Raw genomic sequence first — 72089 nt, 5'->3', positions numbered from 1 at the left:
AATTGGGCCCTCAGGATTCTTCACTGGCTGTTGCATAGGCCTAATTCAACAAAAGGTAACCAAAACTTAAAAATTATATATTATACTGCATTCATTATACTCTATCTGCCTCCTTCTTGCCCACTCACTTAACCTGTCCATATCCCTTTGCAGCTCTTTGGGCTTGATTTTAAAAGTAAAAAACGGGTGGGTTGGGGTGGGGGAGCATTGAAAATTGCCGTCATTTCAGACCTGACCCCAACATGCCTCCAACCCGCCCATTTTCGGTTTTCACCGGGTGGGACGAGGGACAGGCAGCCAACCCGCTCCCAGGAGGCGGGTCGGGCCTTAAAACCTTTCAAGGAGGCTTCAGGCCTCCATTTTTAACTAATTCCCCAATTCAACCCCGGGGGGCCGGGATTCCCAGGCCTTCTGTTTTTTGCCTCGTGAAAGGAGGCGAGATGGCCTGAGACTGCAGGTAAATGTCTAGAAAGGCACAGCTTGTGGGCCCAGAGGAGCAGGAGTGCTGCCCCCAGGCCCAACAAGCCTACCTACACTGACCGCACCCCCCCCCCAATCATGGACCCCCTCCCCCATTGCAGACCTCCGACCCGACCCCCTGACCCAGATACTCCCCCTCCAACCTCGAACCTCCCCCTCCGACCCCGATCCTCCCCCTCCGCCCCATCCCAGATCCTCCGACCAAGACCCCGACTCTCCGACCTCGATCATCAGACTTACCTGCAGACATCCTCTCCCTGGCTGGTAACTGTCCAACTAAGACCAGCCTGTCAATTAGTCGATCAGTTGGATGGGAAACCGACAAAAAAAAATAAAACATATCCTTACGTCAAAATCATAACAACAGCCGGGAAACCCTTACTAATGGGTTTCCCTATTTCAATTTGACCCCTTCCCGGCTCCGTTTGAAAATAGAGCCCTTTGTATCCTCCTCACAGCTTACTTTCCCACCTAGCTTTGTATCATCAGCAAACTTGGATACATTGCACTCAGTCCTTTCATCTAAGTCATCAATATAGATTGTAAATAGCTGAGGCCCAAGCATCGATCCTTGTGGCACCCCACTAGTTACAGCCTGCCAACCCGAAAATGACCCTTTTATCCCTGCTCTCTGATTTCTGTCCATTAACCAATCCTCTATCCATATTACCCTCAACCCCATGAGCCCTTATCTTGTGTAACCACCTTTTATGTGGCACCTTATCAAATGCCTTTTGAAAATCCAAATAGGCTACATCCACTGATTGCCCTTTATTATCGTGCTAGTTACATCCTCAAAAAACTCTAATAAATTTGTCAAACACGATTTCCCTTTCATATAACCATTAGACTCTGCCTAATAGTGCCCTGTTATCACTTCCTTAATAGATTCCAGCATTTTTCCGACGACTGATGTCAGACTAACTGGTCTGTAGTTCCCTGTTTTTTCTCTTCCTCCTTTCTTGAATAGTGGGGGTACATTTGCTACCTTCCAATCCGTTGGGACTGTTGTAGAATCGAGGGAATTTTGGAAGATCACAACCAATGCATCCACTATCTCTGCAGCCATCTCTTTTAGAACCCTAGGATGAAGGCCATCAGGTCCAAGGGATTCATTGGTTTTAGTCCCATTAGTTCCTCCAGTACTTTTTCTCTGCTGATATTAATTACTTTAAGTTCCTCACTCTCATTAGCCCCTCGGTTCCCCAATATTTCTGGTATGCTTTTTGTGTCTTCTACTGTGAAGACAGATACAAAATATTTGTTTAACCTCTCTGCCGTTTCCTTATTCCCCATTATAATTTTTCCTGTCTCAGCCTCTAAATGACCAACGTTTACTTTTTGCTACTCTCTTCCTTTTTACATACTTGTAGAAGCTCTTACAATCCGTTTTCATATTTTTTGCTAGTTTACTTTCATATTCTATTTTCTCCCCTTTTATCAATTTTTTGGTCATCCTTTGCTGGTTTCTAAAACTCTCCAAATCCTTAGGCTTACTACTCTTCTTGGCAAAATTATAGGTCTCTTCTGTTAATCTTCTTTGGTTAGCCATGGGTGGATCACTTTTCCCATGGAGTTTTTATTTCTCAATGGAATGTATATTCGTTAAAATATTTCTTTAAATGTTTGCCATTGCTTATCTATCATCCCTTTATCTATCATCCCTATCTATCTACCCTTTAATCTAATTTCCCAGCCTATCTTTGCCAACTCACGCCTCATACCTATGTAATTGGCTTTATTTAAGTTTAAGACTCTAGTTTCTGACTTAAGTACATCACTCTCAAACTCAATGTGATATTCTATCATATTATGATCACTCTTCCCCAGGGGGCCCTTTTCTGTGAGATTACTAATTAACCCTGTCTCATTACAGAGTACAAGATCGAACATAGCCTGTTGCCTGGTTGGTTCCATGATGTATTGTTCTAGGAAACTGTCTTGAATGCATTCCATGAACGCTTCCTCCGGACTACTTTGCCAATGTGATTTGTTCCATCTATATGTAGGTTAAAGTCCCCCACAATTATTGTATTACCTTTGTTACCAGCTCCTATTATTTCTTGCTTAATACATGGTCCAACGGTATAGCTACTATTAGGGGGCCTATAAACTACTCCCACAAGTGTTTTCTGCCCATTGTTATTTTTTATTTCCACCCATATTGATTCTACTTCCTGATCTTCTAAGCCAAGATCCTTTCTCACCACTGTCCTTTTTTATTATCCTTTATTATCAGGGCTATACTCCTCCTTTTCCACTTTGCCTGTCTTTTTGGAACATCAAGTACCCTGGAATATTTAGTTCCCTACCTTGGTCACTTTGCAACCATGTCTCTGTAATGGCTATTAGATCAAACCCATTTATCTCTATTAGCACAACTAATTCATCCACCTTATTACAAATGCTCCACGCATTCAGATAAAGAGCCTTTAATTTTAATTTTTTACCATTTTTCCCTGCTTTGACCTTATTTGCTGAGGCACTATTACAGTTAAACTCTTTGTCCCTTCCTGCCATACTCTGCATATCTTCACTTGAATAACTACACTGCCCTGTTGCCTTAACTTTTCTCATTAGATTTCTAAATTCCGCCTAACCTGACCCCTCTTCCCTCCTTTTTAGTTTAAAGCCCTATCTACCACCCTAGTTATTTGATTCACCAGGACGCTGGTCCCAGCCCGGTTTAAGTGGAGTCCGTCCGAACAGAACAGCTCCTTCTTCCCCCAGTACTGGTGCCAGTACCCCATGAAACAAAACCCCTTTCTCTCACACTGCTCTTTGAGCCATGCATTTAACTCTCTGATCTGTTTGTCCCTATGCCAATTTGCGCATGGCTCAGGTACTAATCCAGAGATTATTACCTTTGAGGTTCTGCGTATTAATTTGGACCCTAGCTCCTCAAACTCCCTCAGCAGAACCCTATTCCTAGTTCTACCTATGTCGTTGGCTCCTACGTGGAACACGACAACTGGATCCTTCCCCTCACGCTCCAAGTTCTTCTCCAGCCGTGAGGAGAAGTCCTTAACCCTGTCACCAGGCAGGCAACACAGCCTTCGGGATTCTCGTTTGCGGCAGCAGAGAACAGTATCTATCCCCCTGACTATACTATCCCCTACCACTACCACATTCCTTTTTACTCCCCCCACTTAAATGGCCTCCTGTACCATAGTGCTGTGGTCAGTTTGCCCATCCTTCCTGCAGTCGTTGCTCTCATCCATACAGGTAGCAAGTACCTTGTACCTGTTGGACAAGGCCAAGGGCTGAGTCTCCTCCATGACTACTTCCTGGGTCCCCATACCTACTTGACTCGCAGTCACATCCTCCTCCCCCTGACCACTGAATGAATTAAAACTACTACCTAATCTAAGGGGTGTGTCTGCCTCCTGGATCAAAGTGTCCAGATAACTTTTCCCCTCCCGGATGTATTGCAGTGTTTGCAGCTCGGACTCCAGCTCAACAACTCTGAACCGAAGTTCCTCGAGCTGCAGACACTTACCCCAGATGTGGATGCTTGGAATCTCGCTGGTCTCCACAAACTCCCACATGTTGCAGTTACGGCACTTCACCTCCCCTGCCATCTCGAACTAACTTTGTTTTATTTAATTCATTTTCTAAAAAGTTTTTATTCAATCGGTTATTTATAGTTTTATTAATCTAGTCAATAATCTAGTCATAGAGTCATAGAGTTATACAGCACGGATAGAGGCCCTTCGGCCCATCGTGTCCACGCCGGCCATCAAGCCCTGTCTACTCTAATCCCATATTCCAGCATTTGGTCCGTAGCCTTGTATGCTATGGCATTTCAAGTGCTCATCCAAATGCTTCTTGAATGTTGTGAGGGTTCCTGCCTCCACAACCCTTTCAGGCAGTGAGTTCCAGACTCCAACCACCCTCTGGGTGAAAAAGTTCTTTCTCAAATCCCCTCTAAACCTCCCGCCTTTCACCTTGAATCTATGTCCCCTTGTTATAGAACCCTCAACGAAGGGAAAAAGCTCCTTAGTATCCATCCTATCTGTGCCCCTCATAATTTTGTACACCTCAATCATGTCCCCCCTCAGCCTCCTCTGCTTCAAGGAAAACAAACCCAATCTTCCCAGTCTCTCTTCATAGCTGAAGCGCTCCAGCCCTGGTAACATCCTGGTGAATCTCCTCTGCACCCTCTCCAAAGCGATCACATCCTTCCTGTAGTGTGGCGACCAGAACTGCACACAGTACTCCAGCTGTGGCCTAACCAGTGTTTTATACAGCTCCATCATAACCTCCTTGCTCTTATATTCTATGCCTCGGCTAATAAAGGCAAGTATCCCATATGCCTTCTTTACCACCTTATCTACCTGTTCCGCCGCCTTCAGGGATCTGTGAACTTGCACACCAAGATCCCTCTGACCCTCTGTCTTGCCTAGGGTCCTCCCATTCATTGTGTATTCCCTTGCCTTGTTAGTCCCTCCAAAGTGCATCACCTCGCACTTTTCCGGGTTAAATTCCATTTGCCACTGTTCTGCCCATCTGACCAACCCATCTATATCGTCCTGCAGACTGAGGCTATCCTCCTCGCTATTTACCACCCTACCAATTTTTGTATCATCAGCGAACTTACTGATCATACCTTTTACATTCATATCCAAGTCATTAATGTAGACCACAAACAGCAAGGGACCCAGCACCGATCCCTGTGGTACCCCACTGGCCACAGGCTTCCAGTCACAAAAACAACCTTCGACCATCACCCTCTGCCTTCTGCCACTAAGCCAGTTTTGTATCCAAAGTGCCAAGGCACCCTGGATTCCATGGGCTCGTACCTTCTTGACCAGTCTCCTGTGGGGGACTTTATCGAAGGCCTTACTGAAATCCATGTATACCACATCCACTGCGTTACCTTCATCCACACGCCTAGTCACCCCCTCAAAAAATTCAATCAAATTAGTCAGACATGATCTTCCCTTGACAAAGCCATGTTGACTATCCCTGATTAATCCTTGCTTCTCCAAGTGGAGACTAATTTTGTCCTTCAGAATTTTTTCCAATAATTTTCCTACCACTGATGTTAGGCTCACTGGCCTGTAGTTCCCCGGTTTTTCCCTACTCCCCTTCTTGAATAATGGTACTACATTAGCGGTTCTCCAGTCCTCTGGCACATCCCCTGTGGCCAGAGAGGTTCTGAATATATGTGTTAGAGCCCCCACAATCTCCTCCTTTGCCTCACACAGTAGCCTGGGATACATTTCGTCCGGGCCTGGGGATTTATCCATTTTTAGGCCTGCTAAAACCGCCAATACCTCCTCCTGCTCAATGTTAATATGTTCGAGTATATCACAGTCCCCCTGCCGTATTTCTATGTCTACATCGTCCTTCTCCATAGTGAAAACAGATGCAAAAAATTCATTTAGAACCCCTCCTACATCTGCCGGCTCCACACACAGATTGCCATTTTTGTCCCTAATGGGCCCTATTTTTTCCCTAGTCATCCTCTTACCCTTAATATACTTATAAAACATCTTAGGATTTTCCTTTATTTTGCTCGCCAGTGTTATTTCATGGCCCCTCCTTGATCTCCTAATTTCTTTTTTAAGTATCCCCCTGCACTTTTTGTACTCCTCTAGGGCTTCCTCCGTCTTTAGCCTTTTGTATCTGCCAAAAGCCCTCCTTTTTTTCCTAATCCATTCTCGTATATCCCCTGACATCCAAGGTTCCCTGGAGTTCTTGGAACCACCCTTGACCTTTACGGGAACATGTTGCCATTGTATGGTCTCAATCTCCCTTCTGAAAGACTCCCATTGCTCCGATGCGGATTTTCCTACAAGCAGCTGATCCCAGTCCATTTTGGCCAGATCCTGCCTTATCCTATTAAAATCGGCCTTCCCCCAATTTAGAACCTCTATTTCTGGCCCCTCCCTGTCCTTTTCCATGACCACCTTAAATCTCACCGAATTATGGTCACTGTCACCAAAGTGCTCACCTACTAGCACTTCTTCCACTTGGCCGGCCACATTCCCTAGAATTAGGTCCAGTACCGCCCCCTCTCTTGTAGGACTTTCTACATGCTGGCTCAAAAAGCTCTCCTGGATGCACGTTAAGAATTTTGTACCCTCTAAGCCTTTTACACTCTGAGTATCCCAGTTAATATTGGGGAAGTTGAAATCCCCCACTATTATTACCCTATTATTTGCACAATTTTCTGAGATTTGCCTACATATCTGTTCCTCTATCTCCCCCTGACTGTTTGGGGGCCTATAGTACACTCCCATCAAAGTGCTTGCCCCCTTTTTGTTTTTAAGCTCCACCCATATGGCCTCATTAGAGGAACCTGCTAATATATCATCCCTCCTTATGGCAGTAATTGATTCTTTAATTAATATTGCGACCCCCCCTCCTCTTATACCTCCCCCTCTGTCTCGCCTGAAGATTCTGTACCCCGGAATATTGAGCTGCCAGTCTTGCCCCTCCCTCAACCATGTCTCTGTGACAGCAACAATATCATACTCCCATGTGTTTATCTAGTTTAAGTAATTAATTTAATAAAGTGAAGCAGTTTTATTCTCAGAGGATACTTCTGGAGCGTGAACAAATGCACCAGTCACCTGCCATTTTGCAACATACAATGTAAACAGTTGATACACAGTTTGAAGCAAGGGCTCTCTGTTCTGTAGACTTCCATTAAGCAGCATGCTGTATCATTGTAATCTACAGGGGAGACATCATCACAGTTGGAACGCCTCTCGTGAAAGAGCTGTTGAACTGTTGATGTCCAATTATCCAAAATATATTAAAGGCCAGTTTCAATATACATGTTAACACATGTAGGACAACCTTCAGAGATTCAGAGATCTGACAAGTGTCTCTGCTCGTGAAGGTTAATGACCAACATAAAATCTTGGTACATGGAGGCAAAGGTATGGGAATGGGAAGGCAGCTCTCAAATAGCCCTCTGTCCTTTGCCTGCATTTGCCCCTGAAAAATGACAGGAGAAGCCCACAAAAGTAAGCCAGCCCTCACTGCAAGAATAAGTCGTGCAATTTCTGAAATATAGCATATGAACATACAAATTAAGAGCAGGAGTAGGCCATTCGGCCACTCAAGCCTGCTCTGCCATTTGATAAGATCATGGCTGATCTGATTGTGACTTCAACCATACTTCCCCGTCCACCTACCTTTGACTCTCTTGTCAATCAGGAATCTATCTAACTCAGCCTTAAAAAGATTCAATGACCCTGCCTCCACCGTTCTCTGGGGAAGGGAGTTCCACAGACTCACAACCCTCTGAGAGAAAAAAATTCTCCTCATCACCGTCTTAAATGGGAGACCCCTTATTTTTAAACTGTGGCCCCTAGTTCTAGTCTCTCCCACAAAGGGAAACATCCTCTCAGCATCTACCCCTTCAAGTCCCCTCAGGATCTTATATGTTTCAATAAGATGACCTCTCATTCTTCTAAACTCCAATGTATACAGGCCCAACTTGTCCGACCTTTCCTCATAAGATAATCCCCTCATCCCAGGAATCAGTCGAGTGAACCTTCTCTGAACCGCCTCTAAAGCAATTATGTCCTTTCTTAAATAAGGAGACCAAAACTGCACACATTATTCTAGATGTGGTCTCACCAATGCCCTGTACAATTGTAGCAAAACATCTCTACTTTTATATTCCATTCCCCTTGCAATAAACAACAACATTCCATTTGCCTTCCTAATCACTTGCTCTACCTTCATACTAACTTTTTGTGTTTCATGTACTCGGACACCCAGATCCCTCTTTACCTCAGAGTTCTGCAATTTCTCACCACTTAAATAACATACTGCTTTTCTATTCCTCCTGCCAAAGTGGACAAGTTCACATTTTCCCACATTATACTCCATCTGCCAAATTTTTGCCCACTCACTTAACCTATCTATATCCCTATGCAGAATCGTTATGTCCTCTTCACAACTTACTTTCCTACCTACCTTTGTGTCATCAGCAAATTTAGCAGGCATTCATTCGGTCCCTTCATCCAAGTTATTGATATAAATTGTAAATAGTTGAGGCCCAAGCACTGATCCCTGTGGCACTCTATGCATTACATCTTGACAACCTGAAAATGACCCATTTATGCCTACTCTCTGTTTCCTGTTAGCTAACCAATCCTTCATCCATGATAATACGTTACCCCGGGCACCAAGCGCTCTTATTTTGTGTAGTAGCCTTTGATGTGGCACCTTGTCAAATGCTTTCTGGAAATCCAAGTACACCACATCCACTGGATCTCCTTTATCCATGTTGCTTGTTACTTCCTCAAATAACTCTAATAAATTAATCAAACACGATTTTCCTTTCACAAAGCCGTGTTGACTCTGCCTGATTGCATTGAGATTTTCTAAGTGCCCTGCTATAACCTCCTTAATAATAGATTCTAGAATTTTCCCTATGACAAATGTTAAGCTAACTGGCCTGTAGTTTCCTGCTTTCTGCCTCCCATCTTTCTTGAATAGAGGAGTTGCATTTGCTATTTTGCAATCTGATGGGACCCTTCCAGAATCTAGGGAATTTTGGAAAATTAATATCAATGCATCTAATATTTCTGCAGCCACTTCTTTTAAGACCCTAGGATGATGTCTGTCAAGGCCTGGGGACTTGTCAGCTTTTAGTTCTAATAATTTTTTCAGAACCCTTTCCCTGGTGATTGTAAATGTTTTAAGTTCCTCCCTTCCTTTCACATCTTGATTCACAATTATTTCTGGCATGTTATTTGTATCCTCTGCAGTGAAGACGGATGCAAAATACCTGTTCAATTCATCTGCCATTTCCTTATTCTCCATTATTAATTCCCCAGACTCACTCTCTAAAGGACCAATGCTCACTTTACTTACTCTTTTCCTTTTAAGTACCTGTAGAAACTCTTACTGTCTGTTTTTATATTTCTAGCTAGCTTTCTCTCATACTCTAATTTCTCTCTCCTTATTATTCTTTTAGTCAGTCTTTGCTGTTTTTTATATTCTGTCCAATCTTCTGACCTGCCACTAATCTTCACGGAATTGTATGTTTTTTTTTCAATTTGACACTATCTTTAACTTCCTTAGTTAGCCTCGGATAGTACGTCCTTCCCCTAGAATCTTTCTTTCTCACTGGAATGTATCTTTGCTGAGTGTTATGAAATATCTCATTAAATATCTGCCACTGCATCACTACTGACCTATCCCTTAACCTAATTTCCCAGTTCACTTTAGCCAGCTCTGTCTTCATGCCCTCATAATTGCCCTTATTTAAGTTTAAATCTCTAGTCTTAGACTTACTCTTCTCTCCCTCAAACTGAATGCGAAATTCAATCATATTGTGATCACTGCTACCTAGAGGCTCCTTTATAATGAGGTCATTAATTAATCCTGTCTCATTACACATAACCAGATCTAGAATAGCCTGCTCTCTGGTTGGCTCTAGAACATGCTGCTCTAAGAAAATATCCCGAAAGCACTTTATGAGCTCATCTTCCAGGCTACCTTTGCCAATCAGATTCTTCCAATCTATATGTAGATTAAAATCACCCATGATTATCACTGTTCCTTTCTCACAAGCCCCCATTATTTATTCCTGTATACCCTGTCCTACAGTGTGGTTACTGTGAGGGGGCCTATAAACTACTCTCACAAGTGACTTCTTGCATTTACTATTTCTTATCTCTACCCAAACTGATTCTACATCTTGGTCTTTAGAACTAAGGATATTTCTCTCTATTATACTTATGTCATCCTTAATTAACAGAGCTACCCCTCCACCTTTTCCTATCTTCCTGTCCTTCTGAAATGTCAAGTACCCTTGAATATTCAGGTTCCAGCCTTTGTCATTTTGCAGCCATGTCTCTGTAATGGCTATCAGATCGTACATATTTATTTCTATTTGAGCTGTTAATTCATTTTGTTACGAATGCTACGTGCATTCAGATACAAAGCCTTTAGTGCTGTCTTTTTACTATTTTTGCAATCTCTAGCTTTATCTGCTTGCGCACTCTTAAGTTTGCATGACCTGTCCCTTCCTGCCACTCTCTGATTATCATTTCCCTTATTGCTATCTTGATCTCTTGCCTTCTTTCTTTAATTTATCACATCTTCCCTTACTTGATCCCACGCCCCCACTATTTAGTTTAAAGCCCTCTCTACCGCCCTGGTTATACAATTTGCCAGAACACTGGCCCCAGCACGTTTCAGATGAAGACCGTCCCAATGGTACAGCTCCCGCTTTCCCCAGTACTGGTGCCAGTGCCCTATAAATCGAAACCCACAATTTCTCCCACACCAATCTTTGAGCCACAAATTTAACACTCTAATCTTATTTACCCTATGCCAATTTGCTCATGGCTCAGGTAATAATCCAAAGATTATTACCTTTGAGTTTCTGCTTTTTGATTTAGCCCCTTTTGCTCATACTCCCCAAGCAGAACCTCTTCCCTCGTCCTACCTATGTCGTTGGTACCTACGTGGACCACAACAACTGAATCCTCCCCCTCCCACTGCAAGTTCCTCTCCAGCCCAGAGCAGATGTCCCTGACTCTGGCACCCGGCAGGCAACAAAGCCTTCTGTACCCTCGTTCTCGGCTGCAAAGAACTGTGTCTATCCCCCTGACTATACTGTCCCCTACTACCATTACATTCCTACTAATTCCCCGTCAGGATCTTCTATGTGTTAAAGTAGGTGACTCAGTGAATCAGAAGCAGATCCTAAGCAGACTTGTCAAGATGTCTCCACACCTGCTCCTTCCAGTAATATATCACATAAAAGTATTATAGCGGAAAGATCATAGATTACCAAAGGGGAATCACAGTGACACATTGCACGCTGCACCTTAACACATAGCAATACAGACTTCTTCCTGGAGAAATTTTAGGAATAGGAGCAAAAATTAGCAAAGGCTTTATTAATGGTCATTTGCCAAATTGCTACACAGTAACTCTTGCATAAGCTCTATCATACAGAGGAATTTTTGTATCCGTTAATATCAACCACACGTATCTGTGGTATTTGGAATTTACTTTTCCCATCTTTAAGTTAAATGTAGGATAAAATCCATTCTGATACCCAGAATTGGCCCTCTCATTTTGCTAATGTGCTGTGCAGAAATGGAGGCAGCTATGCTCTGTCTTATACAGAAACAGATGTGACAAGAAACCCTTAGCAAACCATTGATTTTTATACTGAATGCTACTCAATGCAGATTCTGATGGTAGCTTTCTCAGCACTTCAGATGGTCGGTAATCTGTATATGTGGGCTCTTATAGAATCACTGGTACCAAATGTTCCATTCAGCTAGGATTCTCTCTCCTGATCATTGTCCAGCAACTCCTCCTGGCAATATACAGGTGTGGAAGTCGGGTGAGGACAGTATTTTAGGGTTTTAATGTGCTGTCCCTGTAGTTGAATAGTATGCCAATATTGACTGTCAGGTCTCACCCATAACTAATCACCTGAATTACTGGAGTGCAACCAGCAACCGTGGAACTTTACCCCACCAAGGAAAGGACGGGAGATGAAAAAAATCTGCCAAAAAAAATGAAGACCGAGTGCACTATCTCCTACTCCAACTCTTTCTTTCCTCGAGACATTAAAATCACAAAGCTCCTTACCTGCCTCTGTCATCCTTTCTTCCTATAGCCTTCAGACTTTTAAAATCCAAGTTTGATGGCAATTATTCACTACGATCTGTTTTATTCCATCTCTTTTCCACCTGGGTGGTGCTTTCCACTACTGACTTTGGCTCTTCACCTTGGTCTCTCAATTTAAAAATACTTACCACTGACAGTCATTTCCTACTTTTGGCAGTAATAGTTTCAATTAACTTGTCACCAGGGCAAGATTCCCACATTGAATAAAACACTGCGATGATAGACTACCATATACTTTGACAAAATGAATCACATTAATTGTGCCAAATATCGGGATACACATTACTTGTAAAACTGACAGTGTTTCTCTGTCCACATTTTGAAGCCTTGCGTGGGTGAATATTTTCTCTGTGTGCTATGTATAACAAAATCATAAACCTGTTCATAAAGGATGGGTCACACACAGCATACAGATGGAATCCTACCCCATGTGTGCTAGAAGTGCAGCTTATCGTATCTTTAAGTGAAGCTGTGAGACCATTAATGCAGTTACCATTTGGAACTTCAAACTATTACATATTAGTGAACTACTGGGAATTATTCAGTAAAATCTGAACAATTGTGCAAAGACAAGGAGCATTATTCAAAAGAGACCATATGGATGGAAAATCATGAGCTGCATGCAGACAGTTTTCTGACATGTCCTTCAGTGGGTGAGGTTCCATCTCGGCTGCATGCAATCAAAAATTTACCTTCATATTCTAGCTAAGGAAATATTAACTGAAAACAGTGTTTAAAAACAGAAATAATTAGGGCTTTGAAGTGACACTGTAGGATATGCTTAATCTGTTTACGTGAAATTCCTCTCCACTAGTTGGAGTCTTTTTTGACTTCTGGGTGACCAACCGGTAGAGTGCATTGGTTGGCGGTCCAATCTGGTGCCAAGAGGCCCTTGCAATTCTGAAGCTCCGGCCTCATTTAAATCTGGCAGGCGAACTGCAGGGCGCCAAACAGGAGTCCTGGTGCAGCTTGTCGGATTGATTGTGGAGGATGGTGGCCCAGATTATTTTTGTGAGCCCTGGAGGAACATGTCTGCTCCTCCCAGGTCCATAAAAATAATTCAGTTCTTACCGTTAGCAGGCCTCTTTGGTTCTAATGTGCAGGCTCCGACCAGTTCTGACCTCGGAGTCCTATTTACGTCATAGGACCGTGATTTCCATATTAAAATGGGCCTATTGTCTGAAACAAATGGGCGCTTTGGACAACCGGCGGTAGGCCCCTTTCAAAACAGAGCCAGCTGCATCACCGATGTTAATGGGGCAGTCAGGCTACTGATCCCATTTTGAGGCCCATTGGCTGTCCACTATATAAACTGTCAGTGCAAGTTGCTTCGTGGAATGATCAACATTTAGCAGACCATGCAAAATCTTTCATGGAAACTAATCCATTTGTAACAGGCACTGGGATCTCACTTTGAGAATACCTGAGAAGTATTGAACTTAAACCAAAGGTAGATCTGTTTACCATGTGTGTGTCTATCATAATAGTAGGTGAAAAACATGGAGTTTGTTATTTAATGGATTAATAAATAATGTTATACTAGCATTAAGTAGGGATGAGCATTCAGAATAATTCAGACTCCAGAGCTGTGAATTCCGATTCAGATTGACAACTCTTCCCCCTTCACCTCCTCTCATTGCCCCAAGCGACCAAAGAATCGGTACAATTTCAAATCTGTAGGAAATGTACCAGTACATCTATTCCATTGAAAATTAGTAAGAGTGACGGCTCAATAAAATATTATTATATGTTTCATCTTAAAGAAGGAATAGATTTAGGAATCTTTGCATTGATATTCAAAACATCATGGCCTAGAAATCTGATCGTACTCGAGACCCCGCAGGGGGCAGAATTCATAGGCCCCTGTATGCAGAGCAAACATGGTCTATGTGGCAATTAGCAATAGTCCACGATTTTCCAAAAATTAAGTTACTGTGAAAAATTAGGTGAAATTGGCTAGAAACCACAATTTTTGACATCTGACAGAACTCGTCTCATATATATTCTTTATTTATATTACCAAAAACTATGATTTCAACTTGCGGTCACAATAAGAAGGCAGTTTCGATAAACATATCAAATCATCTATGAAACCAAACTGCACTTTCCTGTCTACTCAAGAAAAGTAGTAAATACCATATTGCCACACTGGTAAGTTCAGGCTAAAACTATATTATTTACAAATAATATAATTACACAGAAGTATAAAGATTTAACAACAATTGATTGTACATATATATAGAAAATGATAAAACTTGAATCAGTCTAGAAGAGGTTATAGAATATTAGAATCATAGAAACGTTACAGCACGGAAGGAGGCCAATCTGCCCATCGAATCAATGCCAGATCTATTCAAGAGCAATGCAACTAGTCCCACTCCCCTGCCCTATCTCCGTAGATCTGCAAATTTACTCCTTTCAAATACTTATCCAGTTCCACTTTGAAAGCCACGATTGAATCTGCCTCCACCACCCCTTCTGGCAGTGCATTCCAGATCCGAACCACTCGTTGCACAAAAAAGATTTTCCTCATGTCACCTTTGGTTCTTTTGCCAATCACCTTAAATCTATTTCCTCTGGTTCTTGACCCTTCCGCCAATGGGAACAGTTTCTCTCTATTCTGTCTCGACTATTCATGATTTTAAATACTTCTATCAAATCTCCTCTCAACCTCCTCTGTTCCAAAGAGAACAACCCTAACTTTTCCAGTCTATTCACATAACTAAAGTCCCTCATCCCTGGAATCATTCTAGCAAATCTTTTCTACTTCCTCTCTAAGGCCTTCACATCTTTCCTGAAGTGTGGTGCCCAGAACTGGACACAATACTCCAGTTGTGGTCGAACCAGTGTTTTATAAAAGTTCATTGTGACTTCCTTGCTTTTGTACTCTATAGCCCCTATATTAGAATGGAGATGGGATGGCAGCGGCGGGATGAATGGTCGCGTGGGTAACCCGAACAATCAAACATGTCCATTTCCCATGCGTTTGCAATTGAATTGGTGCTACCTAACGTGGCTTCCGGGTTTGCCATCGGAAAGCTGCGCAGCGGGCGGACCGTGCACTTGCATCAAAGCCTGTCAGCTGGAGGAGCTCGATTGAAAGGGCCATTGTTCCAAAGGCTTTTGCTGGAGCAAAGACCCAGAAACCACAATTGAGCAGCACAGGGGCAAGGCTGCTCCAAGGTTCAGTGACACCTCACTGCAGAAGCTACTGGTGAGGAGGAGGAGGGAAGTGCCTTACGACGGGAGTAAGTGTCCAGCCTCTGCCACCAAGAAGGCCTGACTCGAGGTGGCAGAGGAGGTAACCAGAAGCAGTAACATCTTCCGCTCCTGGATCCAGTGCAGGAAGCGGTTCAATGACCTAGCTAGGTCAGCAAAAGTGAGTACACTTACAGATTCTTCTACATTCCATGTTCCACTTCACCTACTACAACTCATTCTGCCAATTCTACTCCATCACATCACTCCTCACACCCACTTAAGGCTCATCCTCAACTTACCTGCACTTCCTCACCCCCCCAATTTGTGACCCCACCACTACCACTCATCCAAATCCTCATCCAATGTGATATCTCTGTCTCCTACTCACCCTCTGATGTACCTCTTTCACAGTCAGCCTCACCCTAAGCAATGCATTCATCGGTTGGCCGCTTCACCATCACTCACTCATGTCTGTTCTTTCTACCCTTGTAGGAGAAGAGAGCGCAAAATGCATGCGAGAGGGCGAGGACTGGACGGGGGCCACAACAAGTAGTGGTCCTCACAGACATGGAGCAGGAGGCACTCGAAGTCAGCCACACCCTCGAGTGCCTGTCCATCAGGGACAGCGAGACTGGCACCCCACAAACGTCTGGTGGCACAACTATAACATTCATCACATACAACATGAATTGATGTTAACAATGCTTGGCATGTTGAACACCTCAGTATACTCATCACAACATGACACATCTGTGATGATGCTTAATATTGCCTTCTGTTCTCTTACAGGCCCTTCAGCGACCACAGTGACAGCAGAGGGTGATTCCTCAGAGGGCCTGCTGGCCTCTGAGGGCCCACCTTCACATCATAGTGAGCCATCCACTCACAGTGCAGATACTCACACCTTGGTGGGTCCTATTAGTCAGTTAGTTGGGTTGGCACATGGTGAGTCACCACACACAAGTGAGCACTGCTGACACTGGTGGCAGGGGCAGCTGTGGAGAGTCCGAGTCAGTGGGAGCACTCTTGTTCAGGGTCTGCTTAGGTGGACGTAAATGCTGAAACCCAGGGGCCATCCTTTAAAAGGAGAATGATCGAGGGTCAGCAGCATATTTGCGAGGTACTGGAACAGATGCCACACGCACTCTCCACAATAACGCAGTGGATGGAGGAGGCCAACTCCTGCATGAGTGGCCTAGATACTGGAGGGAATATCTGAGATAGTGTCGCAGGGATGTGAGCAACTGTCTGAGATAGTGCCGCAGGTAAGTGCGGGAATGTCTCCGATGGAAAGACATCCAGCCTCTGTTGAGCTTCAAGCACGGCCCACAAATGAGTACATTCAGGCCCTGACAACAGCCGTTCAGACTCAGGGTGAACAACATTTTGCCGCCTTAAACCGTTGACAGATACTTTAGAAGTGGCCTTCCAACGCATCACACATGACCATCACACTGTTGTCCAGCAGGGTGGTAGGAGTGATGTGGGCCTGGCCCAGGGGAGGGATCATGGCGAAAGGGGACATGGAAGTGGGGACGCCACTCAAAGCGCTCCCATGTCTCACCCGTTGCCTCCCTCTCAACCAATACCCGCAATGCTACCTATCTGGCGCATATATGAAGGAATCTTTTGCAGTGGTCACAAATGAGCTGAGCATTGATGGAGTGATAGCCCTTCCTGTTGATGAACAGTCCTGGCTCATGTAGAGGTGCTCGTATTGCTAAATGGTTGCATTCGATTGCACCCTGCACCCGTGGGAAGCCAGCCACAGAGTAGAATCCCACTGCCCTCTCCGTCTGGCTGAGGTCGTCCATGGGGAAGTTGACGTAGTGCGAGGCTCTGCGAAACAAGCCGTCGGTGACCTGCCTTATGCACTTGTCTGCAGACAACTGAGAAACCCCGGCACCCTGGAATGATCCGGAAGCGAAGAAGTTGAGAGCAGTGGTGACTTTAACTGCGACAGGTAATGAGATGCCACTCGGCCCAGCTGGTAGTAGCTCGGCATGAAGGAGATGTCTGAGACCACCCGGCGACTGACTCTGAGCCTCCGTATGCACTGCTCCTCTGAGAGGTCCTGGGAGTTGAGCCTTGGTCTGTAGACCCTGTGGTGAGGGTAGTGCCTCCTGCGACGTTGCTCCCTCTGTTGTACCCCTCTGTGCTCTTGTGCAGGTGCTTGTGAGGCAGCACTGTGTTGTGGAGCTGCAAGTGGTGGAAAGTGCACGCCATGCCTGGCGAGGCTGGTGATGTTGCTCGTCCTCGGATGTAGTGGTGAATGCAGCCATCGCCCTCCCCACCGCCCCCCCCCCCCCACCCATCCTGATGGTGTCAGTGTGAGGGGGTCTGAAAAGTTGGTAAATATGTGTCAACAGAAGAATTGTAAGTGGAAAGTAAGAATTTTCAGTGAAAACACAAAGATCTCTCAGCCAAAAGTTTGTTTGAAAGAACTGAATGCCCTACTCCAATAACTCAATTTTTCTCCACATCTGTCAAACAAGCATTTGAATTGTCCAACTGGCTGCTGGCTGAAACACATCTGGTAGAACATGGAGTGATTCCCACAGCACGGAAAACATGATGAGGATGTTTAAAAATCGGAACCCTGCCTTAATGTGGACAAAATGAAGTACTTAAGAAGAAGAAACAGAACAAATAGGGGCAGGAGTAGGCCAATCGTCCCCTCGAGCCTGCTCCGCCATTCAATAATATCATGGCTGATCTGATCCTAACCTCAAATCTAAATTCATGTCCAATTTCCTGCCCGCTCCCCGTAACCCCTAATTCCCTTTACTTCTAGGAAACTGTCTCTTTCTGCTTTAAATTTATTTAATGATGTAGCTTCCACAGCTTCCTGGGGCAGCAAATTCCACAGACCTACTACCCTCTGAGTGAAGAAGTTTCTCCTCATCTCAGTTTTGAAAGAGCAGCCCCTTATTCTAAGATTATGCCCCCTAGTTCTAGTTTCACCCATCCTTGGGAACATCCTTACCGCATCCACCCGATCAAGCCCCTTCACAATCTTATATGTTTCAATAAGATCGCCTCTCATTCTTCTGAACTCCAATGAGTAGAGTCCCAATCTACTCAACCTCTCCTCATATGTCCACCCCCTCATCCCCGGGATTAACCGAGTGAACCTTCTTTGTACTGCCTCGAGAGCAAGTATGTCTTTTCTTAAGTATGAACACCAAAACTGTATGCAGTATTCCAGGTGCGGTCTCACCAATACCTTATATAACTGCAGCAATACCTCCCTGTTTTTATATTCTATCCCCCTGGCAATAAACGCCAACATTCCGTTGGCCTTCTTGATCACCTGCTGCACCTGCATACTAACTTTTTGATTTTCTTGCACTAGGACCCCCAGATCCCTTTGTACGACAGTACTTTCCAGTTTCTCGCCATTAAGATAATAACTTGCTCTCTGATTTTTCCTGCCAAAGTGCATAACCTCACATTTTCCAATATTGTATTGCATCTGCCAAATCTCCGCCCACTCACCCAGCCTGTCTCTATCCCCCTGTAGGTTTTTTATGTCCTCCTCACTCTCTACTTTCCCTCCCATCTTTGTATCATCTGCAAACTTTGATATGTTACACTCGGTCCCCTCCTCCAAATCGTTAATATAGATTGTAAAGAGTTGGGGACCCAGCACCGACCCCTGCGGAACACCACTGGCTACTGGTTGCCAGTCCGAGAATGAACCATTTATCCCAACTCTCTGCTTCCTGTTAGATAACCAATCCTCCACCCATGCCAGAATATTACCCCCAATCCAGTGATTCTTTATCTTGAGCAATAATCTTTTATGTGGCACCTTGTCGAATGCCTTCTGGAAGTCTAAATACACTACGTCCACTGGTTCCCCTTTATCCACCCTGTATGTTATGTCCTCAAAGAACTCAAGCAAATTTGTCAGACATGTCTTCCCCTTCATAAAGCCATGCTGACTTTGTCCTATTAAATTATGTTTATCCAAATATTCTGCTACTGTCTCCTTAATAATAAACTCCAAAATTTTACCCACCACAGATGTTAGGCTGACTGGTCTATAATTTCCAGCCTTCTGCCTACTACCCTTTTTAAATAAGAGTGTTACATTTGCAGTTTTCCAATCTGCCGGGACCTTTGCCGAGTCCAGAGAATTTTGGAAAATTATTACCAAAGCATCCACAATCCCTACTGCTACTTCCCTCAAGACCCTAGGATGTAAGCCATCAGGTCCAGGGGATTTATCTGCCTTGAGTCCCATTAATTTACTGAGTACCAATTCCTTAGTGATTTTAATCGTATTAAGCTCCTCCCCCCCAGAGCCCCCTGTTTGTCCAGTGTTGGGATATTCTTAGTGTCCTCTACCGTAAAGACTGAAACAAAATATTTGTTCAGCATTTTTGTCATCTCCATGTTTCCCACCATTAATTTCCCGGTCTCATCCTCTAAGGGACCTACGTTTGCCTTAGCCACCCTTTTTCTTTTTATATAACTATAGAAACTCTTGCTATCTGTTTTTATATTTTTTGCTAATTTATTTTCATAATCTAACTTCCCTTTCTTAATCAATCCTTTAGTTACTTTTTGCTGTCTTTTGAAGTACTTCAAGTATCTAAACAACTCTCTTAACTGTCATCCCGCCGGCTTTAATTGCCGGTGGGACTCACACTTTCGGGAGGCGCGTGCATATCCAGACGCATCAGTGGGGAACCCGGAAGTCTGCGGGTTGGAGCCGGATTCCGAACCCGTTCGGGATTTCCCCGATTTTCGGAGCACTGCTGCCCCTAATGCACCCGCACTTGTATTCTAAAATCGAGCCCTATGCCTCTGTTTATAAAGCCCAGGATCCCGTATGTTTTTTTAACCGCTTTCTCAAACTGCCCTATCACCTTCAATGATTTGTGCACATATACCCCCAGATCTCTCTGTTCCTGTACCCCTTTTAGAATTATGCCCTCTAGTTTACAGTACCTCTCCTCGTTCTACCTACCAAAGTGTATCACTTCGTGTTTTTCTGCGTTAAATATGATCTATAGTATCTTCTTTAGAACATATTTTTTACACAGTCCAGTAATTAGTAAAACTTTTGGAAGAAACAGTCTTACATAGACTTCCCAATGTAATGTTTGTATATGGGTGAGGTGATATTCTTGCCCACTACACAGGGTTCATGTCCCCGATTTTAACGCAATAGGTGAGCATCTAAAATGATGAAAATTGACTTACCGCCTGTTCTGGCTGAAAATCCGCTGACTGCTATTTGGACTGCAATTTGGACTCAAATGCAATTTTAACTGGAAGGGTCAGAAGTCCTGACCAGTGGCAAACCAGCTGAATAAAATTTAGCACTGGCTTCACAAACCGACTGACGTAACTAGAAGCTGAATTTAAAGGGGCACTAACCTGCAGGCACTCAGGTCATTAGGATCTGTACAGCATTATGAGTAGTGCATTTCCAAGGTAGTTCTGTGTTTTCAGCTGGCTTCTTTCTTTTTCCATTATCTACTCTCATTAAGCACTCACTGCTTATCATGGGTGCTGTTTTTGCTTTACTCCTTTAGATGGATGAACAGTTGGAGGAAGAGAACCAGCAATAGCAGCAGCAGCAGCCTAAACAACCAGGACAAGCAGCAGCAGAGCCTATTAAAAGACAGCAGGTGAGGGGGCTGCTCAGAGAAGGCCTTACCTAGACCACAGGGACTATAGACCCAGAGTTACTTTCTTGGATATTTCTGAACAGCAGTGCAGGATGAGGCTGTGCTTCACCAGGCAGGCTGTTTGACCAGGGCGCCATGCTTTGCCAGTGCCTGTCAAAGTCACCACCACCCTTATCTTTTTCACCGCAGGCTCCTTCTAGGCAGCTACAGGAAACACTACCCACTTTTCTCAGTCTGCAGTGCACAACTGCATCAAACAGGTTACCAATGCCCTCCTTAGCAGAGCAAACGAGCACGTTACCAACCAGAATGAGAGAGCTCTGGGATTTGCAACATTGGCTGGCCTCCCTCATGTCCACAGCACAATAGACTGTAGCTATCAAGGCACCAGAAGACAAGCCAGCAGCTTATCTTAACAGAAAGGGCTTCAATGATATTCAATTAGTGCCTAATCACCACTGATGGAAAATGCAAGTCTGCACTAATTTTGTTGGCAACTGCCATGACACTTTCATCCCCCCACTTTTCTACCGATTCAGAAGCCTAAGAGGATAGCTGCAAGAGACAAGGGATACCCCCTCCTCACCTGGCTGATGACACTCCTCTGCAACACCACCATGACTGAACAACATAGGTACAATGAGAGCCATGGGACCACTGGGAACATCATAGAGAACACCATTGTCATTTTGAGGCAAAATTTCAAGTGCCCTGATTGTTCTGGGGGCTCCCTACAATATGGCCCAGACAAATTGAGCCACATTATTGTAGTTTGCTGCATTCTGCACAAGCTGTTAAAAGGTATTGGAGTTGGAGGACATACATCAACAAGAAGAAGCATCATCAGATAAGGAAGAATTGGATAAACGTGAGGGAGAACCACAATAAGGAGGGGCAGGTCAACACATTGCAGCTAGAGAGACTCACAAGTATATCCACTTATGGTTCAGTTCCATAAAAAATATGTTTGGCTATTCCTCTAGTTTGCAAACTCACATAGAATCAAAAATACCAAGACAAAAATTGACATTCATTTGTCCGTGGATAATTAATACAGATCAGAAGACTATTAATATCCTTTCACTCAGCCTAACATGTTTAGAAAACCTGTGTAGAATAGATATTGCTTCCACAATGACATTATTCAGCACAATATCCTCCACTCCCACTGTCCCCCACGAAAAAAGCCAAAAGCTGTTCTCCACATGGTTGTTTCATAATCTCAGATCACCTTCTTATATGAGTTTATTAACTAAAAGTACATGGTCATAAAATGAAATTTTAAGCAAAAAGAAAAACTATATGAAAAATGGTTTCGAATATTTTTGTGGAAATAACAAAATCGGAAACTTAGTGAAATGTTTATGCAAATACATTTTTTAATTATTTGAAATCCAGTCTTTGTAGACCAAGAAAAGTGACTATTTCTTTTCAAACTGAGTACTTTATTCAACTGAAACATATCAGTTTTGCAATCTACAATGTAGACACAATGGGTGTGCCAATCACAAATATAATATTGCAAAAATGGTAATGTTAAAAACTAATGAGATTTCTCCAGCCTAATTCTAGATTTCTAGATTCTAATCTAATTCCTGACAATCCAAATTATTTTGATAAATAATAAAACATTACAGTACAATTACCAAACATGTCCTTTTTCGAAAATAATGTAAAAAAACTATCGATATTGACATTTCAGGTAAATTCATGAAGTGTGACTTATCTAATTATCTTATTGTTGGCCAGAGTGCTGAGCTGTAATTAAAAATGTCTCTTGCGGTTTTTCACAGATTGGAGTGTGGCCTTTCATTCTATTGCTCATTGTGCACAAACTGATTATGCATGCTTAGATCATTCGCTAGTTTGTGACAGACGTATAGAGCAGCTGCAGTGGGTTTTTATTTAGACCCATGTTAATTGGTAATCTTCCAATTGATCAAAAAAAATGTTAAAATGTTTACTTATAGAAGAAGGTGTTAGTTTCCCAGCAGGTACATGAAAAGGGTGCATTACTTTGACTGTTTGGAAGAGATAGATACAGATAAAAATGCAGATAAAGTTTTCCAGTTTTGTCGTTTGGAATATTAACAATGTAAGGTGTTGTGTTCTCTGACAAAATTCCAGGAATCCATTCAACTGGTGCAGGAGAGTTTACATCTGTAATTCTCCTCGTTCTCTCCAAGAGAATGACACATTGGGACTCTCTTGTGGATGTATTGGCTAATGTTCCTGAGCAGTTATTTATTTTAATGCCTAAATAGTCACTAAAAGTCGACTGACATTGTTCTTCGCCATTACAAGCCATTTCAAATGTTGATGGACACTTTGACCTATATATCACTAATCTGCATTGCTAGAACATTCTGAAAGTCAACCACTTTTTGGGTTGGCATTTACGCTTGAAGAACAGTCTAATGAACCAACATTCCTCTAGGTATTCAGTGTACTTTCAGTAGACAATGCTCTGGAGTTCACATTTATTTATTGATAAATGGGCTCTCAGGATTTTATTTTCAACTGTCATTTTGCCACTTTCTGTTAAAATCGAAACATGGCCAAATCTACTCAGTCGAGAAATGTCCTCACATTGTGTGTGGAAAGTTTTTTGTACTCTATTTATAGATAAGGGGAACCATTGGTTTATTACATTTTAGGACACTTTCCAATGCTCCATACAGAAAATCTGTACTCTTCATTACATTCTTACAATGGCTTGAAGAGCCTCAGCTGAGAATGTTAATATGGCTTCCTTCCAGGTTTTAGAATATTCTTCATGTTTTCTTTACATTGTTTCATTGAGCCACTATCCCCTCGACGGGTAAATAGTCATGTGGGAAACCCGGAAATAATTTTAGCGCGTCAATTGAAGGCACTTAATTTTATTTCCAGGTTTCGCATCTCCAAGCTGCGCAGTGGACGTACTACGCACCCACATGATGTGATATGAACTTCACTATTTAAAGGGCCAATGCAAAAGTGGATGTCGAAGGAGAAAGGAGGAAACATTGAGTTGGAAGGGCATAGAGCAAAGGCAGCACTCAGGTTCACTGACAGATCCCTTGAAGTTCGACTGGCTGGTGTGCAAAGCAGGTGGGAGGTGCTGTACCCAGCTGATAGGAGGAAGAAACCTGCTTCTGCCACCAAGAAAGTGTGGTTGAAGGTGGCTGAGGAAGTAAGCAGCAGGATCAGGGTGCCAGGTCTTGGCTGCAGTACTGGAAGCATTTTAATGACCTAACCAGGTTAGGAAAAGTAAGCTCATTTTCTGATTTACCCACACCCTGTGTTGTTCAACAATCCCCCCCCCCCACCCACCACCAACGCCTTACGCTGTGCTGGCATGCCTATTCCATCACATAACTCCTCACACCCTCTTAAGTTTCAGCATCAACCATCCTTCGCTTTCTATGCACTTCCTCACCTTCCTATTTATGCATCAACCACTGCCACTCACGCCAATCCTGATGCAGTGTGATGCATCTGTCTGATAGTCACTCTCTGATGCATCTCTTTCATGGTCAGCCTCACCATAAGCAATTCATTTCTAGAGTGAATACGTCACCTTCAGTCACTCACAGGTCTGTTGTTTGTCCCCTTGTAGGAGAAGAGAGCACAAAATGCATGGGACAGGACAAGAACTAGAGATGGTCCACCACATATAGTGGAGGTGACAGATGTGGAAGAGGAGGCCATGGAGCTAAGTCAGACTGCTGCATGCCTATACATCGGAGATGGAGAGACTGGCAACCTGCAGATAGCTGGTGACAGAAATTTAACATCTTTCACACACATGACAAATTGATTTTATCAATCATTGAACTGTTCCAGACCTCGGTATGGTCATTGGAAAGATTGTCACTTTTCCAATGAAAAATTAATATTTGTTTCTGTTGTCTCCCAGGGCCTTCATGCCTTCAAGAAGAATGTGCTGAAATGGAAGAAAGCGATTCCTCAGAGGATCTCATTCCTTCTGAGATGACATACACCCATGCACCAGCGCCGATACTGGCACTTTGGTGGGCCATGTTAGACAATTATTTGGGTTGTCACCTGGTGATTCACCCCTCACATGTGTGCACGGGCAGGGGCAACTGTGGAGAGACTGTGTTGGGGGTGCACTCCTCTCCAAGCTCTGCTCAGTTGGACAGAGATGCTAAACCCTGGGGGCCACCTTTGAGAATGAGGATGATGGAGGTACAGCTGCACCTTTGCGAGGTACTGAAAAATGTGCCACACACACTCTCCACAATAGCGGAGAGTATGGAGGAGTCCAACTCCATCACCAATGGATTGTTGGTGCAGGTAAGTGCAAGAATGTCTGCGATGGAGCTTCAAGCACAGATCTCAAATGAGTCTATGCGGGCCATGGCAATGGCCGTGCAGACTTTGGATACCAACATGTCTTCCACTTTACACAGGCTGACAGATAACTTATCCATGGCCTTACAACATGGCACATCTGCTCACCAAGTTGCTGTGCAGCAGAGTGGTGGGAGTGATGTTGTGCTGGCCCGGGAGAGGGATGATGGTGACAGGGGACATGGAAGTGAGGAATCCGCTCAAAGCATTCCCACATCTCACCTGTGGCACCCCCCCCCTCAACCAGTATCCAACATGCTACCTCCTGTCCCGATGGCCGAGTCTGCCCTTGCACAGGTGCAGGTGGAACAGTCTTTGGCAGGGCCTTCACAGGTTCCAAAACCATCATAGGCCAAAAGTATCTCAGCAATCAGTGCAGGGACCTGAGCAACCTTCCACTACCTCTGCTGAAGCCACAAGGGATACACCATGTAGAAGCACTAGAAAGAGAAAGGCTACGCAATTGTAGTTCACCAAGGGTATGCACAGGGGATGTCATGTTAATTTATATATTTTGTTTGTTATGGTACATTAAATTTAATCATTATCATCACTGCCACGTCTTGGCTATTATTGCATCACGTGCGTGAAATTGGCATTTCATTTGCTTAATCGTGAATGCCAAGACATGATGACGTCCATTGGGCTTGTGTGTAATGGGTGTATACGTGGTTGAAGGACTGTTTTGTGCCAGGGGTGTGGGGGTGGGGGTTGACGTTGATGGTGGTGGCTGTTCCAGGTGGCCTGAGTAGCTTAAAGTTTTCAGTTTACACATCTCATTATGAGAACCTATTAGAGATGAAGGAATCACGGGCATCACAGGCAGCAATGTGCACCGCTGCTCTAGCGATGGATTCCCCATCTTCATTTCCTTCCTCCTCCTCCTCCTCCTCATCCTCTTCCTCTTCGTCAATGTTGCCGCCAGATGAGGATGCTTGATGAGTGCATTTGACCTCCTTCATTTGTAACCCTCTCTGTTGAACTATGTTGTGCAGGATGCAGCCCACAATGACCATTCTGAACACCCTCGCTGGTGAGTACTGAAAGGCTCCCCCAGATCGATCCAGGCAACTGAAGCGCATCTTCAACATTTCTATGACTTGTTCAGTGACACATCTGATGGTGATGTGGCTCTGGTTGTACAGCTGCTATGCCTCACTGGTGGAGTTTCTCACAGGTGTCATGAGCCACATCTGCAGGTGGTATCCCTTGTCTCCAAGGAGCCAGCCCTTGAGTCTGTCTTGTGTGTGAAAGAGGTCCAGAATGTTGGACTGGTGCAAAATGAATGAATCATGACAGCTGCCAAGCCACACACCTGCAGAAATCTCTTCCAGTCGTCGCACACCAGCTGCACATTGATGGAGTGATAGCCTTTTCGGTTGATGAACAGTCCTGGCTCATGTGCAGGTCCTTGGATTGCCGCGTGTGTGCAATCAATTGAGCCCTGTATCTGTGGAAAGCCAGCCAGAGTTGAAATCCACTGCCCTCTCAGTCTGGCTAATGTAATCCCGGAGGAAGTTGACGTAGTGGGATGCCCAGGCAAACAAGCTATCGGTAACCTGTCATATACGCTTATGTGCAGACATCTGAGACATCCTGGAGATTTCACTAGGGGTGCCCTGGAAGTATGTGGAGGTGAAGAAATTGAGGGCAGTGATGACTTTAACTGCATCGGGCAATGCATGGCCACCAGGTCCGGCCAGGAGCAGCACTTCCTGAGAAAGGCTGCAGATGTCTGCGACCACCTGCTGACTCAATCTCAGCCTACCTAGGCACTGCTCCTCAGAGATGTCCAGGAAGCTCAGCCTCTGCCTGTATATCCTATCATGTGGGTGGTGCCTCCTGCAACCTCAGTCCCGATGTTGGTCCCCGCTCTGCTCTTCTCCGGATCCTTGTTGCTCACCTCTGTCTTGTGCAATTGCAGATTCCAAAACTGCACAACATGCCTGCCGCGGGTGGTGATGTGCCTCCTCCTCAGATGTTCTGTGGAATACATACGTTGAGCCCCCTATCCTGATCTTGTCAATTTGAGGGGCTCCAAAATGTTCGTAAATTTATCTGAACACAGAATTCTCAGTCTCAAAATAGAAATCTCAATCTAAACACAAAGAACTCCCAACCAAAAGTCTGTCTGAGAGAACTGAGTGCCCAGCTGCAATACCTCACCTTTTATTGAGATGTGTCAATCACTGGTTTAACGGGCCAAATGAGCTTCAGCTGCAACTTGCCTCCGTTTCAATATAACCCCACTATTCAAAAGAAAGGAGGGAGAGAGAAAACAGGGAACTACTGACCAGTTAGCCTAACATCAGTGATGTGGAGATGCCGGTGATGGACTGGGGTTGACAATTGTAAACAATTTTACAACACCAAGTTATAGTTCAACAATTTTATTTGAAATTCACAAGCTTTCGGAGGCTTCCTCCTTCCTCAGGTGAATGTTGTGGAAATGAAATCCTCGAACCCTTCGCATTTATAAATCACAGAACAATACCTGGTGATTACAGATAGTCTTTCCAACTGCCCGTTGCCAAGGCAATCACAGTGTGCTGACAGAGAGGTGTTACCTACAAGGCCACCGAATATACAAACAACCAAAAAAAAACAGAGAGAGAGAGGCAGAAACATAGAAACATCCGGAAGGAAGAGAAAGACAGCAAATGACCCGTTATATTAAAAACAGATAACATTTGTTCGCTGGTGGGGTTACGTGTAGCGTGACATGAACCCAAGATCCCGGTTGAGGCGAAACTTGGAACTTGGCTATCAATTTCTGCTCGACGATTTTGCATTGTCATGTGTCTCAAAGGCCGCTTTGGAGTATGCTTACCCAAAGGTCGGTGGCTGAATGTCCTTGACTGCTGAAGTGTTCCCCGACAGGAAGGGAACCCTCCTGTCTGGCGATTGTTGCGCGGTGTCCGTTCATCCGTTGTCGCAGCGTCTGCATGGTCTCGCCAATGTACCATGCTCTGGGGCATCCTTTCCTGCAACGTATGAGGTAGACAACATTGGCCGAGTCACAGGAGTATGAACCATGCACCTGGTGGGTGGTGTCTTCTTGTGTGATGGTGGTATCTGTGTCGATGATCTGGCATATCTTGCAGAGGTTACCGTGGCAGGGTTGTGTGGTGTCGTGGACGCTGTTCTCTTGAAAGCTAGGTAATTTGCTGCGAACGATGGTCTGTTTGAGGTTGGGTGGCTGTTTAAAGGCGAGTAGTGGAGGTGTGGGGATGGCCATAGCGAGGTGTTCGTCGTCATTGATGACATGTTGAAAGCTGCGGAGAACATGACGTAGTTTCTCCGCTCCGGGGAAGTACTGGACGAACATCAGTAGTAGGGAAAATGCTAGAGTCTATTATAAAGGATGTGATAACAGGACATTTAGAAAATGTCAACAGGATTAGACAAAGTCAACATGGATTTATGAAAGGGAACTCATGTTTGACAAACCTATTGGAGTTTTTTGAGGATGTAACTGGTAGAATAGATAAGGGGAAACCAGTAGATGTGGTTTATTTGGATTTTCAGAAGGCCTTTGATAAAGTCCGACAAAAGAGGTTAGAGTGCAAAATTAAAGCACATGGGATTGGGGGTAATATACTGGCATGGATTGAAAATTGGTTAACAGACAGGAAATAGAGAGTAGGAATAAATGGGTCTTTTTCGGGGTGGCAGGCAGTGACTAGTGGGGTACCACAGGGATCAGTGCTTGGGCCCCAGCTATTCACAATATATATCAATGATTTGGATGAAGGAACCAAATGTAATATTTCCAAGTTTGCTGACGACACAAAACTAGGTGAGATCGTGAGTTGTGAGGAGGATGCAAAGAGGCTTCAGGGCAATTTAAACAAGTTGAGTGAGTGGGCAAATACATGGCCGATGCAGTATAATGTGGATAAATGTGAAGTTATCCACTTCGGAAGGAAAAACAGAAAGGCAGAGTATTATTTAAATGGTGATAGATTGGGGAATGTTGATGTACAAAGGGACCTGGGTGTCCTTGTACACCAGTCACTGAAAGCAAATATGCAGGTGCAACAAGCAGTTAGGAAGGCAAATGGTATGTTGGCCTTCATTGCCAGAGCATTTGAGTATAGGAGCAGGGATGTCTTACTGCAGTTGTACAGGGCCTTGGTGAGTCCACACCTGGAGTTTTGTGTGCAGTTTTGATCTCCTTACTAAGAAAGGATTTACTTGCCATAGAGAGAGTGCAGCGAAGATTCACCAGACTGATTCCTGGGATGGCAGGACTGTCATATGAGGAGAGATTGGGTCGACTCGGCCTGTATTCACTCGAGTTTAGAAAAATGAGAGGGGAACTCATTGAAACATATAAAATTCTGACAGGGCTAGACCAACTGGATGAAGGGGGGATGTTTCCCCTGTCTGTGGGGTCCAGAACGAGGGGTCACAGTCTCAGGATACGGGGTAGGACATTTCGGACTGAGATGAGGAGAAATTTCTTCACTCGGAGGGTGGTGAACCTGTGGAATTCTCTACCATAGAAGGCTGTGGAGGCCAAGTCACTGAATATATTTAAGAAGGAGCTAGATAGATTTCTAGACACAAAAGGCATCAAGGGGTATGGGGAGAGAGCGGGAATTTGGTATTGAGGATCAGCCATGATCATATTGAATGGTGGAGCAGGCTCGAAGGGCCGAATGGCCTACTCCTGCTCCTATTTTCTATGTTTCTATATTTCTAAGCCATTGGGGACATGTTCAGGAGAAGTTAAATCCATTTCTGTTTCAGAATACACAAAATGTTAAGTACCTCAAATCTTTAAAGTACCTAAATTGCTGCTTTAACTATTGGCCCGCCTGCTTTAAATGGGAACGGGACTTCCGTGTTCCTCTTGTGTGCGCACATCCTAACGCGCCTCAGTTAATCCCAGAAGTGGACACATTGGAGCCAGGATGTGGTCCAACTCCAAAAAGCAACTGTTCTTACTGCCCACCCACCCCCAACCCACCCGTTCTTGGGGGTTAAAATTACCCCCCAGTATTTCTATAACATAAACTACAAACACTGCAGATTTTACCCGTTTGAATTATTTAATATAATAAATCAATTTATATCTCTGTATATATTAAAAGTCTTGCACATGGCACCACACACATCCTGTCCATGAGCCTTACTTCTTGTATTTTTATATTTTTCCTGGAACTGTGGATGACACTGCCAAGGCCGTATTTATTGCCAATCCCTAGTTGCACTGATAAGATGGTGTTGGGCTTAGTCCTTGAACTGCTGCATTCCTGGTGGTGATAGTAATCCTACAATGTTGTTAGGTAGGAATTTCCAGAATTTTGACACATGATGATGAAAGAACAGCAATATAAGTCCAAGTCAGAACAGTGACTTGGAGGGGAGCCTTGGGGTGATGGTGTTCCCATATTGCTGCTGTTGTCTTTCTCGACGGTAGAGATTGTGAGGCTGGGAGGTTATGCCGAAGTAAGCTTAGTTAGTTACTGCAGTGTATCCTGTAGATAGTATATACTGCAGCAGTGTGCTGTTGATGGAAGGGGATGGATATTCAATTCAATGGCAGAGGCGCCAATCAAGCAGACCGCTTTATCTTTGATGATGTCAAACTTCTTGAGAGTTGTTGGGGTTTCACCCATTCAGGCAAATGTGATTATCCCATCACACTCTGACTTGGGTTTATTAGATGGTGCAGAATCATTGAGTGAACAGGAAGTGAGCCACATTGCAAAGTACCCAGCCTCTGCCCTGCTCTTGTAGTGAAGTCTCAGCAATGGTCGTGCCATTGGGAGTAGGAGGAGGTGGATGGGCCTCTTCTTGTTGGAGATAGTCATTACCTCATACTTAAAATATGACATGAATGTTACCTGCCACTTATTAGCCCCAGCTGCCATATTGTCCAGATCCTACTGTAGGCTGGTATCAGCACTTAATCATTGGAGGAATTGTGAATGGAGCTGGACACTGTATAATCATCAGTGAACAGTCCTACTCCTGACCTCATGACAAAGGGAGGGCACTGATGAAACAGGTGAAAATGTTTGGAACAAGCACACTGCCACTGCTTAGGGGCTGTGATGATTGGCTATTGACAAACACAACGATCTTCCTGTGTGTCAGGTATGACTCCAGCCACTGTCGAATTTTCAAATTGACCCCCATTGATCTCAGTTTTGCTGGGGTTCCTTCATCCTCATGACTACTACCTTGATGTCAAGCACAGGCATGCTCACCTTTCCTTTTGCATTCCATTCTTGTGTCATTGTCTGCATCAAGGCTGTGACAATGTCTGAAGTCGAGTGATTCTGTCAGAATCCAAACTTAGTGTTGACAAGTGGGTGAGTGGGTGTCACTTGATGGCACTGTTGCTAACTTCTTCCGTCACTTTGCTGATAATTGGGAGGAGACTGGTAGGATGGCAATTGACCGGGTTAAAATTGTATTCTTTCTGTTGTTAGGGCATACCTGGACAGGTTTCACGTTGGGAATAAACCAGTGTCATGACTACACTGGAATAATTGGCTTGGGGGCCAGCTGGTTACTGTATGCAGGTCTTTAGCACTACAGCCCAGATGTTGTCAAGGCTCATAGATTTTGCTATGTCCAGTGTACTCAGGCACTTCTTAATGTCACGTGGATTGAACTGAATTAGCCAGATATTAGCATCTATGATGATAGGGACCTTGGAGGGAGGCAATGCGAGATCATTAATTCACTTGGGCTTACTGCTCCATTCATTTATTAATTTGTTTGTGTGCTCACTGCTCCATTAATTCATGAATTCACTGATGCCTGCTACTCCATTAATTTATTGATTTCTTGATTTACCTGCTGCATTATTAATTTATTAATTCAGTATTGCTCAGTTCTTCATTAATTTGTAGATTTATCGCTGTGCCCACAGCTCCATTTTTTCTATTTGGTGTAGATTTTTCTCTATGAATTCATTAATACACAGGTGCCTGCTACACAATTAACTTATTGATTTTTTTAGCATGCCTGCTACTCTATGAATTTATTAAATCAGGTTCTCATTTCTCCATTAATTTGTTAGTGTCTGCTGTTGTATTAATTTATTAATTCGCTGATGTCAGTCACGCTATTCAGTTTTTAAATTCACTGCTCTACCTGCTGCTGTGTTAACTTCATAATTTGCTGATGCTCATTGATTTATGAATTTATTGATCCAGCGGTGGCTGTTAATTTAATGATCAATGTAATTTGCTTTGTTGTGTTCTAATGTTCATCAATAACCGCTTTTTGTTATCAGTGATTGTTACACATGTGATTTCTATTGGGTTCTATGGTTTCCTATTGTCGTTGTATAGTGCCATAAAATACAATAACACTTTTTGTTGTAATTTAAGTTTTCCAGTGTGATTCATTAATTTTTAATTTCCATTTTATTGTAGTCATGGTTTCTGTTATCCACTGTTTTAGCGAATACTGTCATTTCATTCTTTGGTAGTAATGAAATATAACGTTTCAATACAGTGCAGAATCAAAAGCAAAATACCGAGGATGCTGGAAATCTGAAGTAAAAACAGAAAATGCTGGAAATAGTCAGCAAGTGAGGCAGCATCTGTGCAGAAAGGAACAGAGTTAACAGGGGTGATTTTAGGAGGCAATTGCGGGTGCGTTGGGGGCAGGAGGACTCCGAAAATCACGGAAATCCCGTTTGGGTTCGGAAGCCGGCTCCAACCCCCCAACTTCCAAGTTTCCCAGGGACCCACCTGTGTACGCGCTGGCAACCCAAAAATGGAAGTCCCGCCGGCGGTGACAGTTAAAGATCCAAATCTACCTCATTGAGGTACTTAAGGCATTTTACCTATGACAGAGTAAGTACTTAGAAAGATTTTTAATTTACCTGGGCGGCTTGCCCACCGCTTCTGATTCACGCCTGGTGAAACCAGACATGAAGGGTCAGATCAGGGAACAAGAAACTAAATAAATTAAATTAAAAACCATAGGTGGAAGTGAAAACACTAAATTAACCTACTTTTGCACCCTGCTCCGATGACCGATGTCTCCCGCTCCGATGTCCCCCTCTTCATCCCCCCCCGATGTCCCCCTCTTCACCCCCCGATGTCCCCCTCTTCACCCCCCACAATCTTCCCCGTCCTCCCGATCGTCCCCTTCCCCCCCCCCCCCGATCTTCCATTCTCCCCCCGGATCTTCCACCCCCAGTCCACGCTGGATGACATCTCGCTCTCTCTCTCTCTTTCTCTCCCCCCTCCCCCCTTGCGTTGCAGTTCCTGACCAGGCACAAAACCCGGAGAGGACGTTAATCATCACCAATCAACATGCGATCGTGTCGGAAACAGTAAGTTTTGCTCATGCGGGTTTGCCACGCGGACCTTCGCCCCCCCCTCCCGCTGCCATCATGCCACCATTGTAAAATCGAGCTCAACGTTTCAGGTCTAAGACCTTGTATCAGAACTGGAAAATGTTAAGAGAGTTAAAGTTTTTGAGCAAGTACAGAGCCAGGAGGGAGGGAGAGGGAGTGGGGGAGGAAAAAACAAAAGGGAAGGTCTGTGATAGGGTAAAGGGCACGAGTGATTAAAAGATGATGGTGCAAGGCAAGGAAGGTGGTAATGGGACAGGTTAAGAAACAAAAGATTGATTAGGAGTAGCTGTAAATGGCAGCAGCAGAACCATTACCAGCACTAGATGACCGAAAAAATGGGAACAGTGGTTATGATCTGAAGTTACTGAAATCAATGTTGAGTCTGGAAGGTTGTAAAGTGTCTAAACGAAAGATGAGGTGCTGTTCCTCGAGCTTACGTTGAGTTAATTGGAACATAGTAAGAGACCGAGGACAGAGAGGTCAGAGTAGGAGTGGGACGGGGAATTAAAATGGCAAGCGACCGGCAGGTCATGGTCACGCTTGCGAACTGAGTGGAGGTGTTCAGCAAAGTGATCACCCAGTCTGCGTTTGGTCTCCCCAATGTAGAGGAGACCACATTGTGAGCAGCGGATACAGTATACTAAATTGAAAGAAGTACAAGTAAACAACGGTTTCACCTGAAAGGAGTGTTTGGGGCCCTTGACGGTGGGAAGGGAGAAGGTGAAGTGGCAGGTGTTGCATCTCCTGCGCTCACATGGGAAGGTGCCGTGGGGAGGAGAGCGGGTGTTAGATGTGATGGAAGAGTGGACTAGATTGTCGCTGAGGGAGCAGTCCCTTCAGAATGCTGAAAGGGGAGGGGAGGGGAAGATCCGTTTGTTTGTGGGATCGCGCTGGAGGTAGCGGAAATGGCGGAGGATGATACGTTGAATGTGGAGGCTGGTGGGGTGGAAGGTGGGGACAAGGGGTCCCTATCATGGTTCTGGGAGGGAAGGGAAGGGGTGATGGCAGAAGTGCGGGAAATAGGATGGACATGGTCGAGGGTCCTATCAACCACAGTGGAGGGGAATCCGCGGTTGTGGAAAAAGGAAGACATTTTGCAAGCACTGGTGCAGAAGGTGGTATTGTCATAACAGATGTGACAGAGATGGAGAAACTGGGAGAAGGGAATAGAGTCCTTACAGGAAGTGGGTTGGAGGAAGTGTAATCAAGGTAGCTGTGGGAGTCAGTGGGCTTATAATAGATATTAGTTGACAGCCTATCCCCAGAAATGGAGATCGAGAAGTCGAGGAAGGTAAGGGAAGAGTCGGAGATGGACCATGTGAAGGAGAGGGAAGGGTGGAAATTGGAAGCAAAGTTGATGAAATTTTCCAGTTCGTGGCGAGAGCAGGAAATGGCATTGATACTAGTCATCAATGTACCAGAAAAAGAGGTGAGGGATGGGACCTGAGTAGGACTGGAACAAGGAATGTTCCACGTATCCCACAAAAAGGCAAGTATAGCTGAGACCCATACGGGTTCCCATAGCAATACCTTTTATTTGGAGGAAGTGAGTGGAGTCAAAGGAGAAGTTGTTCAACGTAAGAACAAGTTCAGCCAGGCGAAGCCAGGCGAAAATTTCATCAACTTTGCTTCCAATTTCCACCCTTCCCTCTCCTTCACATGGTCCATCTCCAACTCTTCCCTTCCCTTCCTCGCCTTCTCTATCTCCATTTCTGGGGATAGGCTGTCAACTAATATCTATTATAAGCCCACTCTGAACTTGCAGCACTCCGTTCTCTCAGGTCCAACCCTGACATTGTCATTAAACCTGCTGACAAGGGCGGCGGTGTTGTTGTGTGGTGAATAGACCTCTTCCTTGTGGTGGCTGAACGCCAACTTTCCGACACCTCCTCCTATCTCCTCCTGTACCATGACCCCACTGCCGAACGTCAAGCCAGTTCCAGACCATCACTGACCTCATCTCCTCTGGAGATCTTCCCTCCACAGCCTTCAACCTCACTAATATCTATTATAAGTAGGTTAGAGTGAGTGAGTGGAGTAGAGAAACTGAGATGGCCAATGTCACGCCGGCAGTTCGCAATGAAAAGATCAAGAGGGGGTAAGAGGCCAGAGGGAGGTGTCCAGGTGGAATGAGAATTCTGAAGACGGGAGAAAGGGTCCGCTGTGTGGGGGGAAGACTCCTGGCCAAAGAAGTGGACACGGAGACGAAGGCGATGGGACATTTCTCTGGTGTATTGATGACTGTATTGATGCCGTTTCCTGCTCTAGCCCCGAACTGGAAAATTTCATCAACTTTGCTTCCAATTTCCACCCTTCCCTCGCCTACACATGATCCATTTCCGACTCTTCCCTTCCCCGACTTCACTATCTCCATTTCTGGGAATAGGCTGTCAACCAATATCTATTATAAGCCCACTGACTCCCACAGCTACCTTAATTAACTTCCTCCCACCCCGCTTCCTGTAAGGACTCTATTCCCTTCTCCCAGTTTCTCCATCTCTGTCGCATCTGTTCTGATGAAATCTCCTTCTGCATCAGTGCTTCCGATATGTCTTCCTTTTTCCTTAACCAATGATTCCCCTCCACTGTAGTTGACAGGGTCCTCGACCATGTCCGTCCTATTTCCCGCACTTCTGTCCTCACCTCTTCCCTTCCCTCTCAGAACCATGATAGGGTCCCCTTTGACCTCACCTTCCACCCCACCAGCCTCCACATTCGACGTATCATCCTCCGCCATTTCCGCCACCTCCAGCACGATTCCACCACCAAACACATCTTCCCCTCCCCTCCCCTTTCAGCATTCCAACGGGACCGCTCCCTCCACGACACCTTAGTCCACTCTTCCATCACCCCCAACACCCGCTCTCCTCCCCACGGCACCTTCCCATGTGAATGTAGGAGATGCAACACCTGCCCCTTCACTCCTCCCTTTCCACCATCCAGGGTCCCAAATACTTCTTCCAGGTGAAACAGCAGTTTACTTGTACTTCTTTCAAATTAGTATACTGTATCCGCTGCACACAATGCGGTCTCCTCTACACAGGGGAGACCAAACGCAGACCGGGTGATCGCTTTGCTGAACACCTCCACTCTCTCCGCAAGCATGACCCTGACCCGCCAGTCGTTTGCCATTTTAATTCCCCGTCCCACTCTCAATCTGATATCTCTGTCCTCGGCCTCTAACACTGTTCCAATGAAGCTTAACGTATGCTCGAGGAACAGCACCTCATTGTTCACTTTACAACCTTTCGGATTCAATATTGATTTCAATAACTTCAGATCATAACCACTGCTCCCATTTTTTCGCTCAGCTCATGCTGGTAATGCTTCTGCTGCTGCCATTTACAGCTACTCCTGATCAATCTTTTGTTTTTAACCAGTCCCATTACCACTTTCCTTGCCTTGCACCATCATCCCATTTGTCTTTTAATCACTCGTGCCCTCCACCCTATCACAGACCCTTTTGTTCTTTCCTCCCCTCCCCACCCTCCCCCCTTTTCCCTGTCGCTGTACTTGCTCAAAAACTTTTAACTATTCTAACATCGTCCAGTTCTAATGAAAGGTCTACGACCTGAAACGTTAACTCTCTTTCTTTCTCCACAGATGTTGCCTGACTTGCTGAGTTTCTCCAGCATTTTCTGTTTTTATTTCAATATAGTACAGGTCTTGACTACCCATGTACAATGCTACAGCAGATTGACTAGGATATAACAATGTATATTGCATGATCCTGTGTCTGCTTCACCTCAGGCATCACATCCTGTTACAAACAGACTTTTGTAACGCACTTGCATCTGATCAGCTCAATTTTCCAATTTCTAAAAGACCAACAAATCATAAGAACATACCAATCAGCAAATAGCAACTTGAAATGAAAAGCACCAATCATGAAGTTCACAAAACAATGAATCAAAAGTGGCTAGTCAGTAACAACGACCAATAAACAAAGGAACAATCAAATTGCTCCAAATATTTGTTAAAAATCCTTTATGCTGCCATTTTGTATACTGACTATCATTGGAACATAGGAACAGGAGTAGGCCATTCAGCCCCTCGTGCCTGCTCCGCCATTTGATAAGATCATGGCTGATCTGTGATCTAACTCCATATACCTGCCTTTGGCCCATATCTCTTAATACCTTTAGTTGCCAAAAAGCTATCTATCTCAAATTTAAATTTAGCAATTGAGCTAGTATCAATTGCCGTTTGCGGAAGAGAGTTCCAAACTTCTACCACCCTTTGTGTGTAGAAATGTTTTCTAATCTCACTCCTGAAAGGTCTGGCACTAATTTTTAGACTGTGCCCCCTACTCCTAGAATCCCCAACCAGCGGAAATAGTTTCTCTCTATCCACCCTATCTGTTCCCCTTAATATCTTATAAACTTTGATCAGATCACTCCTTAACCTTCAAAACTCTAGAGAATACAACCCCAATTTGTTAATCTCTCCTCGTAACTTAACCCTTGAAGTTAAGAAGCTACTTCTGTCTATAAGGTTTGTAATATTAGAAAGATATAAATTTACAAGAAAATTATTAAACTGATCCATGCAGTAGCATTTTCTCTATTTAAAATGTTTAACAGTGTTTTTCATCAACGATCTACGGCCCTCTGAGAAGCCCAGGGCTTAAGTTTGTGAGATTGTCACAGCCATCTCTCACAATTGAAGAGACTCAGCAGCAACTCTCTGGATGCACCTACACCTAATGCTGCAATCTGAGTCTTTTTAAAAATTCGTTCATGGGATGTGGGCGTCGCTGGCGAGGCCGGCATTTATTGCCCATCCCTAATTGCCCTTGAGAAGTTGCTGGTGAGCCGCCTTCTTGAACCGCTGCAGTCCATGTGGTGAAGGTTCTCCCACAGCATCAGGGAAGGGAGTTCCAGGATTTGACTCCGTGAAAACACTGTGGAGAAAATTCCTAGTCAAGTGTGGACATTTTGTTGCAACTTTGCATAATTTTGCAATTTTTCCAAAGTGTTAATTTGTGACATGGTGAGTGTACTTTAAAAATAAACCAACTGAAAGTGACATAAATAAAAAGAAATAAAAATCTGCAGATGCCGGAAATCTGAAATTTAGACAGATAACGACTGAGGTGCTGAGTGTTGCCAGCATTTTCTGAAATTATATTGTGTTCAAGCATTGGTTGGGGCTGCCTGATAAAGAAAACTCAGTAGAGCTTGTATATATGGATTTTCAAAAATGCATTGTTTAAGGTGCTGAATAGGAGGCAGCTGATAAATGAAGGGACAAAGGAATCAAACAGATTTCAGCAGCATGGATGGAAAGTTGGTCAAAGGACAGAAAGCAGGGAGTTAATGTATATCTTTTAAATTTGAAGGAGATAAACAGTGATGTCCCCAAGATATCGGTGTTGGGGTCATTGCTGTCTCTCTCTCTCTGGATAGAAAGAGAGAGAGAGAGAAAGAAAGACAGAGAGCGAGAGATTTGTGTATAGGGGCACAATATCAAATTTGCAGATAACACAAATAGGGACTTTGAAGATAAGTATAAATTACTTTAGGAGACAGGTTAGTCGATTGGGCAGATAGATGCCAATAAAATTTAATTCGGAAAAATGTGAGGTGATATATTTTGGGAGGAAGAATCAGGTGATATATATTTATAATGATATTATATGATATTATGTCACTATATTTTAAAAGGGAGTCGAGGAGCAGGGAGACTTAGATGTTCAGATACAACAGTCTTTAAAAGCAAGCTGATAAGTTGATAAAGTTGATAAAAGAAAACACATGGGATCCTGGATCTTATAAATAGGGGCACAGGGTACAAAAGCACAGAGGTAACGCTAAGCCTACACAAATCATGAGGTAAATTTTAACCGGGAGCCAGGAAGAGGGTGGGAGGGAGATTTCCTGACGGGAAACCCAGTAGTACGGGTTTCCCGGACGTCCTTACGATTTTGACGTAAGGACACCTTTCTCTTTTTTTGTAGGTTTCCCGCCCGACAGCCAGCCAGATTGACAGACTGGCCGTCAGTCAGACAGGAGAACAGCCATGGAGCAGATGCCAGCAGGTAAGTCGTAGATGGGGGGGTTGGTCATCGGGTGTGGGGTCGGTTTTGGGAGTCGTCATGGATCGGGGTCATCAGGGGCCAGGGTCGGAGGTCATGGAGGTCGGTCATCGGGGGATTGATCGTCAGGGGGCGGGGTTGGGGGTCATTGGGGGGATCGGTCATCGGGGGAGTCATCGGGGTCAGGGGTCAGCAGGGGGTCGGAGATCGTGGGGGGTCGGACATGCGGGGGGATCAGTCGATCGAGTTTGTGGGGTCACGGTAGGTAGGCTTGTTGGGCCTGGAGGAAACACTCCTGCTCCTCCTGGCCCACAAGCATAGCAATAAAGGCACTTATATGTAGCATTTCTCACCTCTTATGTGAGGTGAAGGAGAAGGCCCAGGAATCTTGGCCCCCAGGAGTTAAAAATAAAAAAGCTTTCAAAATGGAGGCCCGCAGCCTCTATTAAAGCTGTCACTGACTGACCCACTTCCTGAGAGCGGGTTGGCCGCCCGCCCCTCAACCCGCCTCCATGAAAACTGGAAATGGACGGATTGGAGGCGGGTTTTAGATTTTTCTCATTTTTACCTTCCCACCCGCCCCGAACCCACCCATTCGTGAGGTTAAAATCTATCCCCATATGTTTGGTTGCAGTTAGAATATTGGGAGAGAAATTCAACAGATGGCCACTTGTTTTTCCCATGTAAAATGTGCAGTGGGTCTCCGAATTTTGTGTTGCGATATACTGTGCCCACTGTAGACTGGAAGTGCGCTGGAAGCTATTTTGACATGGGCGATTTTTAGTTGTCCAGGGCAGCAGCCTGAAAACAGCGAAGGCCCAATAAATATGTAAATGTGAGGGTCATGTGCATGGTTAAGGACCCTTCTGCCAAATCCTGCTGATACAGCTTCTTTCCCGGCTGTTGTCACCAAGGATATGTGGGCGGGTTTAGGAATGAACGAATCCAGTGGATTCGTTCATTCCTAAACCCGCCCACAAATCCTTGGCGACAACAGTCGGGAAAGAAGCTGTATCAGCAGGATTTGGGTCAGTATCTGGGACAAGCTGCTGGGACAAGAGAGTGAAGGAGGAGAGGGCACAAGGAGGTCTTATACCATGCAAATGTACAGGAACAGAACATTTTACCTGCAATTAATTGAGGACCAGTGTGTTCGGTGGGCTCTGCTTCACCAGAGAGGCTGTGACAGAGCTCTGCCACCTATTGCAACCTGAATTCCTACACCTCATGATCATTTCAGGCTGCAGCAGGTGACACTAGCAACAGATCAGTCAATTTGCTGTATGTTCCTGTACCAAGCTGGTTATGGATACTCTCTTCACTAATACTTACAAATTCATTATTTTCCTTATGGAGACAGCAAAGCAGGAAGGCAAAGCTTTGAGCTTCTCCAGGATCGCAGGGCTCCCCCATGTGCAGGATTTCATAGGCTGCACCCACATAGCCTTGTATGCTTCACCAAGACTCTGGAGTACACTGGAACAAGAAGGGCTTCCACTCACTGAACGTATCTGATGTCCGTTGACAGGAATCGCATCATGCAGGTCTGTGCCCGGTTGCCTGGCAGTTGTCATGATCTCTTCATCCTTGCTTCCACCCAGATCATTGGGTGAAGGCTGACTACTTGGGGACAAGGGTTTTCCCCTGAACACGTAGCTCATGACACTTGTCAGAAACCCGAGCACAGATGCAGAGGAGTGCTACAAACAGGGCCACAACTCTGCCAAAGCTCTTATTGAAGAAGCCATCGGCATCCTGAAACAGAGGTTCCACTGTTTGGAAAGGTTTGGAGGTGTCCTGCAGTATTGCCTTGAGAGAGTCTTCGCATTCAGTTTAGTTTGCTGCATGCTCCATAACTTGGGCCTGCAAAGGGAGCAAACCATAAAGCCAGCTGAGGAGGAAGGAGTAGAGGCGCAGGAAAAGCACCAAGAAGCCAAGGGAGAACAAGGGCCACCAGTCTTGCCAGCTGCCAGAGCTGTACACCCAGTTGATCATCGAGAAACACTTTGGTTGAATCAACCCCCAAACCCGCTCCTCCCCCAACGACTCCTGTATCAACAGTCCCTCATACCTTCAGACCCGATCCTTCCATCCTCCAAATGAAAACTCTCAACTTTAAACCAGCATGGGTATTTCTATCAAATCACTAGACATGGTCAAACAAGCACCAATCCATAGAAACTCTGCACAACAGGAAACTGGTTCAAAATGGTTTGTTTTCCAATTGGAAACAAACCAATTTGGAAATTAAAGGTCACCCTCAGGCAACTGCCTTAATTGTTCTTTTGTCTAATCTGGTGCTCCTACAAGATGTTAACCCAGTAGCTAGAACAGTGGAGGTGAAAGATTGCTGATTATCCACTGAGGGTACTTGAGATGGCCATAGTGAGTGACCTCGAGGAGCTCTGGCCTTAAAGGGCCCGGCTGCAGACTGCAGAATTTCAGCAGGAGCCAGGGCAGTCTTGCCCAGATGGTTGTCTGGTACAAACACAGATACTGTTTGAGGGGCTGGCGGGGGAGTAATGTGATGTCAGCCCGAGAGAGGACAGTATGGCCCGATATTAGCGGGGAGGCGGGATGGCAGCGGGAGGGGGGTGCGATTGGGCGCGTAGGTAACCTGCCCAATAAAATCTCTCCATTCCCCATGCGATCGCGGGTCAGTTGGAGCCACTTAATGTGGCTTCCGGGTTTGCCGTCCGAAAGCTACGCAGCGGGCGGACTGCGCAACCGCATCACAGGCTGTCAGCTGGAGGAGCTCTATTTAAAGGGGCAGTCTTCCAATGGCTGCGCCTGGAGCAAGCACCCACACAGCACAATGGAGCAGCCCAGGGGAAAGGCTGCTCTGAGATTTAGTGATGCCTCACTCCAGGTGCAACTGGATGGGGAGAGGAGGAGGAGGGATGTGTACTACCCGGCAGACGGGAGGAAGTGGCCTGCCTCTGCCACCAAGAAGGCCTGGCTCGAGGTGGCAGAGGAGGTCATCAGCAGCAGCAACACCTACCGCACATGGATCCAGTGCAGGAAGGACTTCAATGACCTAACTAGGTCAGCCAAAGTGAGTACACTTACTCATTCTCCTACATTCCGTCTTCCACATCACCACTCCCACCCCCCAACTCATTCTGCACTGCCAACACTACTCTATCACATCACTCCTCACACCCACTGAAAGCTCATCCTCAACTTACCTGCACTTCCTCACCCCCCCATTACTCACCCCACCACTACCACTCAACCCAATCTTCATACAATGTCATGGCTCTGTCATATACTCACCCTCTGATGCATCTCTTTCACAGTCAGCCGCACCCAAACCAATCCATTCATCGATTGGCCACATCACCATCACTCACTCACGTGTCTGTACTTTATCCCGTTTTAGGAGAAGAGAGCCCAGAATGCACAGGAGTGGCGAGGACCGGAGATCGTTGTCCTCACAGACGCCGAGCAGGAGGCGCTGGAGCTGAGCCACACCCTCGAGTGAATGTTCGTTGGGGATGCCGTGATTGACACCTGACAAGCATCTGGTTACAGAACTTTAACATTCAGCACACACAATATGAATTGATGTTAACATGCCTTGCCATCTTCAGCATCTCAGTATGCTCATTGCAACATGACACATCTGTGATACTTAATATTGCCTTCTGTTCTCTTACAGGGTGTTCAGCGACCGCTGTGACGGCAGAGGGCGATTCCTCAGAGGAACTGCCGGCCTCTGAGGGTGCACTGTCACATCTGAGCGAGCCATCCACCAGCACAGATACACACACCTCAGTGGGTCCCAGTCCGCAGTTAATTGGGGTCGCACATGGTGAATTACGACACATATGTGAGCACGAGCAGACACTGGTGGCAGGGGCAGCTGTGGAGAGTCCACCTCGATGGGAGCACTCCTCTCCAGGCTTTTCTCAGCTGGACACAGATGCTGAACCCTGGGGGCCATCCTTTAAAAGGAGAATGATCGAGGGGCAGCAGCACATTTGTGAGGTGCTGGAACAGGTGCCACGTGTACTCTCCATAATAACGCAGAAGATGGAGGAGTCCAACTCCTGGATGAGTGGAATGGTGGCACAGGTACAGGAGGGAATCTCTGAGATGGTGTCGCAGCTAAGTGTGGGAAGGCTGCGATGGAGGGAAGGCTAGCTTCCATGGAGCTTCAAGCACGACTCACAAATGAGTCCATTCAGGCCCTGACAACGGCCATTTGGCCTCAGAGTGAACAACATTCTGCCGCCTTAAACAGGCAGGCAGATACTCCAGCACTGGCCTTACAAGGCTTCACACATGTCCTCCAAACTGTCGTCCAACAGAGTAGTAAGTGTGGTGTGGGCCTGGCCCAGGGGAGGGATGATGGCGAAAGGGGTCAAGGAAGCGGGGACGCCACTCTAAGCGCTCCCACATCTCACCTGTTGCCCCCCTCTCAACCAGTACCCGCAATGCTGCCTCCTCTCCAGGTGGCCGAGTCTGCCCCTGCACAGGTGCAGGTGGAGCAGCCTTTGGAGGGACCTCACGGGCACCAAAACCCAGAGCGCGTAGGCCCGAATCATCTAATCGGTCAGGGCATGAACAAGAGCAACCTGTCATTACCTCTGCTGCAGCCACAGGGGATGCACCACGTAGAAGTAGTTGGAAGCAAAAGGCGAAGGTTTTGTAAGCACGAAGGGGATGCACAAGGGTGTTTGACGGTTGGTCATGTTTTTTATTTGTATTTGCTGTTTATTAAACTTACATTAAATATTATTATTGTCACCACCACTGCCACGTCTTGACCATGTTTGACTGGCTTCCATAATAAGGCCCTTTCATGAATTTCACCATGAGAGCCCACACTTGATGCCACCCATTGGATCACTCTACAGTGGGTGTATGCGTAGTTGCATGACTGTTTTGTGCAGGGACGGAGGGGTGCTGGCGTGGACACTGCTCTATCCAGGTGGTGTGAGGACTGGACTCTTCACACTGACTGATGTTAGGAGAACCGTTCACATATCATTGACTCCCTGGCCTCACAAGCATACAGGTGAGCTGCTGTTCTGCCCATGAGTTGCTCCTGCTCCTCCTCCTCCTCCGCCTCCTCCTCCTCCTCAAAGTGGGTGGCAGATGTGGATGGGGCCTCCTCAAGCTGCACCTCTCTCAGTTGTGCCTTGTTGTGCAGGACACAACACAGAACTATAATGCGTCCCACTCTCTCTGGTGCGTATCGAAGCGCTCCCCCAGAATGATCAAGGCACCTGAAGCGCATCTTGAGCAGTCCTATAGCATGCTCAATTGTAGATCTGGTGGCGATGTGGCTGTTGTTATATTGACGGTGTTGCCCTGTGGTGGGATTCCTCAGAGGTGCCATGAGCCACGTGTACAGGGGGTATCCTTTGTCCCCAAGGAGCCAGCCTTGGCTGGTGTTCGGTGCATGGAAGAGGGCGGGGTGTTGGACTCCTAGAGGATGAAGGAATCATGGCAGCTGCCAGAGTATCTGGTGCACACGTGAAGGAATCTCTTGCGGTGGTCACAAACGAGCTGAGTGTTGATGGAGTGATAGCCCTTCCTGTTGATGAACAGTCCTGGCTCGTGTGGAGATGCTGGAATTGCTATACGGGTGCAATTGATTACGTCCTGCACCCAGCCACAGCATGGAATCCAACTGCCCTCTTCATGTGGCTGAGGTCATCCATGGGGAAATTGACGTAGTGCAAGGCCCTGCGAAACAAGCCGTCGGTGACCTGCCTTATGCACTTGTGTGCAGACGACTGTGAGACCCCGGCGATGTCCCCGGTGGCACCCTGGAACAATCTGGAGGCAAAGAAGTTGAGGGCAGTGGTGACTTTGACAGCGACAGGTAAGGAGATGCTGCTCGGCCCAGCCGGGAGCAGCTCAGCATGAAGGAGGCTGCAGATGTCTGCGACTACCTGGCGACTGACTCTGAGCGCCCGTATGCACTGCTCCTCAAAGGCGTTCAGGAAGCTGATCCTCGGCCTGTAGACCCTGTTGCGAGGGTAGTGCCTCCTCCGATGTTGCTCTCTCTGTTGTTGCCTTCCGTGCTGTTTTGCAGGTTCCCGTGGCGCAGCACTGTGTTGTGGAGCTCCACGTGGCGGAGATGGACGCTGTGCCTGGCGAGGCTGCTGATGTTGCTCGTCCTCGGATGTAGTGGTGAATTCAGCCATGGCGCCCCCCCATCCTGATGGTGTCAGTTTGAAGGGATCTGCAAAGTAGGTATATGTGTTTGCACATCAGAGTTCTGGGTGGAAAGGGAGAATTTTGAGTGAAAACACAAAGATCTTGCAGCCAAAACTTTATCTGAAGTGACAGAGTGCCCTGCTGCAATAAATGATGTTTTCTCCCCACCTGTCAAATTAGCATTTTCAACTCCCACTGGCTCCTGCCTGAAACACGTCTGTTGCAACAGGGAATGTTTCCCACAGCACGGGAAACACACTGAGGATCCTTCAAAATTGCACCCCTGCCAAAATGTCTAGTCAATCAAATAGTTCAAGTACCTCAACTATCGGTCAAACTGCAAATTATCATCCCGCCATCTTTAATTGCCTGTGGGACTCCCGCATTCGAGAGGAGCGCGCACCCAGATGCATCACTGGGGAACCCGGAAGTCAGCTGGTTGGAGCCGGGCTCCGAACCCGCTCCGGATTTTAACGATTTTCGGATCTCCCCCGCCCCCAACGCACTCGTTCCATCACCCGAAAATTGGCCCCTATGGGCTCGATATTGCCAGGGCGGGTGGGCCACGCGCCCGGCGAAATCAGTCTGCCCCGCGCGCGATCGCAGCCTAATTGGATCCACTTACCTGGTCTTTCGTGGTCCCCACTGCTGAGCTGCGTGTCGGGTGGACTGCGCATGCGCAGTAAGCTCTGTCAGCAGGAGGAGCTCTATTTAAAGGGGGAGTCCTCCACTGACAGATGCTGCAAGAAATAGGAAAAAATACAGCATGGAGCAGCCCAGGGGGAAGGCTGCTCCCAGTTTAATGATGCCTCACTCCAGGTATCATTAGATGGGGTGAGGAGGAGGGGGAGGACAGAGATCTTCCTCCCGGCGGGCGGGAGGAAGCGGCATGCCTCTGCCACCAGGAAGGCCTGGCTCAAGGTGGCAGAGGAGGTCACCTGCACCACCAACATATCGCCCACCTGCATACAGTGCAGGAGGAGCTGCAATGGCCTCAGTAGGTCAGCCAAAGTGAGTACACTTACTCATTCCCCTACACTCCATTTGCCACATCACCGCCTCCACCCCACATCTCCTTCTGCACTGCCAACACTACTCTGTCACATCACCCCTAACACCCACTCAAACCTCATCCTTATCTTACCTGCACTTACTCACCTCGCCAGTACTCATCCTGCCACTACCACTCAACCCAATCCTCATACAATCTCATGGCTCTATCTCATACTCACCCTCTCATGCATCTCTTTCATGGTCAGCCTCACTCAACCTGCCACTACCTGTGCTGCAGCCACAGGGCATGCATCACATATGTGCAGTAGGAAGCGTCAGGCAAAGGTGTCGTGAGCATGAAGGGGATGCACAAGGGTGTTTGAGGGTTTGTCATGGTTTTTACTTCTATTGATTTCAGACCAACTCACATTACATATTATATTGGCACCACTACTGCCACGTCTTTGCGAATCTTGTCTGGTTTGTGCAATAATGCCCTTTCCTGAGGATCACAATGAAGACCCACACCTGATGCCACCCATTGTGTCACTGCAAAGTGGGTGTTGGTGTATTTGCAGGGCTCTTTTGTGCAGACGACTGAGAGACGTCGGCGATGTCCCCGGTGGCACCCTGGAAGGATGCGGAGGAGAAGTTGTTGAGGGCAGTGGTGACTTTGACAGCGACAGGTAAGAAGATGGTGCTCGGGCCAGCCGGGAGCAGATCGGCATGAAGGAGGCAGCAAATGTCCATGACTACATGTTGAGTGACTCTGAGCCTCTGTGTGCACTGCTGCTCAGAGAGGTCCAGGAAGCTGAGCCTCGGTCTGTGGACCCTGTGGCGAGGGTAGTGCCCCCTGCAACGCATCTCTCTCTGCGGTTGCCCTCCCTCCTGCTCTGCAGGTGGATGTGTCACAGCACTGTGTTGTGGAGCTCCATGTGTCAGAGGTGGCCGCCGAGGCTGGTGATGCTGTTCGCCCTCTGAGGAGGTCATGACTGCAGCTACGGCGGCCCCCATCCGGAAGATGTACATCTGAGGGGGTCCGCAAGGTAGGTACATGTCTCTGGACACCGGGGTAAGTGTGCAAGTTGGTGAATTTGATTTTCAGGAGGAGGGTGGTGGAGGCCAACCTTTGTCCCAAGTGACAGAGTGGCCTCCTGCAATGAGTGAGGGTCTCCCCCCCAACCTGTCAAATGGACCTTTGCAGCTGCCACAGGCTGATAGCTGTAACACGTCCATTTCAACGAGGAGTGTTTCCCCCAGTATGGGAAACAGTCCCAGTTGTCTCTAAAATCCCACCCCTCCTCACATATTCCCTTAATCAGGTCTGTTAATGAACAGAAATAGCTAGATAAATATTGTTAAGTGGCACCCCGCTGGCTTTAATTGCCTGCGGGAGTCCCACATGCGGGGGCTGCACGCGCACGTCGGCGCGTCTGTGGGGAACCCGGAAGTGGGCAGGTTGGAGCCGGGCTCCCGACCCGCTCCGGGATTCCCCGATTTTCGGAGCCCCCCCGCCAGGAACGCACCCGATAGCGGGTGCTAAAATGTAGCCCTATGTGTCTCTTCCATGGTGCCACTCCCATCCCCATGGGGCTGCAGTTCAGTGTAAGATCAGAGAGCAGGAGTGATGTGGCATTTTGGAAACCCCAATACATTCTTTCCTTCTTGCTTCGCAAGCTGGAGGAGATGTTTGAACCCAGATCCATAATGGCAGCAGTCTGAGCTTCCATCAAAGCTGTCAGAGCTGTCACCACAGGCCCTATAACTAAAGACCCCACTGCAATGTGCATAGAGGTGACCATATGCTTCATGGTTGATTGCATTGTTTTGATGCCCTGCGTGATGACCCCATACAAGTTGGAGCTGGACTCCTCCATAAAATATGACATTGTGCACAGGCTCTTGGTTAGGCAGTCCAATGCATTGAATAATTGTTGGTGCACAGACATCAGTTCTCCTTCTATAGGTTGAGTCCTTGAAATCATCATCTGTGCTCTCTGCAGCAGGTCTAGGATGCAGGCTGTCCCTCCTCGCTCACCAGTTCCTGGGTCGTCCGATCTCCCTGCCCTTACTCCTGCACACGTGCTCGGTGAATCTCCCTGTGCAGACCGCTCTAACTGACCTTCTGAGCTAGTGCCTGCAAGGGTAAGGTCAATGTATCTTCAGGAGGACTGTCCTTCTCTTCCTCTGCTGCAGCTGAACTTGTTACTTGTGATGGACCTGGAAAGAGAGGCAAATGACAAGGGTTAGCAGTTAGTAGTAAGGGTTAGCAGAACCAGAGGAATAGCAGCTCAAAGCAGCACGATTTTGTCAAGCAGAGTGCATGAAGGAGCAAATTCAGTAAGAAGAGAAAAGGAGGATAAAATAGCCACAAACCCTGTGTATCCTCCGGTCTCGCCAATTGTGATGTTCCTGACCTGCCATCTGCCCACTACTTCAATTGCAGCCTCTTCCATTGGGGGCAGTTCTTTGTAGGGATGGTGGCCCTCCTCCTGTCCATGTCTGCTTCTTCTTTTAATGTGCCAGCTTGTCCTGCAAGAGGAAGGGGAGTATGGCCCATTGAAGGGTTGAGAGGATGTGCATGTCAGGGTAGAATAGTGTAGATGGTACGTGAAAGATGCCATGGATGTGACAAAGTGAGGGGAGCAATTGTGAGGATGGTGGGAGATGCAGAATGTGCAAGTAGCAGAAGAAGGTGGTACAATGAAATGTGCTGCTGTGATTGGAGGAGAGTCATGGGAAGTGGGGAGGGAAGGCTTGTGCGAGCTGGATGACAGGGGGTGCAGGGCTAAGCAGAAAGAATTGAGTCGGAGTCTTACCTTAGCAGGTCTGGTCAGATCATTCATTTTTTTGCGGCATTGCAGCCAGTATCTGGGTGCTATGCTTCACCCAGTATCTTGCTTTTCCATCTCTGCCCACTGGTGCTGTGCTATTTGCCTTGTAACCCTTTTCCCATCAGCTGCAAACAGCACCTCCTTCCTCCTGGTGATCTCTTTCACAAGGACCTCCAGGATAGTGTCAGAAAATTGTGGTGCCCTTGTAGCACTCATTCTGCCTTCCATCTCTACTTGCAGCATTAAATCAAATTCAGTACAGCTGAAGCATCCTTTTAGAGGTGCTGGCTTCCTATAAATGGCATCACTGCTGTCCAAGTTCTCGCCCCGACCCCAATTTGCGAGTTGCCAATAAACAGCACGGGTCGCACTGACGTCTCGCCAATCACAATCAAATGAAGCACGGGCACAAATTTGGCTTGTGCCTCTCGCTGCTGTCACTGGGCACACGGTCACTCTGCCCACTTTGTGCCTGTTTTTGGTGCAAGTTTAATTTGTCCCCCATTGTGTCCAGTTTTAGTTGCCCACTTTAGGAAGGAGGTCAAGACCATGGAAACATTGGAGAAAAGATTAACTAAGATGATACTGGGGTAACAGGTTTTAAATATGAGGAAGACTGGAGAAACAAGGCTCTTCTCAATAGAACAAAATAGCTTAAGAGGAGATCTAATAGAGGTGTTCCAAATGATGAGAACTTCAGATGAGGTCAATAGGTGATAAAAGGAAGATAAAGAGGAATAAGGAAATGAAGGAAGAGAGAACCAGCAAAGGGAGAGCATCATAAGAAAGAGAGTAAGAGATTCAGAAGGGAAGAAGAGAGAGAAAAGTGGCAGAGGAAAGGAAAAAAAAACAGTAGTGAAGAAGAGAGAAGGAAACTAGTGAAGGGAATTAGAAATATATACAGGTGGAAATTCAATTTACAGCTTGAAAAGGGTGCCACGCAGGGAAGCCTGAGGTGGGGGAGAGGGGGTGAAGTCGCAAAGTGATGGGGGTGGGGGAACTGTGAGTACTATGGAGTTGGGGGAGGACTTCTGCTCTTCCTGGGTCCACAGGAATGATTTCTGATTTTTTTAAAAATTGCTTTTGTTGACGGCCATTGCTTATGCCACAGCGGCCGATGAAAAATCCCGACATATGTACGGGGCTTATCACTTGTTCAAGGTGGCTGTCAGGGATGCTTCAAATAGGGCCTGACCCAATAGCGAGTCAGATGTCTTCCAGGTGTTCTTTGGATAGAGGACATTGTTCTCCAAAATTGGAACTTGTACCTGTTTTACACTTGTTAAACTGGCACAATAAAGTCCAATTTATACCCAATATTTTTTTCAGACTATCAGGGGAGGAATTTTAATACCCCTACCCAGCAGAAATGGGGGGAGTTAAAATGGAACATGAGGCTTACCCACTGGCTTCCCCCTCCGATCTGTCCAAGAGCAATTTTAATTTGTAGGCATCAAGTGCACTCTCCTGAAGCTGACGGGGTCTTTCTTTATATATGCAGATTGGGCTCTGATGACGTCACAGGGACCCGACTGAAATATACAACTGAGGCATGAGCGGGAGAGCAGTGGTGGCTTCCCTGCCAGGCTAAAGCTATCAAAAATCTTTAAGTTTCCTTATGGGTCAGAAGGAGCAGGAGTGCTCTTCCGGGCCCAACAAGGAAACCTTGGGCCTGCCGTACCCCAGGCTTCCTCGATGCCTGTTGGATCCCTCTCCTTAAGTCTTATCTTAGTGCCGGGGACCGTTCCCTCTAGCCTCAGTGGCGGCCTCCTACTGCCTGATCTTAATAGCCAGGCAGCTGCTTCCTGCGGCCGGGAAGTCAGCCAGCAACATGCTAATGAGTCTCAGCTATTCTGGCTGGCCCTTCACCCTGCCGCTCACAGATGGGCTTGTTCAGAAATAGGACATGTTCCCCCCTCCCCCGCCCCCGGTGTAGAACATCAAGTCCTCAGTCTAAGTATCCTTAGTTAGAGGTGCCTGAGAGCCTGAGAATTTAGTAGCCCCAACCAATTGTAAAAACTTTTGAGAATTAGGTTATTTTGCTTATAGTTATTGCCAAGGATTACACTGTGAGCAAATGTGGGTTTAAAAGTACAAAAATTAAATATAATTTTCCTCTAGGGTTTCAGGATTTTGATCTAACAAAATTGGTCATGCCCAGTCTTACTCCTGCCATGCATCATTATGATCCCCGATGACAAACTGTGTAGCATTCAATGTATGAGGTCAGAGGCTTTAACAGTATTCAAATAAGATTCAAAATAAGGTAAAATATGTACTGTGGAACTTTGTTCATGTAAGGGAAACTATTTTGAAGGGTTATTCTTACAGAGAAAGAGAGATGGAGAAGAAGGCAGAGGGACAAAGACAGGGAGAGATAAGGATCATTTGAAAATCATTTTGGCTACCATCTTAAATAATTTGGAGAGCCCTTTTTGGGATTCCTGCATCAGGGAGCCTGCCTGAGGAAGGGTGGGAAATCAATGCCACAGGTTTTGGATGCGTGCAGCAACGGAGAATGGATATCTGCCTCCAGAGTAACTGAAAGCCTGCACACAATGTCAAGGAGCATGGAGGAGTCCAGCTCCAACTTGGCTCAAAGCTTTGCGCAGAGATTGGAGCCCATCCTTTTCAACAGGTGCTTACCTCCATCAGCACACCAGTTTAAGCCACCATGGTGCAGTATCTGATGACCGATGTCACAGCTTCCATCAAGGGTCTGACTGCTGCCTTGGAAGCTCAGACTGCTGCCATCATGACTCTGGGTACCAGAGTTGAAAGGGGCTTCCAGGGCATCATAGCAGACCAGCAATCTGTTCTCCAACAGATCACCAGGATTGCTGAGGTGCTGCCCCAGGAGAGTGGAAGTGGCTTCATGGAACTGGAACCTGCTGTCCTTGCTCAAGATGACACCATTCCTGCTCCCACCCCTGCTACCTTGCCTGTGCCCTTGCTGTTGCCTGTCAGCCAGCTAGCCAGCCCAGTCTGCTGCAGCCCAGGCCAAGATGGTGCAGTCTGAAGCTGGGCCATCATGGCCTGGAGCTGCTTGAGGTCGTCCTCCAAGGGCATCTGCACTCTCCTCAACTGAAGGTCAGCAGCCTTCCACTTCCCATGCTCCAGCCACTGGGGAAGCATCTCGTTAGATCACTAGGAAAGGTAAAGGCACATGGAAAACAGGCACTAAGGGAATGCACAAGGATGAATAGTTTAATTTTGTATGCATCATTTAATGAGTGAATTGATTAATCTGGATTTGAATTTGCATTTGGTGGTGGTTTTTATTTCTGCGGTGAACTGAGGAAGGAACCAATACGTAATCATAAAGAGGATGATGTGATGGACTGTGAGAGAGGAAGGCAAGGAGTGTGGAACTGTTGGTGAACGGGGAGGTGCAGTTGAGGTTACTGGTGATGCTCATGAATAATCTGATCACATAGAGCCCTGGCAGAAAGGGCCTGTCAACGTTATAGCCTCCCTTCCTCTTGCACTTGCTCCTCCACTTCCTCCTTCTCCTCCCCCCTCTTCTAGCAGCTTGTCCGGCTCTGCATGGTTTCTTTTCATTCTCCTAGTCATGTTCAATTCCCAGAGAAAGCTCTCGCAGGCCACCCATGCCTGGAAGCAACTTTTTTCAGCACAATATTTTAAATGACACGAAAAGTAATGCAAGACCAGCCAGACCACTCCGTGTAGATTATTGAAACTTTAGTCAAGCATAGGAAACCTCCAAAAACTCATACAATTACACCAACAGCTAGAAGAAATAATCCAGCAACTAACCCGTAAGTTCTTCATAATCTCTTTAAACAGCGCTGGTGGGGAAGAGTCCTTCATGCCGTGTTTTTCCCTTCAAGAGTGTGCACACGCATTTCAGACCCCATTTTTGAATCTTAGATTGCCGCGTAGCATCTAACAAATGGGAAAGTCTTTTCAGTGTCAAGCACAAATCTGAACCCAGCGCTTGCTGATTAATTTTTAAACATTGCAGCAATATCAGGCCCATCAGTGACAATCAATTTGATTGTATTAATTAAAAGCATCCCTCCCCAGCCAAGAATTTATAATGTCGTTCCTATGTCCTTTTCCAATCCTCCAAAAATTTGATTTCAAATTAAATCCAATTACTTTGTTTATATTGTATTTAGCATTAGTGCATCAGTCTTGGTTCACAGATTTCACTTAGTCTGAACGAGAGCAGGTAAAAACCGTTGAATACAGAAATGTACCTTCTCAACAGCTCTATTAAAACTGGGAAATAAAAGTTGACCCTACAGGAACAACTTTAACATCTTTGGACACTGTCAGAGCTTACAGTTTTGACCAGTTGTGCTAAATATTCTTTCGAAGTGCAACACAACACTGATGCTTGAATATTGTTTGATCACACTCAGCTCTTAGACTTCAAAGTGCAAAAAGTGGATTAGCTGTGTCACCTTCCTTAGTTATTTTATTGCCATTTACTCATCAATAATGATTTCAGAACTCTTTCTGGGGTCACTGATGCTGAATTTAAAGGTTACTGTCAATACCTGCTATTGGCCCATTATTATCCTTCCCCACCTTCTCCCCAGCTGATGATGATGATCAAGACTAGTTTGATGATGTTGGAATAATGTGGGCACTGGAAGACTTGATCTATTCAATGTTTTACTTAGTGAAGCAGCTCCAGATGTTTAGGTCACCTTAGGCAACTCGTAGGCTTGTGGTAGAGAAGCGTTCATAGTGAGGTCACTTTTTACATCGAGTTACATCGAAACTACAGCACAGAAACAGGCCATTTGGCCCAATTGGGCTATGCCAGTGTTTATGCTCCATACGAGCCTCCTCCCACCCCTCTTCATCTAGCTCTATCAGCCTACCCTTCTATTCCTTTCTCCTTCACGTGCTTATCTAGCTTCCCCTTAAATGCATCTATGCTATTTGTCACAACTACTCCATGTGGTAGCACGTTCCACATTCTTCTTTGGGCAAAGAAGTTTCTCCTGAATTCCCTATTGGATTTATTAGCGACTAATTTATATTTATAACCTTTGGTTTTGGACTCCCCCACAGTTGGAAAGATTTTCTCTACATCTACCCTATCAAACCTTTCATTATCTTAAAGACCTCTATCAGGTCACCCCTCAGCTTTCGCTTTTCTGGCGAAAAGAGCCCCAGCCTGTTCAGCCTTTCCTGATAAGGATATCCTCTCGGTCCTGGTATCATCCTTGTGAATTTTTTGCACCCTGTCTAATGCCTCTATATCCTTTCTATAACATGGAGGCCAGAACAATGCACAATACTCCAAGTGTGGTCCAACCAAGGTTCTATACAAGTTTAATATAACATCTCTGCTTTTCAATTATATCCCTCTAGAAATAAACGCTAGTACTTGATTTACCTTTTTTATGGCCTTATTAACCTGGTTTCTACTTTTAGTGATTTAGTCTCTTTGCTCCTCTATCCCGGTTAGACCCTTATTATCCAGGCAGTAAGTGGCTTCCTTATTCTTCCTCCCAAAATGCACCACTTCACACTTATCTATATTGAAATTCATTTGTCAATTACCCACCCATTCTGCAAGATTATTAATGCCCTCTTGCATTTTGGTGCATTCTTCCTTTGTGTTAAATACACCCCCCCAATTTGGTGTCATCTGAAAATTTTTAATCCTTCGATGTCAGCTTTTCCTATCATTGTGAAGCAGAATTCACCTAGCGTTGGTTTGTCCACTCACTAATAGGGAACATGAGTTGGGATTAGACTGTCGTGAGACAGGTTAGTTTTACCCTACTGACAATGTGTTGCAATAGTAATACTGCTCAGTACGAGAGGAAACCACAGGTTCAGACAGGAATAGTATGGCCAGACAGAATCATTAAATGAAGTCCAAACAATATAACCAAAACACTTTCTTTCCTCTAATACCTCTTTGTTTCTTCAGAAAACATTTAGTTAATTTTTACCTCTGGATGCATTTCAGCAAGTCTCGTCTGTCATCATTCACTGCAGGTAATTGAGGTTTTCACCAAAGCCTTGAATCTAGAGTGGTCCTACTGGTTCCTTAAACTGGATCAAACTGGAACTATATTCAATTTGTTACGTTGGCATAACAGGTGCCAGTGTTATGTCTGACAACAGATAGAGCTTACACTTTGCATATCCCTCATTAAGCATTTCCCAAGGCCACCAGTCTTGCCTTTCCTTAGGCAATGCGGAACCAGGCAGTCCCAAGATTAGCTAAGAATCAACCTCTTTAAGAGGTGGATTGTTTTGGGTATTGGCAGTGAAGAATTAAAAGATAAACCAGGTAACTAAACACTGTTGGGTAATCCTTATTTCCTGTGATTCTTGGAACTGGATGATTCGTCAAACAAAGAAAGTCAACCTCACACAGTAGTTTCGTTGATCAAATGTAATTATTTAATAATGTTATAAATCATACTTCATGAAGCAAAATCAAACCAGACTTATGAATTTCCTCTATAAAATCCCATTATACACTTAATAATTCGCAACAATGTAATTACATTACATGTAATGTAATGACTTAAGTCATGTACTTAACAATTCATACACACATCAGGCAAATCATTAATACGTATACAACCTTTAAACCTAAAAGAATCCAGTCTAAGTGGTCTAAGAACAATAAGAAATTCATTGTGGCTCTTCTTGCAAGCCCAAGGGGTTAATTTGTCAATTCATGATTTCCTTCTATCACATTGGGAAATATCCGCTTAAGTTAAGAAACTTAAAAATCTTATATGCTTGACTAAAGCACTGTGCCAGTAGAACATGGGAGAGCCTTGCTCCCAAATTTTCTCTCTTGAAATTCATTGAGGGACAACAAAACTTCTTGTGACTCAGCAGATTAAAATGTTTGAAGCTCAGGATGGGGAAGGAATCAATCACAATAGTGTTTTTTTTAACCTGTAATCCCTTTAAAACAAAAGTGCTTTAAAGAGGTTCAAATTGATTTTTAACCAAAATGTCTTGGTGCTTTTATAACCGTGATAACTTGCACAAAGATCTTAATACAATTAAACTCTGGATAATACATTTCAACATCTCCGACTTCCAATTTTCAAAATATAAGCCATGATGGCACAATAGATTTACCAATTTTTATCCATCATTAGTAATTGAAAATCTGTTAAAAACAGTCGAAATGAATTGTATTTCCTTCTACTAACTTTAAACATTCTATGAAACAATTATACAGTACAATCTAACTACCCCAGATCATTATCGCAGAGACAGCATGGTCACTTTGTTATGACTACTATCAATCACAAGAACAAAGGAGTAAATTTTAACTGAGAGCCAGGAAGAGAGCGAGGGGAAGATTTCCGGGTGTGAAACCCGGAAGGTAAGTGGTGTGATCACGACCTTAGTGAGGCCTATCAATTTCACTCCCGGGTTTCTCACCCGGCAGCCAGCCTGATTGAAAGGCTTGCTGGCTATTAGCCAGGAAGTCCTGCTGCAGCAGGCCGCAGTCAGGGATCAGAGGGAGGGAGGGATCATAGGTCGGGGAGAAGATCGGGGGGCGGGGGGGGGGGGGCGGGAGAAGATCGGGATGGGGGGCTGCTGGAGATGAGATCGGGGTGCTAAGAAGAAGATTGGAGGCCGCTGGAGGTCGGGTGAAGACCTAGGTGAAGTCTACCATTGTGGGGTTGGGTCCACTATGGGGGGTGGGGCATCATCGGAGTGGGGGGGGGGGAGGTCAGCTGATTGCGGGGGTCCTGGTGAGCTTGTAGGGCCTGGATGAAACACTCCTGCTCCTCCGGGTCCACAAGCAGTGCAATAAAGGCACTCACTTCATGGATCCAGCCCTTCCCGCCTGCTTTTACCTGACGTGAATGGGAAGCGATGGGAAACCTGCACAGGTAAGGTTAAATTGATTTTATTATTCCAATACACAAAATGTTAAGTACCTCAAGTATCTCAATGAGATACATTGCCCTTTTAAGTATCGGCCCGGCAGATTTAAGTGGGGGCGGGACTTCAACATGCAGACAAACCTGCCTGGGTTAAACCCAGAAACAGGCGTGTTGGAGCCGGGATGCGATCCCGCTCTGAAAATGAAGTATTTTTACTCCCCACCCGCACCCAACCCACCCATTCTTGAGGGTTAAAATTTACCCTAAAGGATCAGTTTGCTAACAGCTATCATATTTCAGTATATCTTAAATTATAATTAAACAAATAGAGTTACTTCAAAATGTTCTAATATTTTAAAACATCGTTTCACGCTCACCAATACTCAACACAACTTAAAGTTCAAATCACTGAACATTTACTTCAAATCATTAAAACAAAAGAACACATTCTGTAGCTTGTAACCCTTTCCCTTTTCCTATAACAAGCTGCGAAAAGGAAGCAAAGCAGTCAACAGCAAACTTTAATACCTCATCCACACTCTTTCAGAGAGACGTTCAGAGACTAAAAACTCAAACTAAAGAAAATTCTCTAGTTTGTAACAGAAGAGAGACGGAATCTTCCCTCTTCCCATTTCTCCTGTTTGAAATCATTTATCCTTTATCTCTGAACTCCATTTTCAATCTCTGATATTTCCTACTTAATTCAATTATGAACTGATTTCAAATCTCATGTGGGAAAGACCTTTTATCAGGCTTGTATTGGCTCTCCTGTTTAAAAGTTTTCTCCTTCTCCTCTGTTACTGGAAGGACGGGGTATAGTGAATAAAAAGCGAGTAATGGGGAACCAGCCGAGAGTTCTATTCTCTGTCTCGATTCACTTTCTAGAACGTCTATGACTGACTTTCTCACTCCTGCAACTCCCAGAACATCTTTACACCTCTCACATTTCCCATTTCACTCTCAGTTTTGAGACAGTCCCTTTTCACAGAAACTTTAAATGCTTCTGAACAAGCCACTGCTGCTTGTTGGTCAACAATCTCATCTTTAAATTGTTGGATTTCCTTCTCTTGTGCTTCTATTTCTAACTTTTTCTGCTTATTTTCTTTTTGTTTAACTCTTCATCTAACTGAGTGTCCTGCTGAGTGAGCGTGGAGGTAGTAACTGTAACAGGCTCGACATCTAAAATTGCAACCATGTGTTACATCGAGTTAGATCGAAATTATAGTTCAGAAACAAGCCATTCGGCCCAACTGGTCTATGCTGGTGTTTATGCTCCACACGAGCCTCCTGTTGCGAGCCCCTCGGCCCTAATTTCCTTTGAGTCTTTACTGTAGATTTCAGGTTATCCCTTTCTAATACTACCAAACTCAGATCATTCTGTAATTCCAGTACATTTTGTTCCAATATCTACATCTTTGACTTCTTTCTTTCAAAGCCTCTGCACAGGTAACATTAATTGCCTTAGTAATGTAAAATGCTCTAACAATCGGCCCTTCTCCTCCTGTTCCTTCTCTGATTGGGATTCCAACTCTTTTACACTTTCTTATAATATTTTTATGTTCCTCTTTAGATTAGATACCTCTGTTTCTAAACCTTGCTTTTCCTTCTCATCATTTTCTTTTTGTTTACTGTAGCAAGTTGCCATACGGCTTTTTGCTGCTTAACTTTATAACCTCTTTTTCCTTTTTAATCTGACCTCACTCTACTACATGTGAGAAATGGTACCATGTGCTCAAACCATGGAATGTAAAAGGCCCCTTTATTATCATTATTTATGGCCTTTCATATAGAGATAGCCCCTTTCATTTCAATACACAGACATCCTTAGTGGTCCTGACGTCTCCAATTTTGATTGCTTCATTGGTTTCAAATCTTTCTTTCTAACATTTAACCATATGCTGGAGCAATACTATTTGATGTTTTACAAATCCCAGTTCTTTGAACAGATTACCTAATAGGAATGGGAGACCCATGCCTTTTCACACTGATCATTGGTTTCCTGATCTGAAGCCTTTGATGTATGCCCTTGTTGCCTTCTCTTACATTACCTCCTGCTGTGTTGAAAAACTTGTGTTTTCCAAAACCTATGTGTTTTAAAAGCCGGACAACCCTTTACGCTTAATATAATCCATCTATCTTATTTATTTAATAATCTAGATGTACCTCACAGTACAATATCTTTGATTCCGAAACTCATACTTCTTCAATGCCATCAGCGTCAGTGAGGGAAAAAGAGGATTTGAGAGAACACCGTTTACTTCATTACTGTGTTTGCAGGTTTTCAAATGTCTTTGTTTAAAAGGGGTACAGTTAACCCTTTCCTTCAAATGTCTTTTGTTAAAGGGGTTTTGAACTCCACAAGACCAGTTGGTCTAACGTCAGCATTGGGCAAATTTTTAGAATCCATAATTCAACATCAAATTAGTAAGCATTTAGAAATGCATGGATTATCAAGGATAGCCAGGAAGGATTTGTTAAAGACAAGACATGTTTGATGAATTTATTGGAATTTTCTGAGAAAGTAACTAATTGGATAGATAAAGGGAATGCAGTAGATGTAGTGTATATGGATTTTCAGGAGACTTTCAATAAAGAGACTTGTTAGCAAAATTTAGGTCTTTGGTGCAAAAGAAAATGCAGCAGCATGGATAGAAAGTTGATTAATAGAAAGGAAACAAAGGGGGCAATTTTTACCCCCAAGGACGGGTGGGTAGGGGATGGGTGGGAAGGTTAAAATTGTAAAATTCTCGACACCAACCCACCTCCAATGCGCTCTCTTTTCTTACAAGGGGCACAAGAACAGACCTGTGAGTGTCTGAAGGTCACATATTCACCCGACGGATGCAGTGCATTGAGTGAGGGTGGCCATTAGGCAAATGCATCACATTACATAAGGGTGTGTGGCAGCAGTGGATGGATAAATGGGGAAGTGAGGAAGTGCATAGAAAGTGAAGGATGGGTGCTGTTGAAACTTAAGTGGGTGTGAGGAGTAATGTGATGGAGAACGTTTGGCAAGACAGAGTGAGAGGGAGATGTTGAACCCCACAGGATGTAGGTGAATCAGCAACTGTACTCCCTTATCCTGGTTAGGTCATTAAATCACTTCCTGCACTGCATCGAAGACCGGAGCAAAATGCTCCTGCTGCTCACCTCCTCGGCCATCTCCAACCATGCCTTCTTAGATAGAGCAGCAGATTTCTCCCTCTTGCTCCTGACTGCACCTAGCAGTAAGTCAAGGGAAACATCATTAAATCTGGTTGCTGGCCTTACTCGTCCTGAATCCATGTTCACTAACTCTCACTGTCTCCTTCCAAAACCTCCTAGCTCCTCCAAATTCAATTTTTGCATTGGCCCTTTAAATAGTCGATTTGAGATCATGTCATGCGAGTATGCATGATGCCTGTTGTCGCAGCTTGGAGATGCGAAACCCGGAAGGAAAAATTTAATCAGGCAATCAAGCTAAAATCGGACATTCCAACCTGCTAAATTTTTTTCTGGGTTTTGTGCGCGGAATGCCCTCCCTCCTGCTTGGAACCCACCTTTGCGTGAATATTGGAGCAATATTCTCTGCCAGAGAGCCAAATTAAATGGACACATACTTAACCTCAAGCATTTGACAAAGCTGACTGGAACATTAAATATCAGAATTCCTTTTTTTATGAAATTAAATAAAATGACATTGGTCAGTGTGCTCCCAGCTACAGATTATACCTACTAGTACAGCTATGAACATGTACTGAAATATGGAAAATGGAGCAGATTTTGAGCAGATAAACATAGCATTACTATAATCTTGCAAAAGAATCATTATACCAATCTGCCATGTTTTTAAAAGGGTGAGCGTATTTGAATCTGAAACAATCCAAATCTGACCAAGCTCAGTGAATAAATATTCTACTTTAACTTTTTGATTTGTCTCAATCTCCCACTGTACAGTGCAGGGGGGTAAATATCAACTTCTGCAGTGAAGTTTGTAAGTTTTAGCATATATTAACATAAAATGGCCAACATACATTGACATAAAATGGCTGCTATAACATGCATTATGGGAAAGAGAAAGCTAGCTTAAGTTAGAAATACAGGCAAGAACTTCACAGCAGACAAGTTTCCAAGGCAACACTGATAAAGCATTCCTCTCAGTCAGCTAACTGAAAAATTAATGAGATAAAGGAAGAAGAAAGGGGCGTTGTCTATCATTAACTATTAATATAAGCTTCATTAAGAGTGAATAATAGAATAGATTAGATTATAATGTGGGATGTTTATACCTATGATTGCAATATATAATAAATAACATAACAGTAGGCAAGTTAGTCTAGGGATAATAAGAAAATTACTGAAGGAAAATAACTGAATGCTGCCAGACACCAAGGAATATGTCCTTGTAAATCACAGATTAGAAAGATCCCAACCCGTACTATCCTAGTTTCCTGGCTAGGAAGCAGGCCAGGAGACAAATAAAAGTCAGGTGGCCCAGATGGATCACTACAGGGTATAAGAATGGGAGCGTCCTGGTGAAGGGGGTGCAGCTTGAACTTCGGACACTAGAGACCAATCTCAGGCATTTGAGGTTCAATAGAATCATAGAATTATAGAAAGGTTACAGCACGGAAGGAGGCCATTCAGCCCATCGAGTCCATGGCGGCTCTATGTAAGAGCAATCCAGCTCGTCCCACTCCCCCGCCCTATCCCCATAGCCTTGAAAATTTTCTCCTTTCAAGTACTTATCCAGTTCCCCTTTGAAAGCCACAATTGAATCTGCCTCACCACCCCCTCGGGCAGTGCATTCCAGATCCTAACTGCTCGCTGTGGAAAACGTTTTTCCTCATATCACCTTTGTTTCTTTTGCTAATCACCTTAAATCTATGTCCTCTGGTTCTTGATCCTTCCGCCAATGGGAACAGTTTCTCTCTATTTATTCTGTCTAGACCATTCATGATTTTAAATACCTCTATCAAATCTCCTCTCAACCGTCTCTGTTCCAAGGAGAACAACCCCAGCTTCTCCAGCCTATCCACATAACTAAAGTCCCTCTTCCCTGGAATCATTCTTGTAAATCTTTTCTGCACCCTCTCTAAGACCTTCACATCTTTTCTAAAGTGCGGTGCCCAGAACTGGACACAATACTCCTGTTGTGGTCGAACCAGTGTTTTATAAAGGTTCATCATGACATCCTTGCGGTTGTACTCTATGCCTCTATTTATAAAGCCCAGGATCCCGTATGCTTTTTTAACTGCTTTCTCAACCTGCCCTGCCACTTCCAACAATTTGTGCACATATACCCCCAGATCCCCCAGAACGAGGAGAGTTTATATTGCCTCTCCTCGTTCTTCCTACTGAAATGTATCACTTCGCATTTTTCTGCATTAAATTTAATCTGCCGTGTGTCCGTCCATTCCACCAGCCTGCCTATATCCTCTTGAAGTCTATCACTATCCTCCTCAATGTTCACTACAGTGAGTTGACCTAATGTAAGTTACTGTGGAAGCATGATACTTGCATGTTTATTATGATTGATGTATTAACATAAGATAAGGCAGAAGCTTAGTCTTGTTTTTCTTAATAAAGCATTAAAGTTGCTGACGGTAGACTCTTGGACCTATTAATTAATAAGATTAGTCAGAATGGCCAAATCTGACAAAGTTCAATCGAACGGAAAATTATTTGGGATATGTAACGGGTGACTGATCCACTACCACACCATTTAAGCCCTGCAGAAGTTGAACTTTACCTCCCAAGCCTTTTATTTTATTTAAAAAATCAATTCAAATAATCATAGAGGTAAGTTGAAATCTTGAAGGGCGCCCAAGCATTCCTTTGGCCTTGAAGAAAATACTTAATAGGCTCTAAATGTCGGCCCAAATTGTCAGGGGCAGAGGGAATATTTTCTTGTTGTCTTTAAAACTAACTGCACTGACTGGAGAATTTTAAAATTCCCTTGGCTCAAGCTAATGGTTACTTTGCAAGCACCTCTAATTACATGATATCAAAACTGAAGCTCTATACCCTGCACACAAACAGAATCTAGACCCACTGACTGTATTCCCTCAGGACTAAATATTTATCTAACTCAAGCTAACAGTTGCTTGCGAGTTCCTTTTAGCTAGACAGAATCTAATTGAGGAGCTTAAATCCTGGGTCACTGACGGAACGTAGTCAGTGTTTGTACCACTAGCTCCCACAGGAATAACACATTGAACTTGAACTAATTGTTACTATAGCAATTCAATTCAAGTCCTGTAGCTTTAGTGTCCCATACATCTCCGATTGCTGATAATGTAATTTTCCAGTAAAAGGGCTAAAGCAGTTTTCCACTTTTCTCCCATTTATAATCACAATTGGTAGAGAACCACAACTGGAGCTCAGGAAAGTGAATAGGACAATTAAGAAGGGAGTGAGTTGGTGATAGTACCAACCTGGCGTATGATCCTACATTTTTGATAAAATGCTACCAAAACTGGTGGAAGTACTGATAGACAGGAACTATCTTAATTTTTGCTATCACAATCTCCCAAGCCACCGCAGACACTAGGGGGGATATTTTAATGCCCAGGTACGGGTGGGTTGGAGTGGGGTGGGAGGTGAAAATAGTAGTTTTTTGAAACGCGACCGCAACCCGGCTCCAACGCGCCCATTTCCAGGTTCAATGTAAGCATGTTTGGATGCGTGCGCCGAGCTGAATCGCTGCGGCCGCGACCTCAATTAGTGCCGGTGGGCGGGTCATTAGCAGGGCAATTAAGGTAGTTAAGAGACGTTAAGTAGCATCTTTTTAATTGATTTTAACTGATCTTTAAATTTAACGCCACCAGGATGGCTTTCCTGGGGCTCGTTAATGTCACCAGATAAAAGTAGGCGAGAAGGGCTGGTTCATCAGGTAAGTGCCTTTATTGCACTACTTATGGGCCAGGAGGAGCAGGAGCGTTTCCTCCAGGCTGAACAAGCTTACATGCCACCATAGGACCCCCACAATCGGCCAACCCACCCCCCACCCAGATATCCGAGCCCCCGCCTCAATCGCCGAATTCTCACCTTCCCACCCACGATCATCCTCCCCACCACCCAACCCTTGATGACACGGATCTCTCCCCGAACAGCCTCATCCAACTCCCGAGGACACTGATCTGTCCCTGGCTGCATTCCCACCCGACAGGCAGCCAACCTGTCAGTCAGGCTGGCTGCCAGGCGTGAAACCCGGAAGTAAAATTTTTATCATTCAATTAGGTCGCAATCGCAGATTCGGACCCGGCAACCCGGCGGTACAGTGATATACAGTCAGGAGAGAGTGGCCCTGGGAGTCCTCAACATTGATTCTGGACCCCATGAAATCTCATGGCATCAGGTCAAACATGGGCAAGGAAACCTCCTGCTGATTACCACCTACCGCCCTCCCTCAGCTGATGAATCAGTCCTCCTCCATGTTGAGCACCACTTGGAGGAAGCATTGAGAGTAGCAAGGGCACAGAATGTACTCTGGGTGAGGAACTTCAATGTCCATCACCAAGAGTGGCTTGGTAGCACCACTACTGACCGAGCTGGCCGAGTCCTGAAGGACATAGCTGCCAGACTGGGCCTGCGGCAGGTGGTGAACGGACCAACACAAGGGAAAAACCTACTTGACCACGTCCTCACCAATCTACCTGTCGCAGATGCATCTGTCCATGACAGTATTGGTAGGAGTAACTACCACACAGTCCTTGTGGAGACGAAGTCCCGTCTTCACACTGAGGACACCATCCAACGTGTTGTGTGGCACTATCACCGTGCTAAATGGAATAGATTCAGAACAGATTGAGCAGCTCAAAACTGGGCATCCATGAGGCGCTGTGGGCCATCAGCAGCAGCAGATTTGTATTCAAGTACAATCTGTAATCTCATGGCCCAGCATATTCCTCACCCTACCATTATCAACAAGCCAGGAGATCAACCCTGGTTCAATGAGGAGTGTAGAAGAACATGCCAGGAGCAGCACCAGGCGTACCTAAAAATGAGGTGCCAACCAGGTGAAGCTACAACTCAGGACTATATGCATGCTAAACAGCGGAAGCAACATGCCATAGACAGAGCTAAGCGATTCCACAAACAACAGATCAGATCAAAGCTCTGCAGTCCTGTCACATCAAGTCATGAATGGTGGTGGACAATTAAACAACTAATGGGAGGAGGAGGCTCTGGAAACATCCCCATCCTCAATGATGGCAGAGTCCAGCACATGAGTGCAAAACACAAGGCTGAAGCGTTTGCAACCATCTTCAGCCAAAAGAGCTGAGTGGATGATCCATCTCGGCCTCCTCCTGATATGCGCATCATCACAGAAGCCAGCCTTCGATTCACTCCACGTGATATCGAGAAACGGCTGAGTGCACTGGATACAACAAACGCTATGGCCCCCAACAACATCCCGGCTGTAGTGCTGAAGACTTGTGCTCCAGAACTAGCCACGCCTCAAGCCAAACAGTTCCAGTATAGCTACAACACTGAAATCTACCCGACAATGTGAAAAGCTGCCCAGGTATGTCCTGTCCACAAAAAAGCAGGACAAATTCATGCTGGCCAATTACCGCTCCATCAGTCTACTCTCAATCATCAGCAAAGTGATGGAAGGTGTCACTGACAATGCTATCAAGCGGCACTGACTCACCAATAACCTGCTCATCGATGTTCAGTTTGGGTTCTGCCAGGGCCACTCAGCTCCAGACCTCATTACAGCAAGTAACATTTGCGCCAGTCAAGTGCCAGGCAACGACCATCTCCAACAAGAGAGAGTCTAACCACCTTCCCTTGACATTCAACGGCATTACCATCGCCGAATCCCCCACCATCAACATCCTGGGGGTCTCCATTGACCAGAAACTTAACTGGACCAGCCACATAAATACTGTGGCTACAAGAGCAGGTCAGAGGCTGGGTATTCTGTGGCGAGTGACTCACCTCCTGACTCCCCAAAGCCTTTCCACCCTCTGCAAGGCACAAGTCAGGTGTGTGATGGAATACTCTCCACTTGCCTGGATGATTGCAGCTCTAACAACACTCAAGAAGCTCGACACCAACCAGGACAAAGTAGCCACTTGATTGGCACCCCATCCACCACCATAAACGTTCACTCCCTTCACCACTGGCGCACCGTGGCTCCAGAGTGTACCATCCACAGTATGCACTGCAGCAACTCGCCATGGCTTCTTCGACAGCGCCTCCCAAACCTGCGACCTCTACCACCTAGAAGGACAAGGGCAGCAGGCACATAGGAACAACACCACCTGCACGTTACCCTCCAAGTCACACACCATCCCGACTTAGAAATATATCGCCGTTCCTTCATCGTCGCCTGGTCAAAATCATGGAACTCCCTGCCTAACAGCACTGTGGGAGAACTTTCACCACACGGACTGCAGTGGTTCAAGAAGGCGGCTCATCACCACCTTCTCAAGGGCAATTAGGGATGGGCAATAAATGCTGGCCTTGCCAGCGACGCCGACATCCCATGAACGAATAAAAAACAAACTTTACTTCCGGGTTTCCCTGGCAAAAGTCTATCTCCCGGATCTCTTTCCGGCTCCAGGTAAAAATCATATCTTATATCTTCGTATGTGCTAAACTAGAAAGCTGGCAAAAGCTGATTGAAAGTTTCAAAAAAGCTAACACAGCCTCAAAAAGCTGACAGACTAAGAACAGCCCTAAATATCGACATTATGATACATGAAGACAAGGTGCTTGACTGAATGTTTAGTGGGACATTAGATTGTTATATCTTAAGCTACTTATAAAACCAACATTCAATCATTTTTATTGCAGAAGAAAAAACGAAAGTACGCAAAAGTGCAGTTTGATCGATTGTGGGATTTCGAATTTAGTGAAGGGAGGTGTGAATGCAAAAGGCAGGAAATGATTTTCTAGGATCGCCTCAACGCATCCCAGAAAATTTTAATTTTGACATTTTATTCGGTGCATTTTCTGATATTTTGGAGCATATTGTAATTCTGCCTTTCAAGGTAAAAATCATTTCTTCTGGAAGGATTATAGGCATTTTAAATTTGAGAATGACAATAAAAATAGTTGTACCGACTTCAATACAGGTAAACAGGATCCAGTAAATTTGGCCCCAAATACATCTTTTTTACTTTGTGAACTGAAAGCTTGTACATCGCACACCTACATAATCCCAAACAGCATTGCACTGTCCATGTGCTGACCAAAGCTGGCTCATTATTGCATCTTTCCTTGTTCCTGACCCTACAGCAGCCAGAGGCTGGCATGGGTTGACGTGAATTGAGTATACTGATTTAACTATTTTAAATAAATAGCTTTTACTTTTTTGGTAGCTTCTGGAGGGATAAGACTGAGTCAATATCACTGAAATAAAAGCGTAGAACCAAACAGGGCCTTGGGGAAACAGCAAGCGAGTGTGACTAATTGAATAGCACTTTCAAAGAGTCAGCACAGGCATGGTGGGCCGAATGGCCTCCTTCTGTGCTGTAGGATTCTATGATTCTAAGTTCTGTGAAGGGTCACACCCAAATATTAATCTTTTTTCGATGTTAATCAATGTGCTGTTCATTTTAAGCATCTTCAAACACATAGGCCCCAATATTTACAGGGAGGCGGGAGGGAGCGGGGGCACTTATCTGCGGCCGGGAAACCCAGAAATAACGGGACGGAGGAAGTCCTGCTGAAACTATCGACAGGGCCTCATTAGAATTTTTTTATTCCATTTCCCGGTCGGCAGCTGGCCAGATTGAGAGGCTGATGATTCACCATTCCAACTCCACTTTCTCTCTAATTTCTAAGCTCTGGTAATTCTGAAAATGCAGTGAAAAAAATGCTCAAATAAAGAGAGCTTTCTCCTTATCTCAAAAAGGTGTGTGCAGCTAGTCTCAGAGAAAAGAAAACTCCACATAGGACAACTCTCCAGTTCAGAAAGTTCTTTTGAGAAAAATGATGTTTTTAAGCTGCATTTTAGCAGCTTACTTGTTATGCATAACTTCTAAGGTAGCAGCCCTGGCTCAGTGGTAACACTCAAGCCTCTAAGTCAACAGGTTTGTGGGTTCAAGTCCCACTCTGCTGACTTAAGCACATAATCTAGGCTGACATCTCAGTGTAATAATGAGGGAGAGCTGCACCCTCAAAGGTACTGCCTTTTGGATAAGCCGATCTGCCCTCTAAGGTGGACGTAAAAGATCCCATGGCAATATTCGAAGATGAGCAGGGGAATTTTCCCTGGTGTCCTGGACAATATTTATCCCTCACCCAACATCTAAAACAAAAATATCTGGTCATTTATCTCGTTGCTGTTTGTGAGACCTTGCTTTGTGCAAATTGGCTGCCACGTTTCCCAACATTACAACAGTGATTACACTTCAAAAGTAATTCATTCATTGTAAAACACTCTGAGATCACGCAAGGCACTATATAAATGTAAGTTCTTTCTTCTTTCTTTCTTTGCTTCAGGGACAAACATGAAATGAAAACACCTGCAATTGTAACTCTCAGAAACCATCAGCTCATTTGAAAAAAAATCTGTCTCAAATTCATATGCAACTAACAGTGACAGGAAGTAACTAACAGCGAGAGAAAAGTTTCAAACAGATTTAGTTCCACCATCCAACCAATCTGATTGGTTGATACTAACATTCTCCAATCCCAATGAAAAAAACTGATTTTTCTTGTAAAAAAATAACAAGCTGATACATGAGATAAAACATTGATGTCATCTTAAAAAGGTTACAGTCGGCATGTACGTGTCCTGGAGTCCATTCCCCAGTGTCACGACATTTCCACGAATGGTCAAGAGCCATTTTGAATGTCGCTACTGAACTGTTCATAGTTTGTCTACAATGCTGTCAGATTTCTAAAGATTCACATGAGTAGGAGCATTCAGTTCCGGTGCAGTTTTGTTCATCAAGGTGTTACCCCTGATCATTCTGAGCTACTATTCCATTGCTTTATTTTTTTTCCTGGACAGTCAGACTCTGAAATAGCATTTTCCACCTTTCCATATTATTTTCCTCAAAATAACATCAGCAAGACTGGAACCATCCTGCCAGAAACTCTGTAACTTGACCCCCAATTTTGTCCCCCTCCCTTGCTGCTCACTTAGGCTGAATCTGATGATGCACAACCTAAGTATTCTATTTGATTCTGATTGAGTTGAGCTTGAAAGCCCATCTCCTATTCATCATCAAGAATAATTATTTCCACCTTTACAACATCACTCAGCCCTGCCCTACCTCTCCCCAATTACTTCTTTTCCATGTCTTCATCACTTCCAGGTTTGATGTCTTCAAAGATCTTCTGATTAGCTTCACAAACTTTAATACATCTGAAAAATCTGCCACCCACATCCTATTCCACACTCAGTGCAGCTATTCTGTTATCTCTGTCCATGCGCAACTTTGTTGTCTCCCCATCCTCCAATTCACTGAATTAAAAATCCTCGTCCTTGTCTATAAATTACTCAATGTTAACTCAAACTTTGTAATTAATATTTTGGATTGCTTTTTTGCCATGTGTTTTGAGTAATTGGGGCAATTGATTATTTGTTAATTATGCGTTTCTCTGTGTAACGGACAGACGAGGACCAGGCAGGTAGTGCAGGAGACCCCTGAGTGCACCTCACTCTTTAACCAGTATTGGTGAGGGAAAGGGTTCCTCTGGGGAGTGCAGCCAGAGCCAAGTCCACAGTACCATGGGTGGCTCAGTTGTACAGGAGGGGAGGAGAAAGGTCAAGAGAGGGGATTCAATAGTTCGGGGAACAGACAGGTGTTTCTGCGGCCGCAGACGTGATTCCAGGATGGTATGTTGCCCCCCCCTGGTGCCAGGGTCAACGATGTCACTGAGCGGCTGCAGAACATTCTGAAGGGAGAGAATGAACAGCCAGAGGTCGTGGTCCATATCGGTGCCAACAACATAGGTAGAAAGAGGGATGAGGTCCTGCAAGAAGATTTCAGGGAGTTAAGAAAGGGATTAATAAGCAGAGCCTCAAAGGTAGTAATCTCCGGATTATTCCCAGTGCCACGCGGGAGTAAGTATAGAAATAGGATAGAGCAGATGAATGCTTGGCTGGAAAGATGGTGCAGGAGGGAGGGCTTTAGATTCCTGGGGCATTGGGACCAGTTGTGGGGAAGTGGGACCTATACAGGCCAGATAGGTTGCACCTCAACAGAGCCGGGACCTATGTCCTTGCGGGGAGGTTTGCTAGTGCTGTGGGGGAGGGTTTAAACTAATTTGGCAGGGGGATGGGCACCAGGATGCAGCATTGGAAAGGAGAAATAAAGTGCACAAAGGATTGGGAGAGACAGATAGCACTAGAGTAAGAAATAGTATGGCATTAGGTGGGATCAGATTAAGAGAGAATACAAGAAGGTCTAAGATAGGTTTACAGTGCACGTGTGTAAACTCACGAAGCATGGTAAACAAGGTTAGTGAGCTGCAGGTGCAATTAGCCACATGGGAATCTGAAGTTTTGGTGATAACGGAGACCTGGCTCAAAAAAGGGCAGGATTGGGTACTAAATATTCCTGGATACAAGGTGTTCAGGAAAGAGAGGGAAGGAAAGAAATGGAGGGGGGTGGCAGTGTTGATTAAGGAGAATAGTATAGTGCTGGTGAGAGAGAGGATGTCCTGGGTGGGGGGGGTGGGGGGGGGGGGGGGTCAAGGACAGAATCTACTTGGTTAGAGTTAAGAAACAATAGAGGTGCCATTACACTACTGGGGGTATTCTATAGGGCACCATCTATTGGGAAGGATATAGAGGAGCAAATTTGCAGGGAAATTACAGAGAGTTGCAAGAGCCATGGAGTAGTGATAATGGGGAACTTCAACTATCCTAATATAGACTGGGATAGTAATAGTGTAGGGGGCAAAGAGGGGGAGGAATTTTTGTAGTGTGTTCAGGAGACCTTTCTTGACCAGTTTCTGGCTCAATGAGGAAGAAGGCATTGTTGGATCTGGTTCTGGGGAACGAGGTGGGTCAATTTGAACAAGTCTCAGTGGGGGAACATTTAGGGAACAGCGATCATTGTATCATAAGATTTGGATTAGCGATGGAAAAGGATGAGGATCACTCTAAAGTAAAAATACTCAATTGGAGGAGGGCCAATTTCAGTGGGATGAGAACGGATCTGGCCCGGGTAAATTGGAATCAAAGATTGTCAGGCAAAACCGTAATTGAACAATTGTCGGCCTTTAAAAAGGACATGGTTTGGGTACAGTCTAGATACATTCCCACGAGGGAGAAAGGTAGGGCAACTAAAGCCAGAACTCCCTGAATGACAAAAGGGATAGGGAGTAACATGAAGCAGCAAAAAGGGGCGTATGACAGATGTCAAGTTGAAAATATAAGTGAAAACCAGGCTTCATATAGAAAGTTCAGAGGGGAAGCAAAAGGAAATAAGAGGGGTAAAGAGGGAGTATGAGAACAGATTGGCGGTTAACATAAAAGGGAATCCAAAAGTCTTCGAAAGGCATGCAAATGCTAAACGGGGATAACAGGAGTGGTGGGATCGATTATGGACCAAAAAGGAGATTTACGCCTGGAGGCAGAGGGCATGG

The 72089-nt window shown here is 45.2% G+C and overlaps 2 protein-coding genes across 2 annotated transcripts; both read right to left on the bottom strand.

Annotated features, from left to right (window-relative positions):
* Positions 1-27700: 27700 nt before the first annotated feature.
* On the bottom strand, positions 27701-53586 carry LOC137322570 (uncharacterized). Its single transcript, XM_067985486.1, has 2 exons — positions 53464-53586; positions 27701-28665 (listed from the first exon to the last, which is right to left on the bottom strand). Exons 1-2 carry the CDS (start codon positions 53515-53517, stop codon positions 28117-28119), a joined length of 603 nt encoding a protein of 200 aa, XP_067841587.1. The 5' UTR covers positions 53518-53586; the 3' UTR covers positions 27701-28116.
* On the bottom strand, positions 44367-55808 carry LOC137322571 (putative nuclease HARBI1). Its single transcript, XM_067985487.1, has 2 exons — positions 55629-55808; positions 44367-45884 (listed from the first exon to the last, which is right to left on the bottom strand). The coding sequence occupies exon 2, from the start codon at positions 45844-45846 to the stop codon at positions 45292-45294; it is 555 nt and encodes a 184-aa protein (XP_067841588.1). The 5' UTR covers positions 45847-45884; positions 55629-55808; the 3' UTR covers positions 44367-45291.
* Between the last annotated feature and the right edge of the window lie 16281 nt (positions 55809-72089).

The sequence above is a fragment of the Heptranchias perlo genome, chromosome 6, assembly GCF_035084215.1.
Source record: "Heptranchias perlo isolate sHepPer1 chromosome 6, sHepPer1.hap1, whole genome shotgun sequence".
Lineage (NCBI taxonomy): Eukaryota > Metazoa > Chordata > Chondrichthyes > Hexanchiformes > Hexanchidae > Heptranchias > Heptranchias perlo.
The sequence above is the reverse complement of the archived record's forward strand: the minus strand, read 5'-3'. Positions and strand labels throughout refer to the sequence as shown.

Bases quoted from the DNA above. Each gene is read 5' to 3' on its own strand.
- LOC137322571 (XM_067985487.1), bottom strand. From the start codon at position 45,846: ATGGCTGAATTCACCACTACATCCGAGGACGAGCAACATCAGCAGCCT.
- LOC137322570 (XM_067985486.1), bottom strand. From the start codon at position 53,517: ATGAAGGACTCTTCCCCACCAGCGCTGTTTAAAGAGATTATGAAGAAC. The intron at 28,666-53,463 runs GTTAGTTGCTGG...CCTTTATAATAG, and splicing joins AGATTATGAAGAACTTACGG to ACTCTAGCATTTTCCCTACT.